The following is a 72,089-nucleotide window of genomic DNA, read 5'->3' on the forward strand; positions in this document are numbered from 1 at the left end:
GAGAGAGAAAGCAGGGAATTATAGACCAGTCAGCATGACCCCAGTAGTGGGTAAAATGATGGAATCAATTATTAAGGATGTCATAGCAGCGCATTTGGAAAATGGTGACATGATAGGTCCAAGTCAGCATGGATTTGTGAAAGGGAGATCATGCTTGACAAATCTTCTGGAATTTTTTGAGGATGTTTCCAATAAAGTGGACAAAGGAGTACCAGTTGATGTGGTATATTTGGACTTTCAGAAGGCTTTCGACAAGGTCCCATACAGGAGATTAATGTGCAAAGTTAAAGCACATGGGATTGGGGGTAGTGTGCTGACGTGGATTGAGAACTGGTTGTCAGACAGGAAGCAAAGAGTAGGAGTAAATGGGTACTTTTCGGAATGGCAGGCAGTGACTAGTGGGGTACCGCAGGGTTCTGTGCTGGGGCCCCAGCTGTTTACATTGTACATTAATGATTTAGACGAGAGGATTAAATGTAGTATCTCCAAATTTGCAGATGACACTAAGTTGGGTGGCAGTGTGAGCTGCGAGGAGGATGCTATGAGGCTACAGAGTGACTTGGATAGGTTAGGTGAGTGGGCAAATGCGTGGCAGATGAAGTATAATGTGGATAAATGTGAGGTTATCCACTTTGGTGGTAAAAATAGAGAGACAGACTATTATCTGAATGGTGACAGATTAGGAAAATGGAAGGTGCAACGAGACCTGGGTGTCATGGTACATCAGTCATTGAAGGTTGGCATGCAGGTACAGCAGGCGGTTAAGAAAGCAAATGGCATGTTGGCCTTCATAGCGAGGGGATTTGAGTACAGGGGCAGGGAGGTGTTGCTACAGTTGTACAGGGCCTTGGTGAGGCCACACCTGGAGTATTGTGTATAGTTTTGGTCTCCTAACTTGAGGAAGGACATTCTTGCTATTGAGGGAGTGCAGCGAAGATTCACCAGACTGATTCCCGGGATGGTGGGACTGACCTATCAAGAAAGACTGGATCAACTGGGCTTGTATTCACTGGAGTTCAGAAGAGTGAGAGGGGACCTCATAGAAACGTTTAAAATTCTGACGGGTTTGGACAGGTTGGATGCAGGAAGTATGTTCCCAATGTTGGGGAAGTCCAGAACCAGGGGTCACAGTCTAAGGATAAGGGGTAAGCCATTTAGGACCGAGATAAGGAGAAACTTCTTCACCCAGAGAGTGGTGAACCTGTGGAATTCTCTACCACAGGAAGTAGTTGAGGCCAATTCACTAAATATATTCAAAAGGGAATTAGATGAAGTCCTTACTACTCGGGGGATCAAGGGGTATGGCGTCAAAGCAGGAAGTGGGTACTGAAGTTTCATGTTCAGCCATGAACTCATTGAATGGCGGTGCAGGCTAGAAGGGCTGAATGGCCTGCTCCTGCACCTATTTTCTATGTTTCTATGTAAATGGAGAAAAATTGCAAAGTACAGAGGAACCTGTGGGTCCTTACGCATGAAACACAAAAATTTAGCATGCAGGTACAGCAAGTAATCAGGAAGGCAAATGGAATGTTGGTCTTTATTGCAAGGGGGATAGAGTATAAAAGCAGAGAAGTCCTGCTACAACTGTACAGGGTATTGGTGAGGCCACACCAGGAGTACTGTGTACAGTTTTGGTCTCCGTATTTAAGGAAGGAAATACTTGCATTTGAGGCTGTTCAGAGAACATTCACTGGGTTGATTCCGGAGATGAGGGGGAATGACTTATGAAGATAGGTTGAGTAGGTTGTGCCTATATTCATTGGAGTTCAGAAGAATGAGAGGTGATCTTATTGAAACTTAGAAGATAATGAGGGGGCTCGACAAGGTGGATGCAGAGAGGATATTTCCACTCATAGGCAAAACTAAAATTAGGGACATAGTCTTAGAATAAGGGGCCGCCCATTTAAACCTGAGATGAGGAGAAATTTCTTCTCTCAGAGGGTTGTAAATCTATGGAATTCTCTGCCCCAGAGAGCTGTGAGTCTGGGTCATTGAATAAATTTAAGGCGGAGATAGACAGATTTTTGAGTGATAACGGAGTAGGGTTATGGGGAGCGGGCAGGGAAATGGAGCTGAATCCATGATCAGATCAGCCATGATTTTATTGAATGGCAGAGCAGGCTCGAAGGGACATATGGTCTACTCCTGTTCCTATTTCTTATGTTCTTATATGGTGATGGTCCTTATGTGATGGTGTTTGGTAGGGAAAATGAAGAATGGGAGATAATAATACAAAAAATAAACTGCATGTTGCCACAATTTTCCCTAGAAAGAATCTTAGTAGTTATTGTTTGAAATTTTAAAATATGTAAAATTAACATAATCAACAGTTGTACATTTTGTGATATCACATTACATAATTTCTCAGATATCCAGTGATGTCACAAGATTCAGAAATTGTATCTGTTTTATAACTTTAAAAATCTTATCCAGAAAGGTAGCAAAAACCAAATGATATCACATTCATTCCCTCCTCCATTCACAATCTTTAATTGCATACAATCCTCTTCATCAGGGAGGACAAGAATGCGGGCTAATGAATGACTCATGTGTTTCTTTCAATAACAATGCTCCTTCATCTTCAACCAACGTATTATATTTGCGGTGTGGGGAAATAGGAGGAAGAAAAGATGGATGATATATCAGTCTCTGTCCTATCACAAATGTTGTTACTGTGAGCCATCACATTTAGCAACCAAGGCTGAAAAATGACAAAGTGCATTAACGCTATAGTGGGAAGGATTGACTGAACATAATGTGGACTCAAACCGAATACAGCCTCAAGGTGAAGTAAATATTCTGAATATAAATCAATTTTGCCAATTAAACATTTACCAACTAGAATGTCTCTTCCTTGAAATCCTATTGATTCTGTTATTTTGTACAAAAGAATTAGAATTTATGTTTTCTGACATATGACAGTTGTTACTTTTGATGGGCTTGCAAGAAGTGGAATGTATTGAGGCATTTGGAAAAGTGTGTCTGTTTGTAAGATTGTTTGTGCTTTTCAGTGAATAGTCAAACAGATTTTTCAAAAATGAAGTGGTAGTGTTATATTCTTTCTTAAACAGAATTATATAACACTTTGGGAAAAACTGGCAGCATAATATCCCATAGGTTGAAGATAAAATTGTAACCACTTCCACTGCTGGGAGATACTTGCCACGAGTGGTTACATAGACAGGGACAAAGGTAATCCATGAAATGAAGTAAATCAACATGCTAAATGTGATAAACTTAGCCTCATTGTAGCCTTCTGGCAACTTTCTACCTTTAAAGGCAAATATAAAACAAATCAGTGCGAGGAATGCTATATACCCCAACATAACAGCAAATGCTACAGAAGAACCCTCATTACATTCCAGCACAATTTCCCTTGGCAATCTCTTGGTATCTGTTTGAGCTCTGGGGCCATTAAAAACCAACCATGTTGTGCAAATGATAATCTGGCATCCAGTACAGACACCATTGATGAGCCAGGGATTGTACAGGTTCTTCAAATGCTTTTGATTAGCTGGGTTGAAGTTGAATGCTAGTAGTATTTTAAGTGATTTTGTCAGAGCACATGAAACAGAAAGAGTAAAGCTGATGCCAAATAAACATTGCCTGATTTTGCAAGTAGAGTCGTTCGGTTTTCCGAGAAAACAGCCGACACTTGCAAAACCAAGCAACAAAGAGATGAGCATTATGAAGGATATGTTGCCACCATTCGATTTAACAGCTGGTGTGTTGACATTCTTGATAAAGATAACAACTATTACAATGATTAAAACAATTCCAAAGGCTGCAAAAATTAGCAGTACAATAGAAAATCCATTATTCCAGTCAAGAAATACAATTTCTTTTTTGTTGCAGACAGCACTTCCTATCGGAGCCCACTCATCTTCTGAGCAACGAAAACACTGCTGTGCATCTGAAATGAAGAAGATCAAAAATGATTTTAAAAAATTAACATATCAAATTATGTTAGCCATAAGGGCCATATCTAACTCCCTCTTGAATATATCCAATGAACTGGCATCAACAACTCTCTGCGGTAGGGAATTCCACAGGTTAACAACTTTCTGAGTGAAGACGTTTCTCCTCATCTCAGTTCTAAATGGCTTACGCCTTATCCTTAGACTGTGTCCCCTGGTTCTGGACTTCCCCAACATCGGGAACATTCTTCCTGCATCTAACCTGTCCAGTCCCGTCAGAATTTTATATGTTTCTATGAGATCCCCTCTCATCCTTCTAAACTCCAGTGAATACAAGCCCAGTCGATCCAGTCTCTCCTCATATGTCAGTCCTGCCATTCCGGGAATCAGTCTGGTGAACCTTCGCTGCACTCCCTCAATAACAAGAACGTCCTTCCTCAGATTAGGAGACCAAAACTGAACACAATATTCCAGGGTAATTTACACAGGGTAAATAGTGCCAGGGTAGACTGGGGGAGAGAGAGGAGAGTTCCAGCTTCAAGCAGAGCAGGGGAGGGGAGTGGCTGCATGGACTGGGGGGAAATGAGACTGAGTCAGCCTTGGCTCACTCTTGTCTCTGAGTTAGAAGGTTGTAGGTTCAGGCCCCACTCCAAAGACTTGAGACTCTAGGTTGGCACTGAGTTCTCTGTGCTCGACCAATTCTGGTCTCTTGTGCATCCCTGATTTACATCACTCCACCATTGGTGACCGTGCCTTCAGCTGGCTGGGTCCTGAGCTCTGAAATTCACTCTCTAAATCTCTCTGCTTCTCTTCTCTGTCTCCTTTAATACGCTCCTTGAAACCTACTTCCTTGATCAGGCTGCTGGTCATCTTTGTTAACATCTCCATAGAAACATAGAAAATAGGTGCAGGAGTAGGCCATTCGGCCCTTCGAGCCTGCACCACCATTCAATAAGATCATGTCTGATCATTCACCTCAGTACTCCTTTCCTGCTTTCTCTCCATACCCCTTGATCCCTTTAACCGCAAGGGCCATATCTAACTCCCTCTTCAATATATCCAATGAACCGGCATCAACAACTCTCTGCGGTAGGGAATTCCACAGGTTAACAACTCTCTGAGTGAAGAAGTTTCTCCTCATTTCAGTCCTAACCCTTATCCTAAGACTGTGTCCCCTGGTTCTGGACTTCCCCAACATTGGGAACATTCTACCCGCATCTAACCTGTCCAGGCCCGTCAGAATCTTATATGATTCTATGAGATCCCCTCTCATCCTTCTAAACTCCAATGTATAAAGGCCGAGTTGATCCAGTCTCTCCTCATATGTCAGCCCAGCCATCCCGGGATTCTGTCACAAATTCCAGGGCATGGATGCTGTTAGAATTGTTTCCTTTTCAAAAATTCTGTTGAGATATAGTACTTCACTGTGGCTGTGTCTGTAGAGGTGGAGGAATTTTCTGGGAAGACATTACGAACCCATTGTTCCCACTCCATTCATCATTAGAAGCCTAATGATGCAAAAATACTGGGGCTGAAATTAAAGGCACGTTACCGCCGTTTTGTGGCGGCCATGCGGTGGAATCAAGTGGCCACCGCATTGCAGTCCATTGCTCAGAGATTTTTCGGTCTGTCTCCACTTCCGCCCCGCTGCTGCCGTCCGCTACAACCCCGCACCTCCAGCACACTCCGCCCCAAATTTATCTTTAAAATTCTTTGCTCCATCGCATGGTCCCCCTCCTGGTTTTTCTGTCAGTGCACCTGGTTTCTTGCCTGTGAGCCAAGAGGAGGGCGCACTGCCATGGCCGCCATGTTTTTATTTTTGCCGACCGACTTCCTGATCGGCCGGATAAGTATTGCCCTGGGTTCGGCCAGGCCACCAGCAGGCAGCCTGGCACCTCCTCTTGGGTTGTGCTGGCCCAGCCAAAACCATCCCTGGTGGCCCAGTGGCCGAACTTACAGAATCGCCGATTCTCTCCCTTTAAATGAGGGGAGAGACGTGCTGCCACACACACGCAGTGATGTCACCACTGCTCCGCTGCTGAGTGACAGCGGTGGAGACGTGGTCCCACCCCAACCTCCACCCCTCACCAGGACTTACCGCCACATCTCCGCCCCCATTATGACCAACTTCCGGTCTTGTCGAAAAAAAACGACAAAGTCCTGAATATCGGTCAGGAGGTGACCTTTTCCCATGCAGCGGTAAAACCAGGTAAGAAATTGTCGGTGTGCCAGGTTTCTGGCATGGCTGAATTTCGGCACCACTATCTCCTCCTTTATACCATTCATATTTCATATATATGGTGTAACACATTATTGTACAATAGATGATGTAGACAATAATTTACCACCTACCAATTGTTTTGGAGAATGTATTCAAGCTGCAATTTACACAATCATAGCAACATGTGTGTTGGCCTTCAGATGACAGCTTTATTTGTCCTGGTTGGCAGTGGTTTGAGCAGATAGATGCCATACCCTTTTAAGAAAATGAAAACAATATTTAGAAATGTTGGAAAGACCTAGAAAGCACTATAATCACAAAATGTAATCTCTAATTATACCATCAGCTAGGTTTGATAATATACTAGTTAATTATAATTTTAAAACTAAACAGAGGCTGCTTTTTGTGGTTGTAGCAAGTGCAGCTTGGAGTAGTACTGTGGCCAAGTTAGTTAGCCAAAGCAAAGTTTTCAAAAAGGAATATTTCCAAACTGATGGAAAGGTTCAACGAATGAAAAAAAAATATTGTACTCTGATTGAAAAATGGTAACTTGCGTGTTTTAAACATTTGTGAGCATTCTTGAACAAGTTAGTTATGAACCTACGTTCACAAATATAAATCAAAATGATTAGTTATTGTATCTGTTTAATAAGAACTAGTGTAATTTTTTTTATCATTATTTAATTATTAGTAAATAACCCAATCAGTTTAGGTCATTGACATACTTACTTGTCTTTCAGCCAATGCTAGGGCTAATCACTTGGAAATGTTAAGAATTATTGTATATAACCTAATAGCTATACATATTTTCCTGGTCGAAATTTGATGAATATACACAATAAGGAAATTATATTTATTTTAAGGGGTCAAGGGATTGTTATACTCCATTTATGTCGTATTCATTGATTTCTCTCATTACGCCTCCTATTGTTTCATGCAAATATCAGCTGACATTTAACCCTCTCCTGACCTCCACTTAAACACTTTATCAATCATTTAATTTCTATTCCTGTGTGTGTTTGTGTGTTTTATCCCATTTCTTCCTCTTGTTCCTTTTACGTTCTGTTTGTCTGTAATGGCTTTCAATTCTCAGACCTGAAACACTAATGTGTTTGTTTTCCCCACAGATGCTGTCTGATGTTTCCTGAATTTTCTGGCTGCACCCAAAACGTTGGCCCACATTTTGAGGTCGGAGGCTTCCAACCAGCAAACAATCTACGAACTTATCTGCTGATCTGGGTGGTTCGGCGACTTGTAGTCCTGGGCCTCTACGCGTAGGCCCATGTATCCCAGGAGCGTAGGTGCTGGCCCAACCAATGAAAGTAGGGGGAATCCCCACTCATACTTATGGTGAGTACCATCTCTATGAAGCTGCAATAAGTATGAATGGGAATACCCCGAAAAACACACAAACACAATAAATTAAAAAAACACAATGCATATTTAACATTAATTAAAATGCAATGTAATTCAATATTTTATACAAACATTTATTTTTTGTGAATTTATTTTTTGGAATTTTTTTTAATGGTGGGAAAATTTCGGTCAGAGGCTTCCTTCATACAAATGCCTCCGACCAGAAAAAAATCTACGAAAGTACCCGGTGGACCCGGAGCAACCTACGATCCCGGTCGGAGGCCTAGATTCTCTGCGCAGCATATGGGAAGATGTCGTTCAGGTACGTGCGTACAAGCTGGAGTCACGTGAGCCACCAATCACTATGCAGTATGCTCAGTGATAAAAATGAGAACTCTGTGCAAATTCCCATTACTGTCAATGAGAATAACCCCTTAAAACACAGAAACACAGCACAATAAATTAATAAAATACCTCATATATTTAACATTAATTGAAATTAAATGTAATTAAATATATATTTTTTAATATGTTTTAATAAATTCAGCCCCATTAACTTGTCTGTTCTCTCTACAAAAGCTGCTCTGTGTTTCTGGTTTTGTTTCAAATTTTCAGCATTAAGCAGTATTTGAATTTTACTCAGTCTAGGTTCTCTAATGGTAAGTAGCAATGAGGTTTAGATACTCCATCAAACTATTATAATAAATGTGATACACTTATCCTGTTCAAAGGCACTCTGAACTGCTCTTGCAGTGCATACATAAGGGGATGCAACTATTTATAAAGGAGGCACCGAGACAAATCTTAAAGCTGCAACTGTTTTGACTATCAATCTAATGAAAACTTCATTAAATTAGAGTTGTGAACCACGCTTTTCTGTTCTAAAACTGCCAGCCCATGATTTTACTCCATCGCCTTTAAAACGTGGAAAATCATCAGCTGATGCTGCAGAAGTGGAAAATTCCAGTTATGATGTTGAAGTCATTACTTGACCCTATCGTATAACAGTTTGACACCACAGAACAGAAATTATTGTTGGTGATATTAGCTGCTGTCGACCTAATAGCAGAAACTTCCATTTATATAACACATTCAACATGGGAAAATATTCCAGCAAGTCGCTTCATAAAAATGGACAACAAAACAAATTTGAGATATTTTAAAGGGTGAGCAAAATCTTGGTCAAAGATTGGGTTGTAAGGAGGAGAGAGCAGTAGGGAGGCAAAGGAGCTTAGGCAGGAAATCCCAGAGCATGAGTGGCTGAAAGTACGGTTGTCAAATGCTTGGACAAATGGAGGGGGGATGCACAAAAGGCCAGAGTTGGAGGAGCGGAGAGCAGGTTGTAGGGCTAGGGAAGAATCATTGAATCATAGAATGGTTACAGCACGGAAGAAGGTCATTCAGCCAGCCGGGCCCGTGCTGACTCTCAGCTAGTCCCACTCCCCTGCCTTTTCCTGTAGCCCTGCAATTGTTTTCATTTCAAATACTTATCCAACTCCCTCTTGAAAGTTAAAATTAAGTCTTCCTCTACCACCCTTTCAGGCAGTGCCTTCCAGGTTATAGAAATAGGGAGGAATAAGATCATGAAGTGATTTAAACACGAGGATGAGAATTTTTAATTTGAAGTGTTGGGGGACTGCAAGTCAATGTAGATCAGTGAGGACAAAGGTAATGGGTGACCAGGAATTGTTATGGGGTAGGTTATGGACAGCAGAGTTTGGATGAGCTGAAGTTTACAGAGGGTGAAGGATGGGAGACCGGCTAGATGAACATTGGGATAGTCAACCTCGAGGTGATGAAGGCATCGAGGAGAGTTTCAGCAGCCGATCAACTGAGTAGGGGCAATAGAGGATCGTGCTGTCTACCAGGTTATAGGTTACAGTGAAGTTGAGGAGGATGAAGAAGGGGTAATGTAGCATTATCATAGTAACAGACAATGTCATTTGTGACTTTGATTAGGGTTGTTTCAGTGTTATGGCATGGACAGACACCTGATTGGAGAGATTTAAATATGTTGTGGAAAAGGTGGCCACAGAGGCGACAACACATTCGAGGACTTTGAAGAGGAATAGGATGGAGGGAAACAATACTTGAAGAAAGCAAACCATTTACAATGTCAGTTAATATGGGGTCAGGGTGGAAATTTGGGCGAGCAGCAGTTTAGAGGGAATGAGGTTGAGAGAGCAGGATATGGATCTCATGGGCAAGATGAGCACAGAGAGGGCATGAGGGGGTAAGTGAGAAACTAGCAAAAGATTTGGGCTCAGGGCTAAGGTGGGGGGAGCCTGCGGGGAGGTTTAGCATGGTGAGTAAGGGGAAAGAGTCAGAGCAACAGAAGCAGCTGAATGGATAGTCTCAACTTTCATGACTAAGAGGGCTATGAGCTGCTTGAACTTGTTATTAGAAGTGAAAGTGGAAGGTGCAGGGGAGAGGGGTTTAAGGAGACTGTTGGTAGTGGAGAAAAAAAGTTGGAGATTATCTTTGCTCTCCAGGATTATGCTGAAGTAATGGCAGTTTTGCAGAGAAGAGTGATGTCTGATAGTGCAACAAGATCTGGTGATAGATATATAAACCAATTGTCTGCCAGATTCACTCAAGTCTGCATTCCTTGGACTTGAGGGAGCAAAATTGGGGCCATACCTGGGGGACTGAAGAGGATGGGTGAGATAAAAATTCTATCTGATGACAAAGGCATCAAAGGTGGAGATGAAGGAATTATTGAGCAAATTGTGGTAGATGTTAAGCTAAAGGCTAGTCAGTTGGAAGTTTCAAAGTACTTGGGCAAGATTTTTTCCAGAGGTGAACACAGAAAGAAATGGGGCTGGAAGGAGGTAGAGAGATGTGGAAGGTGTGGGAAATAAGAAAGGTGGCCTTGTCTGTAATTGAGACCATGGGGGTAGAGAAACCATGGGAGATGGCAAGGTCAAGGGATTGACCATAAATTCGAGTTTACATAGAGGGAGAAGTTTAGGGAGAACAAGAGGGCAGTGAATTTGAAGGAGAGAGGGGGACAAGGGGAATTGAGATAGAGATATGACATTCATCTATTCACTATGTTAACAAACGCATTAATGCATCTGTTACAATTGGAGTCAAAGGAAAGCCATATAAATGTGTCAAGCATATGTCTGGTAATATTAACTATAATTTCTAGGCTCTATGCTTAACTCAAAAATGTAAAAGTTAAAAATTATTAATACTATACAAAATTACCTTTAATTCATTAAACCTCAAATCCTTAATTATAAATTTATTCTCCCTTATATCGTATTCAGCCACTGTGTGATTAAATTCCATCTTGCCATTGACTAATTTCCACATGAGGATATCATATCCAGAGTTAAAATCTCCTGAAGAATCAAATTGGAATTTTGTGCCTTCATCAGTGAAGTTCACATTCTTCAGTTCTTCCAACAACTGCAAGAAAATTTGAGTAATAAATAAAATGCACTTTATTGAAGATAATAACACAAAACTTAATATCAGGTTCTAATAATATGAATTAACATTGGATTACAGGGTATTACTACTACAACTTTTAGCATATATATCAAGATTGTGAAATGTCATTGTGAAAGTTCTAAACAATTCTTTGAAGCCATTCACTCACTAAATAGTTTTTATTTATGTTCACCTATTTCCTTTCTCGGACATGTGCAAGTAAACTATGGATTAGATAGAAAACAATTAAAATCAAATGAGACTCAGGTTAGAGAATCTGAATTCATAAGAGGAAATCAGTAAACCTACCAACTTAATTTTCCTGTTTGCTGATGACCTTGCTTTTACCATCAGCATGAACAGTAACTGATCTTTATTGGAAATGTTAAGGGAGTAAATTAACTGGGTTACACATTCAAATATTCTCTCTTTTCATGGAGAATTAAACTTAATTGGAACCAGACCATTTTGTTTAAACATAAATAGCCTGGAAAATCTCAGAAGACTACAGAAGGACCCAGGTTATAGCTGAGGCAAATCCCAGTAACAACTTAGTCCAGGGACTATTCCGATAGAGCCACTCATTAGTGATCTCATTGTCACATTGTCCATACACCTATAGAGGGAAAGGTTATTAAACATTTAACATTGGTTTTATTACTCAGTGCAAACACTGCTAATAATCTGCCGACATCAGATAGAAGAGGGCTGCAAGGCACCATACACTTTATATGAAGAGTTCAATATACAAATATATTAAGGAACTACATGGAGGCTGTATGTGTAGTATGTGGTTAACCTGCGAGTGGGATTATGTCATTCATTGTTTGTGCTGTAGGAGAAAAGCTTACCTTCCAAGGTGCAATATCAAATGATTTCCGGCAAATTCCTTCTTTACATTTTAGTAGATTTCGAAGAGCATGTGCAACAGCAGTCACTGACCATTGTATGCTGGAAATAACACCTGGTTCAATATTATTCACCAGAAAATCATCATCCCGGTATTGTACTTCCATGGCACTGTTTGCATGATGTTCATTAACCACCAAAAAATGTGTTTGGTTTGAAATACAAGCCTCTAGATCATCATTTTGAACATTTACACAAAGGGTGCGAAGCCTGTAATACTCTGTTAAAAATGTGTTAACATTTGTAGAATTAACTGGTAATGTTTTCAGATAGTTTTGAAACTTGGAAAGATTTCCACTCTTAAATGTAAATCCAATAATATGGCCAATGTTGTGAATGTTCTCTAAGCGAGTAATATTACTGTTAGTTGACCAGCTGTCACTGGCAATCCAAACTTTTCTGATTTTGTGAGTACTCAATATTTTAAATAGTTCAATGATATGAGAGGGTTTTCCAAAAATAACAATGACGTTCACTTTTGTTCGGTTCATGACAGTTTTTGCTATTTCTTCTATTCTGGTTTTAGTTATTTGATCAGATGAATAAAGTGGAATAACTTCTTTAAAACTGATGCATATACCCATGCTTTCTGCTTGTGAAATGAAGTTAGCTATTCCAGATTTGCTGTAATCATCATCATTTGCAATAGTTCCCACCCAGTTCCACTGGAAACTTTGAACCAGCTTGGCCATGGCTTTGGTCTGATAGCCGTCATTAGGAATAGTTCTCAAAAATGCAGGAAATCGAGACTTGTCACTGAGAATTTCAGCAGAAGATGAGTAGCTGATCTGTAAAAGATTTAAATGTTCCGAAGGTAAGTTTTATTTCTGACGTCAGCATTTCTGGTATGCTACATAATTCAAGATTATTAGTCAAAAGTTTTATTCAAGTTTTGCAGCAATATAAGGCCACATGAAGTGGCATTAACTATTTTTGAGTGTAAATAACTTTTAGCAACTACCTGTATCAGTCTTTTTTTCTCAATAACTATGAATATGATGATTTTGTAAATTGCTAATGCTAAATGTTATAAAATATAATTTGAAGGATATGGAAATATAAAGCATATCAGCATGATCAGTATTATCTGAGTGAGCTAAATGAAAAGATTTATTTTGTCTGGCATTGACATATAGGGGTGAGCTTTCCAAAAAAGCAACACAGCATGATCTCATTACTGTTGATTCTGAGATTATGCTGACACACAAAAGAATAGGATGGTGCCCACAGTGCTTCAAATAAAAAAGAAGCTACAATTAAATATGGTATATTGGCCAAGCCAGTGTAAAAGGGCACAATCAATTTTTACAAGGGCAAATTCTTGGTAGCTTACCAATGCACGTTATAATTCAAGCCTGCAGGTCGTAAGTCCTGCATTGGGATGTGACCGAGTCAGAAGATTTTAAATTATCGATAACATACAACATATGATTTTTCCAAGCAGTATTCAGTGAAATAAAAGTCCATCTCACTGCATTATGACTCATGATAAGTAGTATTGAAGTTTGAGCCACCAAAAATTGTGTGTTTCTGCTATAAAACTCGATTGCACACTTTTTTCAACTGAAAACAACTCTGTATATATTATGTATCAAAGAGGTTTATGGCAAAGAAGGAGGCCATTTGGCCCATCCTGTCTGTGCCAACTATCCAGAGCTATCCAGCCTAATCCCATTTTCTAGCTCTTGATTCCTAGTCATGTAGGTTACGGCCCAAGCACCCAATGCCCCACTCGACTGCTGGCCAAGAACGGGTAGACACTCATCAAGGGCACCGAGGCAGTCAGGACCCGCTGGAAGGAGCACTTCACAGATCTTCTTAACCAAGACTCTGCCTTTCATTCAAGTGTCCTCGACTCCATCCCGCAGCGTGCTACCCACGGCCATCTGAGAAAAACCCCAGCCCTGCATGAGGTAGAAAAGGCCATCCGCCAGCTCAAGAACAACAAGGCATTGGGTGCGGATGGAATCCCCGCTGAGGCACCAAAGTATGATGGAGAAGCACTACAGACATGGAGGCATGACCTCATCTCTCTCATCTGGAAGGAGGAGAGCATGCCAGGAGATCTCAGAGATGCAGTAATCTTGTAAGATTCACTAGGCTCATTCCGGAGATGAGGGGGTTACCTTATGATGATAGATTGAGTAGACTGGGTCTTTATTCGTTGGAGTTCAGAAGGATGAGGGGTGATCTTATAGAAACATTTAAAATAATGAAAGGGATAGACAAGATCGAGGCAGAGAGGTTGTTTCCACTAGTCGGGGAGACTAGCACTAGGGGGCACAGCCTCAAAATACGGGGGAGCCAATTTAAAACCGAGTTGAGAAGGAATTTCTTCTCCCAGAGGGTTGTGAATCTGTGGAATTCTCTGCCCAGGGAAGCAGTTGAGGCTAGCTCATTGAATGTATTCAAATCACAGATAGATAGATTTTTAACCAACAAGGGAATTAAGGGCTATGGGGAGCGGGCGGGCAAGTGGAGCTGAGTCTACGGCCAGATCAACCATGATCTTTTTAAATAGCGAAGCAGGCTCGAGGGGCTAGATGGCCTACTCCTGTTCCTAATTCTTATGTTCTTATGTTGACCATCTTTTAAAAAGGAGACAAGTCCGACTGCGGCAACTATAGAGAAACCTCCTTGTTATCAGCCACTGGGAAGGTTATCGCTAGTATCCTCCTCAACCAACTTTTCCCTGTGGTTGAGGAGCTTCTCCCGGAGTCACAGTGTGGATTTAGTCCAATACAGGGCACAACGGGCATGATTTTTATGGCGCGACAGCTGCAAGAGAAATGCAGGGAACAACACCAATTCTTGTACATGGCCTTCTTTGACTTTACAAAGGCCTTCGACACTGTTAACCGCGAGGAACTATGGAGCATTCTCCTCCATTTTGGCTGTCCCCAAAAGTTTGTCACCATCCTCCGCCTGCTCCATGACAACATGCAAGCCGTGATCCTGACCGACGGATCCATCACAGACCCAATCCACGTCCCGACCGGGGTCAAGCAGGGCTGCGTCATCACGCCAACCCTCTTCTCGATCTTCCTTGCTGCAATGCTCCATTTCACACTCAACAAGCTCCCCGCTGGAGTGGAACTAAACTACAGAACCTTCGTCGTCTCCAGGCCAGATCCAAGACCGTCCCATCCTCTGCCGCGAGCTACAGTACGCGGACGACGCTTACGTCTGCGCACATTCAGAGACTGAATTCCAAGTCATAGTCAACATCTTCAATGAGGCGTATGAAAGCATGGACCTTACACTAAACATTCGTAAGACAAAGGTCCTCCACCAACCTGACCCCACCGCACAGTACTGCCCTCCAGCGATCAAGATCCACGGCGTGGCCCTGGACAATGTGGACCACGATCCAAACTTTGGGAGCCAAGGGTGGACATCAACAACAAGGTTCAGCACCACCTCCAGGGCGTTAGCACAGCCTTCGGCCGCTTGAGGAAGAGAGTTTTCAAAGATCAGGCCCTCAAATCTGGCACCAAGCTCATGGTCTACATGGCTGCAGTGATACCCGCCCTCTTGTTTGGCTCAGAGACGTGGACCAGAAACAGCAGACACCTCAAATTGCTGGAGAAATACCACCAACGATATCTCTGCAAGATCCTACAAATCCCCTGGGAGAACAGACGCACCAACGTTAGTGTCCTCGATCAGGCCAACATCCCAGCATCAAAGCACTGACCACACTCGACTAGCTCCATTGGGTGGGCCACATTGTTCACATACTGACACAAGACTCCCAAAGCAAGCATTCTACTCGGAACTCCTACACGGCAAGCGAGCCCCAGGTGGGCAGAGGAAACGTTTCAAGGACACCCTCAAAGCCTCCTTGATAAAATGCAACATCACCACCGACACCTGGGAGTCCGTGGCCAAAGACCACCCTAAGTGGAGGAAGAGCATCCAGGAGGGCGCTGAGCACCTCGAGTCTCATCGCCGAGGGCATGCAGAAAACAAGCGCAGGCAGTGGAAGGAGCATGCGACAAACCAGACTCCCCACCAACCCTTTCCTTCAACGACTGTCTGTCCCACCAATGACAGAGACTGTAATTCCCGTATTGGACTGTTCAATCATGTAAGAACTCACTTTTAGATTGGAAGCAAGTCTTCTTCGATTTCGAGGGACTGCCTATGTTGATGATGATGAGGTTACGGCATTTCAAGTGCATATCCAAGTACCTTTAAAAATGTGAAAAGGGTTTCTGCCTCTAGCACCCTTTCAGGCAGTGAGTTTAAGTCCCCCACCACCATCTGGGTGAAAATATTTCTCCTCAACTCCCTTCTGATCTTTCCACCAACTAGTTTAAATCTATGCACCCTGGTTATTGACCTCTCTGCTAAGGGAAATAGGTCATAGAATCATAGGCCGGAAAATTGCGTAGCGCCCGTTTGGAGGCGGTAACATCCGTGAGGCGGGTCTTCCTGTGCCAGGTGTGGAAGTCACGCCCTGCTCGTGAAATTGAGGTTACCACCAATAAGAACATAAGAAATAGGAACAGGAGTAGGCCACTTGGCCCCTCGAGCCTGCTCCGCCACTCAATATGATCATGCAAAGAAGCGCGCTCCACTTCCTCTCCGGGGCACTAACGGGGTGGGAGCTAAGTAAGCATTTTGCACTGGGCCATGTAGCACAGCCGTGTAGAAGGGGCCTGCCCCTTCATTAAAGGGGAGGGCCAAGCGCAGACTCTGTGTGGCCCTACGTGAAACACTGGGGAATGGGGTGGCGTACCATCAGCCCGGCACTGAAACAGAGTGTCGGGCTGCCAGATCGCAGCACAGACTCCACTTTCATGGAGGCAACGGGTCGCGACAAGTAAGTCGGCCGATTTTTTATTCACGTGCATGCCACCTCCCCTTTAACTAGTGCCCCGCGAGCAGCCGGCCACCATGTATGCACCCCCTGAAGCTATCGCTGGCATTGCCTGGCGCAGATTCAGAGGGCGATACTGAATTTTTGTTCCGGGGCAAAAATGGATCGCTGCACATGGTGATAACGTCATCATCACCGGTGCAGTAGAGCAGGTCGCTACCGGTTACTGCCGTCGTTACACTCCCAGAGAATTTAGCGGAAGTCGTTAGCGGTGCCGCATCCGGGTGAAAAATCCGATTCTGCCCAGGAGGCGCAAATGACCCCAATTTCTCCTCCTGGAATCATAGAATAGTTATAGCACGTAAGAAGGCTATTCGGCCCATCGAGCCCGTGCCAACTCTCAGCTCGTTCCACTTCCCCATCCTTTCCCCGTAGCCCTGCAAATATTTTTGTTTCAGATATTTATCCAACTCCTTTTTGAAAGATAAGATTGAGTCTGCCTCCACCACCCTTTAGAACATAAGAACATAAGAATTAGGAACAGGAGTAGGCCATCTAGCCCCTCGAGCCTGCTCTGCCATTCAACAAGATCATGGCTGATCTGGCCGTGGACTCAGCTCACTTACCTGCCCGCTCCCCATAACGCTTAATTGCTTTATTGGTTAAAAATCTATCTATCTGTGATTTGAATACATTCAATGAGCTCGCCTCAACTGCTTCCTTGGGCAGAGAATTCCACAGATTCACAACCCTCTGGGAGAAGAAATTCCTTCTCAACTCAGTTTTAAATTGGCTCCCCCGTATTTTGAGGCTGTGCACCCCTAGTTCTAGACCAGTGGAAACAACCTCTCTGCCTCTATCTTGTCTATCCCTTTCATTATTTTAAATGTTTCTATAAGATCACCCCTCATCCTTCTGAACTCCAACGAGTAAAGACCCAGTCTACTCAATCTATCATAAGGTAACCCCTCATCTCCGGAATCAGCCCAGTGAATCGTCTCTGTACCCCCTCCAAAGCTAGTATATCCTTCCTTAAGTAAGGTGACCAAAACTGCACACAGTACTCCAGGTGCGGCCTCACCAATACCCTATACAGTTGCAGAAGGACCTCCCTGCTTTTGTACTCTATTCCTCTCGCAATGAAGGCCAACATTCCATTTGCCTTCCTGATTACCTGCTGCACCTGCAAACTAACTTTTTGGGATTCATGCACAAGGACCCCCAGGTCCCTCTGCACCGCAGCATGTTGTAATTTCTCCCCATTCAAATAATATTCCCTTTTTCTGTTTTTTTTCCCCAAGGTGGATGACCTCACACTTTCCGAAATTGTATTTCATCTGCCAAACCTTAGCCCATTCGCTTAACCTATCTAAATCTCTTTGCAGCCTCTCTGTGTCGTCGACACAACCCGCTTTCCCACTAATCTTTGTGTCATCTGCAAATTTTGTTACACTACACTCTGTCCCCTCTTCCAGGTCATCTATGTATATTGTAAACAGTTGTGGTCACAGTACCGATCCCTGTGGCACACCACTAACCACCGATTTCCAACCCGAAAAGAACCCATTTATCCCGACTCTCTGCTTTCTGTTAGCCAGCCAATTCTCTATCCATGCTAATACATTTCCACTGACCCTGGGTACCTTTATCTTCTGCAGTAACCTTTTGTGTGGCACCTTATCGAATGCCTTTTGAAAATCTGAATACATCACATCCATCGGTACACCTCTATCCACCATGCTCGTTATATCCTTAAAGAATTCCAGTAAATTAGTTAAACATGATTTCCCCTTCATGAATCCATGCTGCTTCTGCTTGATTGCACTATTCCTATCTAGATGTCCCGCTATTTCTTCCTTAATGATAGTTTCAAGCATTTTCCCCACTACAGATGTTAAACTAACCGGCCTATAGTTACCTGCCTTTTGTCTGCCCCCTTTTTTAAACAGAGGCGTTACATTAGCTGCTTTCCAATCCGCTGGTATCTCCCCAGATTCCAGAGAATTTTGGTAGATTATAACGAATGCATCTGCTATAACTTCCACCATCTCTTTTAATACCCTGGGATGCATTTCATCAGGACCAGGGGACTTGTCTGCCTTGAGTCCCATTAGCCTGTCCCGCACTACCCCCCTAGTGATAGTGATTGTCTCCAGGTCCTCCCTTCCCACATTCCTGTGACCAGCAATTTCTGCCATGGTTTCTGTGTCTTCCACTGTGAAGACCGAAGCAAAATAATTGTTTCATGTCTCAGCCATTTCCACATTTCCCATTATTAAATCCCCCTTCTCATCTTCTAAGGGACCAACATTTACTTTAGTCACTCTTTTCCATTTTGTATATCTGTAAAAGCTTTTACTATCTGTTTTTATGTTTTGCGCAAGTTTACCTTCGTAATCTATCTTTCCTTTCTTTATTGCTTTCTTAGTCATTCTTTGCTGTCGTTTAAAATTTTCCCAATCTTCTATTTTCCCACTAACCTTGGCCACCTTATAAGCATTGGTTTTTAATTTAATACTCTCCTTAATTTCCTTGGTTATCCATGGCTGGTTATCCCTTCTCTTACCGCCCTTCTTTTTCATTGGAATATATTTTTGTTGAGCACTATGAAAGAGCTCCTTAAAAGTCCTCCACTGTTCCTCAATTGTGCCACCGTTCAGTCTGTGTTTCCAGTCTACTTTAGCCAACTCTGCCCTCATCCCACTGTAGTCCCCTTTGTTTAAGCATAGTACGCTCGTTTGAGACACTACTTCCTCAGCCTCAATCTGTATTACAAATTCAACCATACTGTGATCACTCATTCCGAGAGGATCTTTTACTCGGAGATCGTTTATTATTCCTGTCTCATTACACAGGACCAGATCTAATATAGCTTGCTCCCTTGTAGGTTCTGTAACATACTGTTCTAAGAAACAATCCCGTATGCATTCTATGAATTCCTCCTCCAGGCTACCCCGTGCGATTTGATTTGACCAATCGATATGTAGGTTAAAATCCCCCATGATTACTGCCGTTCCTTTTTCACATGCCTCTATTATTCCCTTGATTATTGCCCGCCCCACCGTGAAGTTATTATTTGGGGGCCTATAAACTATGCCCACCAGTGACTTTTTCCTCTTACTATCTCTAATCTCCACCCACAATGATTCAACATTTTGTTCATTTGAGCCAATATCGTCTCTCACAACTGCCCTGATATCATCCTTTATTAACAGAGCTACCCCACCTATTCCTTTTCCTTCTTGTCTATCTTTCAGGCAGTGCATTCCAGATCTTAACCACTTGCTGCATAAAAAAAGTTTTTTCGTACATCGCCTTTGGTTCTTTTGCCAATCACCTTGAATCTGTGTCCTCTGGTTCTTGACACTTCTGCTAATGGGAACTGTTTCTCTACTCTGTCCAGATCCCTCATGATTTTGAACACTCTATCAAATCTCCTCTCAACCTTCTCTGCTCCAAGGAGAACAACCCCAGCTTCTCCAGTCTATCAATGTAACTGAAGTCCCTCAATCTTGGAATCATTCTCATAAATCTTTTCTGCACCTTCTCCAAGACCTTCACATCCTTCTTACAATGTGGTGCTCAGAATTGGACACAGGACTCCAGTTAGAGCTGAGCCAGTCTTTTGTAAAGGTTCATCATAATTTCCACACTTTTGTACTCTATACCTCTCTTTATGAAGCCCAGGATCCCGTAAGCCTTTTTAACTGCTTTCTCAACCTGCCCTGCCACCTTCTACGATTTGCGCACACATACTGTCAGATCTCTCTGTCCATACAGCCCCTTTAGGATTGCACCATTTAGTTTACATGTCCTCTCCTCATTCTTTTTACCAAAATATATCACTTGCTGTATACTTTTCTGTGTTAAATTTCATCTGCCATGTGTCCACCTATTTCACCAACCTGTCTACGTCTTCCTGAAGTCTATCACGCTCCTCCTCACTGCTCACTATACTTGCAAGTTTTATGTCATCTGCAAATTTTGAAATTGTGCTCTGTATACTCACATCCAACTCATTAATATATATCAATAAAAGCAGTGGTCCTAGAACTGACCCTGTATACCATCCTCCTGTCCGAAAAACAAATGTTCACCACTACTATCACTAAGCCAATTTTGTATCCATGCTGCCACTGTCCCTTTTATTCCATGGGCTTCAACTTTGCTGGCAAGCCTATTAAGTGGCACTTTGCCGAAAGCCTTTTGGAAATCCAGATCATAGAAACATAGAAACATAGGAATTAGGTGCAGGAGCAGGCCATTCAGCCCCTCGAGCTTGCACCACCATTCAATAAGATCATGGCTGATCATTCCATCAGTACCCCTTTCCTGCTTTCTCTCCATACCCCTTGATCCCTTTGGCTGTAGGGGCCATAGCTAACTCCCTCTTGAATATATCCAATGAACTGGCATCAACAACTCTCTACGGTAGGGAATTCCACAGATTAACCACTCTCTGAGTAAAGAAATTTCTCCTCATCTCAGTCCTAAATGGCTTACCCCTTATTCTTAGATCGTGACCTTTGGTTTCTAGAACTCCCCAGCAACAGGAACATTCTTCCTGCCTCTAACCTGTCCAATCCCGTCAGAATTTTATGTTTCTATGAGATCCCCTCTCATTCTTTTAAACTCCAGTGGATACAAGCCCAGTTGATCCAGTCTCTCCTCATATCTCAGTCCTGCCATCCTGGAATCAGCCTGGTGAACCTTCACTGTACTCCCTCAATAGCAAGAACGTCCTTCCTCAGATTAGGAGACCAAAGCTGAACACAATATTCGAGGTGTGGCCTCACCAAGGCTCTGTACAACTGCAGTAAGACCTCCCTGCTCCTCTACACAAATTCTCTAGCTATGAAGGCCAACATACCATTTGCCTTCTTCACCGCCTGCTGTACCTGCATGCCAAACTTCAATGACTGATGTACCATGACACCCAGGTCCCGTTGCACTTCCCCTTTTCCTAATCTGTCACCATTCAGATAATATTCTGCCTTCCTGTTTTTGCCACCAAAGTGGATAACCTCACATTTATCCACATTATACTGCATATGTCATGCATTTGCCCACTCACCTAACCTGTCCAAGTCAACCTGCAGCCTCTTAGCATCCTCCTCACAGCTCATACCACCACCCAGCAAACTTGGAGATATTACACTCAATTCCTTCATCTAAATCATTGATGTATATTGTAAATAGCTGGGGTCCCAGCACTGAACCCTGCGGCACCCCACTGGTCACTGCCTGCCATTCTGAAAAGGACCCGTTTATCCCGACTCTCTGCTTCCTGTCTGAAACCAGTTCTCTATCCACGTCAATACATTACTCCCAATACTATGTGCTTTCATTTTGCACACTAATCTCTTATGTGGGACCTTGTCAAAGGCCTTTTGAAAGTCCAAATACACCACATCCACTGGTTCTCCTTTGTCCACTCTACTAGTTACATCCTCAAAAAATTCTCGAAGATTTGTCAAGCATGATTTCCCTTTCATAAATCCATGCTGACTTGGACCAATCCTGTCACTGCTTTTTAAATGCGCTGCTATTTCATCTTTAATAATTGATTCCAACATTTTCCCCATGACCGATGTCAGGCTAACCGGTCTATAATTCCCTGTTTTCTCTCTCCCTCCTTTTTTAAAAAGTGGTGTTACATTAGCTACCCTCCAATCCATAGGAACTGATCCAGAGTCAATAGAATGTTGGAAAATGACCACCAATGCTTCCACGATTTCTAGGGCCACTTCCTCATGTACTCTGGGGTGCAGCCTATTAGGCCCTGGGGATTTATTGGCCTTCAATGCCATCAATTTCCCTAACACAATTTCCTGACTAATAAGGTTTTCCTTCAGTTCCTCCTTTTCGCTAGACCCTCGAACCCCGAGTATTTCCGGAAGGTTATTTGTGTCTTCCTTAATGAAGACAGATCCTTCCTATCCATTCTATCTGTCCCCTCATAATTTTATACACCTCAATTAAATCTTCCCTCAGCCTCCTCTATTCCATAGAAAACAACTCCAACGATCCAATCTTTCCTCACAACTAAGATTCTCCAGTCATGGAAACATCCTCGTAACTCTCCTCTGTACCTTCTCTAGTGTAATCACATCTTTACTATAATGTGGTGACCAAAATTGTACGTAGTACATTAGTTGTGGCCAAACTAGTTAGTTAGCTGTGGCCTAACTAGTGTTTTATACAGTTCAAGCATAACCTCCCTGCTCTTATATTCTATGCCTCAGCTAATAAAGGAAAGTATCCCGTATGCCTTCTTGCCGACTTCATCTACCTGTCCTGCTACCTTCAGGGATCTGTGGACATGCACTCCAAGGTCCCTCTGTTCCTCTACACTTATCAGTATCCTACCATTTATTGTGTATTGTGCTTTATTAGCCTTCCACAAATGCATGACCTGCCACTTTTCCTGGTTGAATTCCATTTGCCACTTTTCTTCCCACCTGACCCGTCCATTGATATCTTCCTGCAGCCTACAGCTTTCTTCCTCACTTTCAACCACATGGACAATTTTTGTATCATTTGGAAACTTCTTAATCATCCCCTACATTTGTTATGTATGTGAACCTCACTTGTGTGTAAGACTTTCCACTAGAGGGCACACCTGTGGGAGATCTATGGGTCACCTGTGTACCCCGGTGCAAGCAGGTATAAAAGGCAGGCCACCACATTGCTGCCTCACTTTGGAGTTATATTAAAGAGATCAAAGTCACAATGGTTTGAGTTTACAACACAGTCTTGTGGAGTTATTCTGAACATAACAACTGGCGACGAGTTACAGATCACGAACTTTCACGTGGAAATGGCTGCCGTTGGTATTCTTGAGAGATTTGTTGGGGGGGTGATTATTAGGAAGCCTTCTTTGAGTGCCTCGACCAGTATTTTGTGGCCAACGAATTGGGCACAGCTGAAACAGAGATCAAGCGCAGGGCGATTCTCCTCACCGTATGTGGATCATCAGTATATGGGTCCTGAAGAATTTGCTGGCACCGGCCAAACTAACGGACAAATCTTAGGCAGAACTGTGCACGCTGGCTAAGGAACATCTCAAGCCAAAGGAGAGCAACCTGCTGGCCAGGTACCGCTTTTATACGCAACATCGCTTCAAAGGCAAGAATGTGGTGAGTTTCATCGCCGACCAAAGATGCCTTGTGGGGCAGTGCAACTTTGCAGGATCTTTGGGGGAAATATTGCGGGAATTTTTCGTGCTTGGAATTGACCACGAGGGCATCCTTCGCAAACTGCTGTCTGCCGAATCCCTGGATCTGAGCAGGTCCATCACGATAGCCCAAGCCTTCATATCCACGAGCGACAACATGAAACAGATATCTTCACAGAATCAAAGCTCACCGGCAAGTACTGTGCTTAAAATAATGCCATCAGCAGGCAGGACTGTACACGCTAGGGCCCACACAGTCGCAGAGGCCAGGTCCAGGGTGACTCAGAGGCCACTGTGGATTGCTAATGTGAATCCATTAATGCCATGCTGGTGCTGCGGGGGATGTCACAGAGCCCATCAATGTCATTTCCAGCACTACGTGTGCAAGGTCTGTGGATCAATGGGGCACCTCGAGCGATTGTGCAAGTGACCTCGGACTCACCATGTGACAAAGTCAGCAGAGAGTGACCGATCCAGCGCGTATCACGCTGAATGAGCAGGAGAGGTAACCCAACCGAAGGATGAGGAGGAAGTGTATGGGGTACACACCTTCACCACCAAAAGCCCTCCGATAATGTTAAAAGTCAAACTTAATGGAATTCCAGTCTCCATGGAATTGGACATGGGGGTGAGTCAATCGATTATGAGCCTGAAGGCTTTTGCGAAACTGTGGGGCAACAAGGTACAAAGGCCAAAACTGAGGCCGATTCACACTACACTGCGCACTTACACAAAGAACTCATGCCTGTTATCGGCAGTACGGCAGTGAAAGTATCATATGACAGAATGGTGCATGATTTACCACTATGGATTGTACCAGGCGATGGCCCAATGCTATTCGGCAGGAGCTGGCTAGGCAAGGTCCGGTGGAACTGGGACGACATCAAAGCACTGTCCTCGGTGGATGACGCCCCATGTGTCCAGGTGCTAAACAAATTCCCGGCATTATTTGAGCCAGGCATCGGCAACTTCACAGGTGCCAAAGCGCAGATCCAACTTGTTCCTTGGGCATGGCCCATTCATCACATGGTCCGAACACTCCAATATATGATGCGAGAGAAAGTCGAAATTGAGCTGGACAGACTTCAATGAGAGGGAATCATAGAAACATAGCAACATAGAAACATAGAAAATAGGTGCAGGAGTAGGCCATTCGGCTCTTTGAGCCTCCACCACCATTCAATAAGTTCATGGCTGATCATTCACCTCAGTACCCCTTTCCTGCTTTCTCCCCATACCGCTTGATCCCATTAGATGTAAAGGCCATATTTAACTCCCTCTTGAATATATCCAATGAACTGGCATCAAAAACTCTCTGCGGTAGAGAATTTCAAAGGTTAACAACTCTCTGGGTGAAGAAATTTCTCCTCATCTCAGTCCTAAATGGCTTACCCCTTATCCTTAGACTGTGACCCCTGGTTCTGGACTTCCCCAACATCGGGAACATTCTTCCTGCATCTAACCTGTCCAGTCCCGTCAGAATTTTATATGTTTTTATGAGATCCACTCTCATCCTTCTAAACTCCAGTGAATGGATGCCCAGTCGATCCAGTCTCTCCTTAGATGTCAGTCCTGCCATCCCGCGAATCAATCTGGTGAACCTTTGCTGCACTCCCTCAATAGCAAGAACGCCCTTCCTCAGATTAGGAGACCAAAACTGAACACAATATTCCAGGTGAGACCTCACCAAGGCCCTGTACAACTGTAGTAAGACTTCCCCGCTCCTATCAAAGCCCCTAGCTATGAAGGCCAACATAGCATTTGCCATCTTCACCGCCTGCTGTACCTGCATGCCAACTTTCAATGACTGATGTACCATGACACCCAGGTCTCAATTGCACCTCCCCTTTTCCTAATCTGCCACCATTCAGCTTATATTCTGCCTTCGTGTTTTGCCACCAAAGTGGATAACCTCACATTTATCCACATTATACTGCATCTGCCATGCATTTGCCCACTTACCTAACCTGTCCAAGTCACCCTGCAGCCTCTTAGCATCCTCCGCACAGCTCACACCGCCAGCCAGCTTAGTGTCAGCTGTAAACTTGGAGATATTACACTCAATTCCTTCATCTAAATCATTAATGTATATTGTAAATAGCTGGGATCCCAGCACTGAGCCCTGCGGCACCCCACTAGTTACTGCCTGTCATTCTGAAAAGGACCCATCTATTCCGACTCTCTGCTTCCTGTCTGCCAACCAGTTCTCTATCTACGTCAGTACATTACGCCCAATACCATGTGCTTTCATTTTGCATAACAATCTCTTGTGCGGGACCTTGTCAAAAGCCTTTTGAAAGTCCAAATACACCACATCCACTGGTTCTCCCTTGTCCACTTTACTAGTTACATCCTCAAAAAATTCCATAAGATTTGTCAAGCATGATTTTCCTTTCATAAATCCATGCTGACTTGGACCGATCCTGCCACTGCTTTCCAAATGCGCTGCTATTTCATCTTTAATAATTGATTCCAACATTTTCTCCACCACTGATGTCAGGCAAACCGGTCTATAATTCCCCGTTTTCTCTCTCATAGAAACATAGAAACATAGAAACTAGGTGCAGGAGCAGGCCATTCAGCCCTTCTAGCCTGCACTGCCATTCAATAAGTTCATGGCTGAACATGAAACTTCAGTACCCGCTTCCTGCTTTCTCGCCATACCCCTTGATCCCCCGAGTAGTAAGGACTTCATCAAACTCCCTTTTGAATATATCTAGTGAATTGGCCTCAACTACTTTCTGTGGTAGAGAATTCCACAGGTTCACCACTCTCTGGGTGAAGAAGTTTCTCCTCATCTCGGTCCTAAATGGCTTAGCCCTTATCCTTAGACTGTGACCCCTGGTTCTGGACTTCCCCAACATTGGGAATATTCTTCCTGCATCTAACCTGTCTAAACCCATCAGAATTTTAAACGTTTCTATGAGGTCCCCTCTCATTCTTCTGAACTCCAGTGAATACAAGCCCGGTTGATCCAATCTTTCTTGATAGGTCAGTCCCACCATCCCGGGAATCAGTCTGGTGAATCTTCGCTGCACTCCCTCAATAGCAAGAATGTCCTTCCTCAAGTTAGGAGACCAAAACTGTACACAATACTCCAGGTGTGGCCTCACCAAGGCCCTGTACAACTGTAGCAACACCTCCCTGCCCCTGTACTCAAATCTCCTCGCTATGAAGGCCAACATGCCATTTGCTTTCTTAACCGCCTGCTGTACCTGCATGCCAACCTTCAATGACTGATGTACCATGACACCCAGGTCTCGTTGCACCTTCCCTTTTCCTAATCTGTCACCATTCAGATAATAGTCTGTCTCTCTGTTTTTACCACCAAAGTGGATAACCTCACATTTATCCACATTATACTACATCTGCCATGCATTTGCCAACTCACCTAACCTATCCAAGTCACTCTGCAGCCTCATAGCATCCTCCTCGCAGCTCACACTGCCACCCAACTTAGTGTCATCCGCAAATTTGGAGATACTACATTTAATCCCCTCGTCTAAATCATTAATGTACAATGTAAACAGCTGGGGCCCCAGCACAGAACCTTGCGGTACCCCACTAGTCACTGCCTGCCATTCTGAAAAGTCCCCATTTACTCCTACTCTTTGCTTCCTGTCTGACAACCAGTTCTCAATCCACGTCAGCACACTACCCCCAATCCCATGTGCTTTAACTTTGCACATTAATCTCTTGTGTGGGACCTTGTCGAAAGCCTTCTGAAAGTCCAAATACACCACATCAACTGGTTCTCCTTTGTCCACTTTACTGGAAAAGTCTTCAAAAAATTCCAGAAGATTTGTCAAGCATGATTTCCCTTTCACAAATCCATGTTGACTTGGACCTATCATGTCACCATTTTCCAAATGCGCTGCTATGACATCCTTAATAATTGATTCCATCATTTTACCCACTACTGATGTCAGGCTGACCGGTCTATAATTCCCTGTTTTCTCTCTCCCTCCTTTTTTAAAAAGTGGGGTTACATTGGCCACCCTCCGCTCGATAGGAACTGATCCAGAGTCAATGGAATGTTGGAAAATGACTGTCAATGCATCCGCTATTTCCAAGGCCACCTCCTTAAGTACTCTGGGATGCAGTCCATCAGGCCCTGGGGATTTATCGGCCTTTAATCCCATCAATTTCCCCAACACAATTTCCCGACTAATAAAGATTTCCCTCAGTTCCTCCTCCTTACTAGACCCTCTGACCCCTTTTATATCCAGAAGGTTGTTTGTGTCCTCCTTAGTGAATACCGAACCAAAGTACTTGTTCAATTGGTCTGCCATTCCTTTGTTCCCCGTTATGACTTCCCCTGATTCTGACTGCAGGGGACCTACGTTTGTCTTTACTAACCTTTTTCTCTTTACATACCTATAGAAACTTTTGCAATCCGCCTTAATGTTCCCTGCAAGCTTCTTCTCGTACTCCATTTTCCCTGCCCTAATCAAACCCTTTGTCCTCCTCTGCTGAGTTCTAAATTTCTCCCAGTCCCCAGGTTCGCTGCTATTTCTGGCCAATTTGTATGCCACTTCTTTGGCTTTAATACTATCCCTGATTTCCCTAGATAGCCACGGTTGAGCCACCTTCCCTTTTTTATTTTTATGCCAGACAGGAATGTACAATTGTTGTGGTTCATCCATGCGGTCTCTAAATGTCTGCCATTGCCCATCCACAGTCAACCCCTTAAGTATCATTCGCCAATCTATCCTAGCCAATTCACGCCTCATACCTTCAAAGTTACCCTTCTTTAAGTTCTGGACCATGGTCTCTGAATTAACTGTATCATTCTCCATCCTAATGCAGAATTCCACCATATTATGGTCACTCTTCCCCAAGGGGCCTCGCACAATGTGATTGCTAATTAGTCCTCTCTCATTACACAACACCCAGTCTAAGATGGCCTCCCCCCAGTTGGTTCCTCGACATATTGGTCTAGAAAACCATCCCTTATGCACTCCAGGAAATCCTCCTCCACCGTATTGATTCCAATTTGGCTCGCCCAATCTATGTGCATATTAAAGTCACCCATTATAACTGCTGCACCTTTGTTGCATGCACCCCTAATTTCCTGCTTGATGCCCTCCCCAACATCACTACTACTGTTTGGAGGTCTGTACACAACTCCCACTAACGTTTTTTGCCCTTTGGTGTTCTGCAGCTCTACCCATATAGATTCCACATCATCCAAGCTAATGTCTTTCCTAACTATTGCATTAATCTCCTCTTTAACCAGCAATGCTACCCCACCTCCTTTTCCTTTTATTCTATCCTTCCTGAATGTTGAATACCCCTGGATGTTGAGTTCCCAGCCCTGATCATCCTGGAGCCACGTCTCCGTAATCCCAATCACATCATATTTGTTAACATCTATTTGCACAGTTAATTCATCCACCTTATGACGGATACTCCTTGCATTAAGACACAAAGCCTTCAGGCTTGTTTTTTTAACACCCTTTGTCCTTCTAGAATTTTGCTGTACAGTGGCCCCTCTTGTTCTTTGCCCCGGGTTTCTCTGCCCCCCACCCCTCCTCATCTCCTTTTTGTCTTTTGCTTTTGCCTCATTTTTGTCTCCCTCTGTCTCCCTGCATTGGTTCCCATCCCCCTGCCATATTAGTTTAACTCCTCCCCAACAACACTAGCAAACACTCCCCCTAGGACATTGGTTCCGGTCCTGCCCAGGTACAGACCGTCCGGTTTGTACTGGTCCCACCTCCCCCAGAACTGGTTCCAATGCCCCAGGAATTTGAATCACTCCCTGCTGCACCACTGCTCAAGCCACCTATTCATCTGCGCTATCCTGCGATTCCTACTCTGACTAGCATATGGCAGTGGTAGCAATCCTGAGATTACTACTTTTGAGGTCCTACTTTTTAATTTAGCTCCTAGCTCCTTAAATTCATTTCGTAGGACCTCATCCCTTTTTTTACTTATGTCGTTGGTACCGATGTGCACCACGACAACTGGCTGTTCTCCCTCCCATTTCAGAATGTCCTGCACCCGCTCCGAGACCCTTGACCCTTGCACCAGGGAGGCAACATACTATCCTGGAGTCTCGGTTGCGGCTGCAGAAACGCCTATCTATTCCCCTCACCATTGAATCCCCTATCACTATCGCCCTCCCACTCTTTTTCCTGCCCTCCTGTGCAGCAGAGCCAGCCACGGTGCCATGAACTTGGCTGCTGCTGCCCTCCCCTGATGAGTCATCCCCCCCAACAGTACTCAAAGCAATGTATCTGTTTGCAGGGGGATGACCACAGGGGACCCCTGCACTACCTTCCTTGCACTGCTCTTCCTGCTGGTCTTCCATTCCCTAACTGGCTGTGGACCCTTCTCCTGCGGTAAGACCAACTCACTACACGTGATACTCACGTCATTCTCAGCATCGTGGATGCTCCAGAGTGAATCCACCCTCAGCTCCAATTCCGCAACGCGGACCGTCAGGAGCTCGAGGCGGATACACTTCCCGCAGATGTAGTCATCAGGGACACCGGAAATATCCCCGAGTTCCCACATGGTACAGGAGGAGCATATCACTTGACCAAGCTTTCCTGCCATGCCTTAACCCTTAGATACCCTTAAATTGGTAATAACAATGTTACAGTTCACTTACTGATACAAAAAAGAAAAAGAAAAGCTACTCACCAATCACCAGCCAATCACTTACCCCATTGGCTGTGACTTCACCTTTTGATTCCTTTCTACTTCTATTTTGCTTTCTCTCCCGCTGTAGCTGCACAAGTACGCCTTTATAGGTCGCTCCGATGCTGCTCCCACCTCTCACCAACTGCCGCTGACTCTCGAGCTCCCGCTGGGCCTTTATAGGTCGCTCCGATGCTGCTCCCACCTCTCACCAACTGCCGCTGCCTCTCGAGCTCCCGCTGGGCCTTTTATAGGTCGCTCCGATGCTGCTCCCACCTCTCACCAACTGCCGCTGCCTCTCGAGCTCCCGCTGGGCCTTTTATAGGCCGCTCCGATGCTGCTCCCACCTCTCACCAACTGCCGCTGACTCTCGAGCTCCCACTGGGCCTTTTCTAGGCCGCTCCGATGCTGCTCCCATCTCTCACCAACTGCTGCTGACTCTCGAGCTCCCACTGGGCCTTTTCTAGGCCGCTCCGATGCTGCTCCCACCTCTCACCAACTGCCACTGACTCTCGAGCTCCCGCTGGGCCTTTATAGGTCGCTCCGACGCTGCTCCCACCTCTCACCAACTGCCGCTGACTCTCGAGCTCCCGCTGGGCCTTTATAGGCCGCTCCGACGCTGCTCCCACCTCTCACCAACTGCCGCTGACTCTCGAGCTCCCGCTGGGCCTTTATAGGCTGCTCCGACGCTGCTCCCACCTCTCACCAACTGCCGCTGACTCTCGAGCTCCCGCTGGGACTTTATAGGCCGCTCCGACGCTGCTCCCACCTCTCGCCAACTGCCGCTGACTCTCGAGCTCCCGCTGGGCCTTTATAGGCCGCTCCGACACTGCTCCCACCTCTCGCCAACTGCCGCTCACTTCTTCTTTAAAAATGTGGTGTTACATTAGCTACCTTCCAGTCCATAGGAACTGATCCAGAGTTGATAGACTGTTGGAAAATGATCATCAAAGCATCCACTATTTCTAGGGCCACTTCCTTAAGTACTCTGGGATGCAGACTATCAGGCCCAGGGGATTAATCGGCCTTGAATCCCATCAATTTCGCTAACACAATTTCCCGCCTATTAAGGATTTCCTTCAGTTCCTCTTTCTCACTAGACCCTCGGTCCCTTAGTATTTCCGTAGGATTATTTGTGTCTTCCTTAGTGAATACAGGTCTGCCATTTCTTTGCTCCCCATTATAAATTCACCTCAATCTGACTGCAAGGGACCCATGTTTGTTTTCACTAATCTTTTTCTCTTCACCTATCTATAGAGGCTTTTGCAGTCAGTTTTTATGTTCCCAGCAAGCTTCCTCTCATACTCTATTTTCCCCCTCCTAATTAAATACTTTGTCCTCCTCTGCTGAATTCTAAATTTCTTCCAGTCTTCAGGTTTGCTGCTTTTTCTGGCCAATTTATATGCCTCTTCCTTGGATTTAACACTATCCTTAATTTCCTTTGTTAGCCACGGTTGAGCCACCATCCCCGTTTTATTTTTACTCCAGACAGGGATATACAATTGTTGAAGTTCATCCATGTGATCTTTAAATGTTTTCCATTGCCTATCCACCATCAGCCCTTTAAGTATCATTTGCCAGTCTATTCTAGCCAATTCACATCTCATACCATCGAAGTTACCTTTCCTTAAGTTCAGGACCCTAGTCTCTGAATTAACTGTGTCACTCTCCATCTTAATAAAGAATTCTACCATATTCTGGTCACTCTTCCCCAAGGGGCCTTGCACAACAAGATTCTAATTAGTCCTTTCTCATTATACATCACCCAGTCTAGGATGGCCAGCCCTCGAGTTGGGTCCTCGATATTTTGGTCTAGAAAACCATCCTTAATACACTCTAGGAAATCCTCCTCCACCGTATTGCTACCAGTTTGGTTAGCCCAATCTATATGTAAATTAAAGCCACCCATGATAACTGCTTTATTGCACGCATCCCTAATTTCTTGTTTGATGCTGTCCCCAACCTCACTACTACTGTTTGGTGGTCTGTACACAACTCCCACTAATTTTTTCTGCCCTTTGGTATTCCGCAGCACCACCCATACAGATTCCACATCATCCAAGCTAATGTCCTTCCTTACTTTTGTGTTCATTTCCTCTTTAACCAGCAACACTACCCCACCTCTTTTACTTTCTGTCTTGCCTTCTTGAATGTTGAATACCCCTGGATGTTGCGTTCCCAGCATTGGTCATCCTGGAGCCATGTCTCTGTGATGCCAATTATATCATATTCCGCGCAGTTAATTCGTCCATCTTATTATGAATATTCCTCGCATTGAGGCACAGAGCCTTCAAGCTTTTCTTTTTTACACACTTTGCCCCTTTAGAATTTTGCTGTAATGTGGCCCTTTTTGATTTTTGCCTTGGGTTTCTCTGCCCTCCACTTTTATTTTTCTTCTTTCTATCTTTTGCTTCTGCCGCTATTTTGCTTCCCTCTGTCTCCCTGCATAGTTTCCCATCTCCCTGCCATATTAGTTTAACCCCTCCCCAACAGTACCAGCAAACACTCCCCCGAGGATATTGGTTCCGGTCATGCCTACATGCAGACCGTCCGGTTTGTGCTGGTCCCACAGGTAACTATAGGCCGGTTATGTGCAGGTAACTATAGGCCAGTTAGTTTAACATCTGTAGTGGGGAAAATGCTTGAAGCTATCATTAAGGAAGAAATAGCGGGACATCTAGATAGGAATAGTGCAATCAAGCAGACGCAACATGGATTCATGAAGGGGAAATCATGTTCAACTAATTTACTGGAATTCTTTGAGGATATAATGAGCATGGTGGATAGAGGTGTACCGATGGATGTGGTGTATTTAGATTTCCAAAAGGCATTCGATAAGGTTCCACACAAAAGGTTACTGCAGAAGATAAAGGTACGCGGAGTCAGAGGAAATGTATTAGCATGGATAGAGAATTGGCTGGCTAACAGAAAGCAGAGAGTCGGGATAAATGGGTCCTTTTCGGGTTGGAAATCGGTGGTTAGTGGTGTGCCACAGGGATCGGTGCTGGGAGCACAACTGTTTACAATATACATAGATGACCTGGAAGAGGGGACAGAGTGTAGTGTAACAAAATTTGCAGATGACACAAAGATTAGTGGGAAAGCGGGTTGTGTAGAGGACACAGAGAGGCTGCAAAGAGATTTAGATAGGTTAAGAAAATGGGCTAAGGTTTGGCAAATGAAATACAATGTCGGAAAGTGTGAGGTCATCCACCTTGGAATAAAAAACAGTAAAAGGGAATATTATTTGAATGGGGAGAAATTACAACATGCTGCGGTGCAGAGGGACCTGGGGGTCCTTGTGCATGAATCCCAAAAAGTTAGTTTGCAGGTGCAGCAGGTAATCAGGAAGGTGAATGGAATGTTGGCTTTCATTGCGAGAGGGATGTACAAAAGCAGGGAGGTCCTGCTGCAACTGTACAGGGTATTGGTGAAGCCGCACCTGGAGTACTGCGTGCAGTTTTGGTCACCTTACCTAAGGAAGGATATACTAGCTTTGGAGGGGGTACAGAGATGATTCACTAGGCTGATTCCGGAGATGAGGGGGTTACCTTATGATGATAGATTGAGTAGACTGGGTCTTTACTCGTTGGAGTTCAGAAGGATGAGGGGTGATCTTATAGAAACATTTAAAATAATGAAAGGGATAGACAAGATAGAGGCAGAGAGATTGTTTCCACTGGTCGGGGAGACTAGAACAAGGGGGCATAGCCTCAAAATACGGGGGAGCCAATTTAAAACCGAGTTGAGAAGGAATTTATTCTCCCAGAGGGTTGTGAATCTGTGGAAATCTCTGCCCAAGGAAGCAGTTGAGGCTAATCCAAGCTAATGTCCTTCCTTACTATTGCGTTAATTTCCTCTTTAACCAGCATCAATGCCTCACCTCCTTTTCCTTTCTGTCTATCCTTCCTGAATGTTGAATACCCATGGATGTTGAGTTCCCAGCCTTGGTCACCCTGGAGCCATGTCTCCGTAATCCCAATTATATCATATTCGTTAATAGCTGCCTGCTCAGTTGATTCCTCCACCTTATTATGAATACTCCTCGCACTGAGGCACAGAGCCTTCAGGCTTGTGTTTCTAACACACTTTTTCCCTTTAGAATTTTGCTGTCATGTGGCCCTTTTTGATTTTTGCCTTGGGTTTCTCTGCCCTCCACTTTTACTTTTCTTCTTTCTATCTTTTGCTTCTGTTCCCATTTTACTTCCCTCTGTCTCCCTGCATAGGTTTCCATCCCCCTGCCATATAGTTTAACCCCTCCCCAACAGCACTAGCAAACACTTCCCCTCGGACATTGGCTCCGGTCCTGCCCAGGTGCAGACCGTCCGGTTTGTACTGGTCCCACCTCCCCCAGAACCGGTTCCAATTTCCTAGGAATTTGAATTCCTCCCTCCTGCACCACTCCTCAAGCCACGTATTCATCTTAGCTATCCTGCAGTTCCTACTTTGACTAGCATGTGACACTGGTAGCAATCCTGAGATTATAACTTTGAGGTCCTGCTTTTTAATTTAACTGCTAGCTCCCTAAATTCGTCTTGTAGGACCTCATCCTGTTTTTTACCTATATCATTGGTACCTATATGCACCATCACAACTGGCTGTTCACACTCCCCCTCCAAAATGTCCTGCAGCCGCTCCAAGACATCCTTGACCCATGCACCAGGGAGGCAACATGTCATCCTGGAGTCTCGATTGCGGCCGCAGAAATGCCTATCTATTCTCCTTACAATAGAATCCCCTACCACTATAGCTCTCCCACTCTTTTTCCTGCCCTCCTGTGCAGCAGAGCCACCCATGGTGCCATGAACTTGGCTGCTGCTGCCCTCCCCTGATGAGTCATCCCCCCCAACAGCACCCAAATTGGTATATCTGTTTTGGAGGGGAATAACCACAGGGGACCCGTGCACTACCTTCTTTCCACTGCTCTACCTGATGGTTACCCATTCCCTAACTGCCTGAGTAAGTTTTACCTGCGGTGTGACCAACTCACTAAATATGCTATTCACGACATTCTCAGCATCGCGGATGCTCTAGAGTCGATCCACCCGCAGCTCCAGTACTGCAATGCTGTCTGTCAGGAGCTGCAGCTGGATACACTTCCTGCACATGTCGTCGTCAGGAACACTGGGAGCGTCCCTGACTACCCACATAGCATAGGAGGAGCATGACACGGGTACTCCTGCCATGACTTAACCCTTAAATTAACTTAATTTGGCAACAATGTCAAAGGTTACCTGCTGATAAGGAAATAAAAGAAGAAAAAAAAAAGCTCAGCTACCCCACTCGCTCACCGGGGTTCCCCCTGCAGAATTGTTAATGAAGAGAGCACTCAAAATCAGGCTCTCCTTAGTCCACCTGGACCTCAATGATCATGTAGAATCCCGGCGGCACAGACATAGCGCGTACCATGATCACGCAGCGGCCTCACGTGACATTGAAGTCAATGACCCGGTGTTTGTTCTAAATTACGGTCACAGTCCCAAGTGGATTCCTAGCACTGTCTTAGACAAGGAGGGGATAGAGTGTTTGTTGTGAAATTGTTTAATGGCAAACGTGCAGAAAGCACCTGGATCAGTCCAAACTGCGATTTACAGACTACCAAGAACAGTTTGAGGAAGACCCCACCATCTATGATCCACCAACACACACCCAACCAGAAACTGACCTCGCTGTCAACCACGAGGATGAACGCACCTTGCCCGACAGTCTGACCAGACCAGCCGAGCTACCGTGCAGCGATGACGTGACCAACTTACCCATGCCAGGATGTCAACTCAGGCGATCGACCAGGGATCGCAGACGGCCAGATCGCCTCAACCTGTAAATAACTTGTACTCAAGACTTTGGGGGGGGAAGTGTTGTTATGTATGTGAACCTCACCAGTGTGTAAGACTTGCCACTAGAGGGCACACCTGTGGGAAACCTATGGTTCACCTGTGTACCCTGGAGCAAGCAGGTATAAAAGGCAGGCCACCACGTTGCTGCCTCACCTTGGAGTTATATTAAAGAGACCAAGGTCTTAATGGTTTGAGTTTGTAACACAATCTCATGGAGCTATTCTGAACATAACAACATTGAAGTCTGAATCATTGATATATAACACAGAAAGGGACCTAGTACTGAGCCCTGCAGAACCCCACTGAAAACAGCCTTCCAGTCACAAAAGCACTCATTGAACATTACCCATTGCTTCCTGCCACTGAGCCAATTTTGGATCCAACTTGCCACTTTGCCCTGGATCCCATGTGCTTTTACCTTTCTGACCAGTCTGCCATGTGGGGCCTTGTCAAAAGCCTTGCTAAAATCCATGTAGACTACATCAAATGCGCTACCCACATCGACACTCCTTGTTACCTCCTTAAAAAATACAATCTAGTTAGTCAGACACGTACCTTAACCAATCCATGCTGACTGTCCTTGATTAATCCATGCCTTTCTAAATGACAATTTATACTGTCCCTCACAATTATTTCCAATAACTTGCCCACGACCAAGGTTCAGCTGACTGGCCTGTAATTACTCGGTTTATCCCTTTCTAAATAAAGGTACAGCGTTAGCAGTCCCCCCATCCTCCGGCACCACACCTGTAGTCAGACAAGATTGCAAAATGATGGTCAGAGCCTCTGCTATTCCTCACTTGCTTCTCCTAACAGCCTCGGATGCATTTCATCCACGCCTGCTGATTTATCTACTTTCAAAGGTGCTAAATCTCTTTGGCCATGTCTATCTCATCTAATATTTCACACTCCTCCTCTTTAACTACAACATCTGCATCGTCCCTCTCTATTGTGAAAATAGACGCAATGTATTCATTATGAACCATATCCACGTCTCCCGCCTCGACACACAGATTACACTTTGGTCTCTAATAGACTCTACTCTTTTCTTAGTTATCCTCTTGTTATTTATGTATTTATATAACATCTTTGTGTTTTCCTTGATTTTACATGCCAATATTTTTCATGCCCTCTTGTTGCTTTCTAATTTCCTTTTTAATTTCACCCCTGCTATACTCTTCTAAGCTTTCTGCATTATTAAGCTCTGATGAAAGCTTCCCTTTTTTCCTTATTCCTTATAAAAGGGGCCCGAGAGTCGGAGGAGCCACAGGAGCAGGGACAAAAAGTTTAAAAAAATCAAAATCGAAGTGTGACGTCACAGCCAATTGGGTAAGTGATTGGCTGGTGGATTGGTGAGTATTTTTCTTTTTCTTTTCGGTCGGAAACCTTTGGCATTGTTGCCAAATTAAGTTAATTTAAGAGTTAAGTGTGAGCTGTGAGGAGGATGCTAAGAGGCTGCAAGGTGACTTAGACAGGTTAGGTGAGTGGGCAAATGCATGGCAGATGCATGAATGAATGTTGAGCATTTATCCTGCCCACGTGCATAACAGTGCACTTATCTAAGTTACACACCATTTGCCAGTCATGAGACCAATCTCCCAAATTAGCAAGATCTGCCTGAAGCAGATAAGACCTGAATACTCGCACAAATCTTGGTATCCTTTGTAAATTCATGCATCAGGGATAAGCATTAAAGAAGGTGGAGACAGAAAGAGATTTGGGTATTCTAACACATACATCTTTAAAGGTACTTGAGCATGCCGTGAATCGATAGCTGGAGCAAATAGGGTGCTGGGGTGTATCCATAGGACAATTGAGCTAAGACGAGGCGTACCATTTTGTCCTTGTAGAAGACATTATTCAGGCCCCACTTGGAATACTGTGTCAAGTTTTGGTCCCCTCGTTCGATGGTTGATACTGAGGCTTTGCAAAAGGTCCAGAGGTGGGCGACGGGACTAATTCCAAGTTTGTTTTCGAGATAGAGTGAAAGAGATTGGACTCTACACATTCGTGAAACGTAGACTCAGATGATTTGACTGAGGCTTATAAGCAGCATGCGGCGGCCCGGCCCGGAAATCGGCATGGTCCCGGCCTGCAAAATCATCAGCAGGCCGGGGCCATTGGAGGGAGCAGCGTGCGGCGGCAGGAGGGCGATGGCTACGAAGACAGTTCGCTGATTGCAGTGCGGGCAGGCACAGCAGGAGGGGCGAAGAAGCGGCAAGAGTCTGTAGAGGCCCAGGAGAGGAATGAATTTGGGGCCCAGAAGAGGCAAGGGCCCAGTGGTAGCACGGGCCAGCTCACACTGCGATATGTGTGCGCGCTCGGTTTGTTCAGCAGAGCTGGTCTCCAGTTAGTCTTGGGTAATCCTTGTCACTGGACCAAGATCTAGCTCTGTCAAGCCCGTGTGGTGTTTGGTGTGCAACAGTCACCACACGGTAAAAAAAATCCAAGCACAGGCATCTTCCACCCTTCATGATGTAGTTCGGTATCTAGAATATTAGGTCCTTCTTGAAACACCTGTGAACTCACATATTCTTGGCGTGGAAGCAAGTCATCCTCTCTTTAAGGGACTGCCTATGATGATAATGATGGCAGATGCAGTATAATGTAAATAAATGTGAGGTTATCCACTTTGGTGGCAAAAACAGGAAGGCAGAATATTATCTAAATGATGACAGATTAGGAAAAGGGGAGGTGCAATGAGATCTGGGTGTCATGGTACATCAGTCGTTGAAAGTTGGCATGCAGGTACAGCAGGCGGTGAAGAAGGCAAATGGCATGTTGGCCTTCATAGTGAGAAGATTTGAGTATAGGAGCAGGGAGGTCTTACTGCAGTTGTACAGGGCCTTGGTGAGGCCACACCTTGAATATTGTGTACAGTTTTGGTCTCCTAATCTGAGGAAGGATATTTTTGCTATTGAGGGAGTGCAGCGAAGGTTCACCAGGCTGATTCCCGGGATGGCAGGACTGACATATGAAGACAGACTGGATCGACTAGGCCTGTATTCACTGGAATTTAGAAGAACGAGAGAGGATCTCATAGAAACATATAAAATTCTGACGGGATTGGACAGGTTAGATGCAGGAAGAAAGTTCCCGATGTTGGGGAAGTCCAGAACCAGGGGACACAGTTTAAGGATTAGGGGTAAGCTATTTAGGACCAAGATGAGGAGAAACTTCTTCACTCAGAGAGTTCTGAACCTGTGGAATTCTCTACCACAGAAAGATGTTGAGGCCAGTTTGTTAGATATATTCAAAACGGAGTTAGATGTGGCCCTTACGGCTAAAGGGATCAAGGAGTATGGAGAGAAAGCAGGAATGGGGTAGTGAAGTTGCATGATGAGCTATGATCATCTTGAGACTCCAGGATGGTACGTTGCCTCTCTGGTGCAAGGGTTAAGGATGTCTTGGAGAGGCTGCAGAATATTTTGGAGGGGGAGGGTGAAAAACCAGTTGTCGTGGTGCATATAGGCACCAACGATATAGGTAAAAAATGGGATAAGGTCCTACAAACTGAATTTAGGGAGCTAGGAGTTAAATTAAAAAGTAGGACCTCAAAGGTAGTAATCTCAGGATTGCTACCAGTGCTACGTGCTAGTCAGAGTAGCATTTGCAAGATAGCTAAGATGAATATGTGGCTTGAGGAGTGGTGTAGAAGGGAGGGATTCAAATTCCTGGGACATTGGAACTGGTTCTGGGGAAGGTGGGACCAGTACAAACCGAACAGTCGACACCTGGGCACGACCGGATCCAATGATCTAGGGGAAGTGTTTTCTAGTGCTGTTGGGGAGTGGTTAAACTAATATGGCAGGGGATGGAAACCTATGCAGGGAGATAGAGGGTTGTAGAATAGGGGAAAAAGCAAAAGGTAGAAAGAAGAAAAGTAAATGTGAGGGCAGAGAATCCCAACGCAAAAATCAAAAAGGAACACATTACAGCAAAATTCTAAAGGGCAAAGTGTGTTAAAAAGACAAGCCTGTGCCTCAATGGCACAATGCGAGGAATATTCGTAATAAGGTGGACAAATTAACTGCGCAGGCAGCTATTAACGAATATGATATAATTGGCATCACGGAGACATGGCTCCAGGGTGACCAAGGCTGTGAATTCAACATCCAGGGCAATTCAACATTCAGGAAGGATAGACAGAAAGGAAAAAGAGGTTGGGTAGAGTTGCTGGTTAAAGAGGAAATTAACGCAAAAGTAAGGAAGGACATTAGCTTGGATGTACCCCAGGTACAGCACTGGGCTGGGACCTTGTACACCCCAGATACAGCACTGGACGGGGACCTTGTACACCCGAGATGCAGCACAGGGCTGGGACCTTGTACACCCAGATACAGCACAGGACTGGGACCTAGTACACCCAAGGTACAGCACAGGGCTGGGACATTGTACACCCAAGATTCCACCTTGCAGAGCCGAGGCTGCGAGGTTGTGTAGAGGAAACAGAGAGGCTGCAAAGAGATTTAGATAGGTTAAGCGAATGGGCTAAGGTTTGTCAGATGGAATACAATGTCGGAAAGTGTGAGGTCATCCACCTTGGAAAAAAAACAGGAAAAGGGAATATTATTTGAATGGGGAGAAATTACAACATGCTGCGGTGCAGAGGGACCTGGGGGTCCTTGTGCATGAATCTCAAAAAGTTAGTTTGCAGGTGCAGCAGGTAATCAGGAAGGTGAATGGAATGTTGGCCTTCATTGCGAGAGGGATGGAGTACAAAAGCAGGGAGGTCCTGCTGCAACTGTATAGGGTATTGGTAAGGCCACACCTGGAGTAATGCGTACAGTTTTGGTCACCTTACTTAAGGAAGGATATACTAGCTTTGGAGGGGGTATGGAGACGATTCACTAGCTGATTCCTGGGATGAGGGGGTTACCTTATGATGATAGATTGAGTAGACTGGGTCTTTACTCGCTGGAGTTCAGAAGGATGAGGGGTGATCTTATAGAAACATTTAAAATAATGAAAGGGATAGACAAGATGGAGGCAGAGAGGTTGTTTCCACTGGTCGGGGAGACTAGAACTAGGGGGCACAGCCTCAAAATACGGGGGAGCCAATTTAAAACCGAGTTGAGAAGGAATTTCTTCTCCCAGAGGGTTGTGAATCTGTGGAATTATCTGCCCAAGGAAGCAGTTGAGGCTAGCTCATTGAATGTATTCAAGTCACAGATAGATAGATTTTTAACCAATAAGGGAATTAACGGTTATGGGGAGCGGGCGGGTAAGTGGAGCTGAGTCCACGGCCAGATCAGCCATGATCTTGTTGAATGGCGGAGCAGACTCGAGGGGCTAGATGGCCTACTCCTGTCACTAATTCTTATGTTCTTATGTTCTTATGATGTGGAATCTGTATGGGTGGAGCTGCAGAATACCAAAGGGCAGAAAACGCTAGTGGGAGTTGAGTACAGACCACCAAACAGTAGTAGTGAGGTTGTGGACAGCATCAAACAAGAAATTAGGGATGCGTGCAATAAAGGTACAGCAGTTATCATGGGCGACTTTAATCTACTTATAGATTGGGCTAACCAAACTGGGAGCAATACAGTGGAGGAGGATTTCCTGGAGTGTATTAGGGATGGTTTTCTGGACCAATATGTCGACTGGGTGATGTATAATGAGAAAGGACTAATTAGCAATCTTGTTGTACGTGGTCCCTTGAAGAAGAGTGACCATAATATGGTAGAATTCTTTATTAAGCTGGCGAGTGACACAGTTAATTCAGAGACTAGGGTCCTGATCTTAAGGAACGGTAACTTCGATGGTATGAGACGTGAATCGGCTGGAATAGACTGGCAAATGATACTTAAAAGGGTTGAGGTGGATAGGCAATGGAAAACATTTAAAGATCACATGGATGAACTTCAGCAATTGTACATCCCTGTCTGGAGTAAAAATAAAACGGGGAAGGTGGCTCAACCGTGGCTAACAAGGGAAATTAAGGATAGTGTTAAATCCAAGGAAGAGGCATATAAATTGGCCAGAAAAAGCAGCAAAGCTGAAGACTGGGAGAAATATAGAATCCAACAGAGGAGGACAAAGTATTTAATTAGAAGGGGGAAAATAGAGTATGAGAGGAAGCTTGCTGGGAACATAAAAACTGACTGCAAAAGCTTCTATAGATATGAGAAGAGAAAAAGGTTAGTGAAGACAAATGTAGGTCCCTTGCAGTCAGATTGAAGTGAATTTATAATGGGGAACAAAGAAATGGCAGACCAGTTGAACAAATACATTGGTTATGTCTTCACGAAGGAAGACACAAATAACCTTCGGGAAATACTAGGGGACCGAGGATCTAGTGAGCAGGAGGAACTGAAGGAAATCCTTATTAGGTGGGAAATTGTGTTAGGAAAATTGATGGGATTGAAGGCCGATAAATCCCCAGGGATGATAGTCTGCATCCCAGAGTACTTAAGAAAGTGGCCTTAGAAATAATGGATGCAATGGTGATCATTTTCCAACAGTCTATCGACTTTGGATCAGTTCCTATGGACTGGAGGGTAGCTAATTTAACACCACTTTTTGAAAAAGGAGGGAGAGAGAAAATGGGTAATTATAGTCTGGTTAGCCTCACATCAGTTATGGGGAAAATGTTGGAATCAATTTTTAAAGATGAAATAGCAGCGCAATGGGAAAGCAGTGAAAGGATCGGTCCAAGTCAGCATGGATTCATGAAAGGTAAATCATGCTTGACAAATCTTCTGGAATTTTTTGAGGATGTAATTTATAGAGTGGACAAGGGAGAACCAGTGGATGTGGTATATTTGGACTTTCAAAAGGCTTTTGACAAGGTCCCACACAAGAGATTGGTGTGCAAAATTAAAGCACATGGTATTGGGTGTAATGTACTGACATGGATAGAGGAGTGGTTGGCAGAAAGGAAGAAACATAGAAACATAGAAAATAGGTGCAGGAGTAGGCCATTCGGCCTTCGAGCCTGCACCACCATTCAATGAGTTCATGGCTGAACATGCAACTTCAGTACCCCATTCCTGCTTTCTCGCCATACCCCTTGATCCCCCTAGTAGTAAGGACTACATCTAACTCCTTTTTGAATATATTTAGTGAATTGGCCTTCAACAAACTTTCTGTAGTAGAGAATTACACAGGTTCACCACTCTCTGGATGAAGAAGTTTCTCCTCATCTCGGTCCTAAATGGCTTACCTCTTATCCTTAGACTGTGGCCCCTTGATTCTGGACTTCCCTAACATTGGGAATATTCTTCCTGCATCTAACCTGTCTAAACCCGTCAGAATTTTAAAAGTTTCTATGAGATCCCCTCTCATTCTCCTGAACTCCAGTGAATACAAGTCCAGTTGATCCAGTCTTTTTTGATATGTCAGTCCCGCCATCCCGGGAATCAGTCTGGTGAACCTTCGCTGCACTCCCTCAATAGCAACAATGTCCTTCCTTAAGTTAGGAGATCAAAACTGTACACAATACTCCAGGTGTGGCCTCACCTAGGCCCTGTACAACTGTAGTAACACCTCCCTGCCCCTGTACTCAAATCCCCTCGCTATGAAGGCCAATATGCCATTTGCTTTCTTAACCACCTGCTGTACCTGCATGCCAACCTTCAATGACTGATGTACCATGACACCCAGGTCTCGTTGCACCTTCCCTTTTCCTAATCTGTCACCATTCAGATAATAGTCTGTCTCTCTGTTTTTACCACCAAAGTGGATAACCTCACATTTATCCACATTATACTTCATCTGCCATGCATTTGCCCACTCACCTAACCTATCCAAGTCACTCTGCAGCCTCATAGCATCCTCCTCGCAGCTCACACTGCCATCCAACTTAGTGTCGTCAGCAAATTTGGAGATACTACATTTAATCCCCTCATCTAAATCATCAATGTACAATGTAAACAGCTGGGGCCCCAGCACAGAACCTTGCGGTACCCCACTAGTCACTACCTGCCATTCTGAAAAGTATCCATTTACTCCTACTCTTTGCTTCCTGTCTGCCAACCAGTTCTCAATCCACGTCAGCACACTACCCCCAATCCCATGTGCTTTAACTTTGCACATTAATCTCTTGTGTGGGACCTTGTCGAAAGCCTTCTGAAAGTCCAAATACACCACATCAACTGGTTCCCCCTTGTTCACTCTACTGGAAACATCCTCAAAAAATTCCAGAAGATTTGTCAAGCATGATTTCCCTTTCACAAATCCATGCTGACTTGGACCTATCATGTCACCTCTTTCCAAATGCGCTGCTATGGCATCCTTAATAATTGATTCCATCATTTTACCCACTACTGATGTCAGGCTGACCAGTCTATAATTTCCTGTTTTCTCTCTCCCTCCTTTTTTAAAAAGTGTGGTTACATTGGCTACCCTCCACTCCATAGGAACTGATCCAGATTCAATGGAATGTTGGGAAATGACTGTCAATGCATCCGTTATTTCCAAGGCCACCTCCCTAAGTACTCTGGGATGCAGACCATCAGTTCCTGGGGATTTATCCCATCAATTTTCCCAACACAATTTCCCGACTAATAAGGATTTCCCTCAGTTCCTCCTTCTTACTAGACCCTCTGACCCCTTTTATATCCGGAAGGTTGTTTGTGTTCTCCTTAGTGAATACCGAACCAAAGTACTGTTCAATTGGTCTGCCATTTGTTTGTTCCCCGTTATTTCTTCCCCTGATTCTGACTGCAGGGGACCTACGTTTGTCTTTACTAACCTTTTTCTCTTTACATATCTATAGAAGCTTTTGCAGTCCGTCTTAATGTTCCCTGCAAGCTTCCTCTCGTGCTCTATTTTCCCTGCCCTAATCAAACCCTTTGTCCTCCTCTGCTGAGTTCTAAATTTCTCCCAGTCCCCAGGTTCGTTGCTATTTCTGGCCAATTTGTATGCCACTTCCTTGGCTTTAATACTATCCCTGATTTCCCTTGATAGCCACGGTTGAGCCACCTTCCCTTTTTTATTTTTACGCCAGACAGGGTGCACAATTGTTGTAGTTCATCCATGCAGTCTTTAAATGTCTTCCATTACCCATCCACTGTCAACCCCTTCAGTATCATTCGGCAATCTATCCTTGCCAATTCACGTCTCATACCTTCAAAGTTACCCTTCTTTAAGTTCTGGACCATGGTCTCTGAATTAACTGTTTCATTCTCCATCCGAATGCAGAATTCCACCATATTATGGTCACTCTTCCCCAAGGGGCCTCACACAACGAGATTGCTAATTAATCCTATCTCATTACACAACACCCACCCAAAGATGGCCTCCCCCCTAGTTGGTTCCTTGACATATTGGTCTAGAAAACCATCCCTTATGCACTCCAGGAAACCCTCCTCCACCGTATTGCTTCCAGTTTGGTTAGCCCAATCTATATGCATATTAAAGTCAACCATGATCACTGCTGCACCTTTATTGCATGCACACTTAATTTCCTGTTTGATGTCCTCCCCAACATCACTTCTACTGTTTGGATGTCTGTACGCAACTCCCACTAATGTTTTTTGCCCTTTGGTGTTCTGTAGCTCTACACATATAGATTCCACATCATCCAAGCTAATGTCCTTCCTAACTATTGCATTAATCTCCTCTTTAACCAGCAATGCTACCCCACCTCCTTTTCCTTTTATTTTATCCTTCCTGAATGTTGAATACCCATGGATGTTGAGTTCCCAGCCCTGATCATCCTGGAGCCACATCTCTGTAATGCCAATCACATCATATCCGTTAACATCTATTTGCACAGTTAATTGATCCACTTTATTACGGATACTCCTTGCATTAAGACACAAAGCCGTCAGGCTTGTTTTTTTTAACACCCTTTGTCCTTTTAGAATCATGACGTGGCCCTTTTTGTTTCTTGCCTTTGTTTACTCGGCCTTCCACTATTGCTTTTTACCTTTCTTCCATCTGTTTCTGACTCCATATTACTTTGCCCTGTCTTGCAGCATACGTTCCCATCCCCCTACCATGTTAGTTGAAACACTCCCGAACAGCAGTTGCAAATGTTACCACCAGGACATCAGTTCCAGTCCTGCCCAAGTGCAGACCATCCCTTTTGTACAGGTCCCACTTCCCCCAGAACTGGTTCCAATGTCCCAGGAATTTTAATCCCTCCCTCTTGCACCACTGCTCAAGCCATGTATTTATTCTAACTATCCTGCTCCCTCTACCCTGATTAGCACATGGCACTGGTAGCAATCCAGAGATTACTACCAGAGAGTCGGGATTAACGGGTCCTTTTCAGAATGGCAGATAGTGATTAGTGGGGTGCCTCAGGGCTCAGTGCTGGGACCCCAGCTATTTACAATATACATCAATGATTTAGATGAAGGAATTGAGTGTCATATCTCCAAGTTAATAGAGTGGACAAGGGAGAACCAGTGGCTGTGCTGTATTTGGACTTTCAAAAGGCTTTTGACAAGGTCCCATATAAGAGATTGGTGTGCAAAATTAAAACACATAGTATTGGGGGTAATGTACTGACATGGGTGGATGGTGGTGTGAGCTGTGAGGAGGATGCTAAGAGGCTGCAGGGTGACTTGGACAGGTTAGGTGAGTGGGCAAATGCATGGCAGATGCAGTATAATGTGGATAAATGTGATGTTATCCACTTTGCGGGCAAAAACACGAAGGCAGAATATTATCTGAATGGCGGTAGATTCGGAAAAGGGGAGGTGCAATGAGACCTGGGTGTCATGGATCATCAGTCATTGAAAGTTGGCATGCAGGTACAGCAGGCGGTGAAGAAAGAAAATAATATGTTGGCCTTCATAGCTTGGGGATTTGAGTATAGAAGTAGGGAGGTCTTACTGCAGTTGTACAGGGCCTTGGTGAGGCCTCACCTGGAATATTCTGTTCAGTTTTGGTCTCCTAATCTGAGGAAGGACTTTCTTGCTATTTAGTGAGTGCAGCGAAGGTTCGCCAGACTAATTCCCGGGATAGCAGGGCTAACATATGAGGAGAGACTGGATCGACTGGGCCTGTATTCACTGGAGTTTACAAGGCTGAGAGGGGATCTCATAGAAACATATAAAATTCTGACAGGACGGGATAGTTTAGATGCAGGAAGGATGTTCCCGATGTTGGGGAAGTCCAGAACCAGGGGACACAGTCTAAGGATAAGGAGTAAGCCATTTAGGACTGAGTTGATGAGAAACTTCTTCACTCAGTGAGTTGTTAACCTGTGGAATTCTCTACCGCAGAGAATTGTTGATGCCAGTTTGTTAGATATATTCAAGAGGGAGTTAGATATGGCCATTACAGCTAAAGGGATCAAGGGGTATGGAGAGAAAGCAGGAAAGCGGTACTGAGGTGAATGATCAGCCATGATCTTATTGAATGGTGGTGCAGGCTCGAAGGGCCGAATGGCCTACTCCTGCACCTATTTTACATGTTTCTGTGTTTCTATGAATGGAGGTACAGGCACGAAGGGCCGAATGGTCTACTCTTGCACCTATTTTCTATGTTTCTATTCTACCCTGTATGCTAATTGACACCCGGGAGCTCTAGTTTTGGGAGATCTGTCCTTTTTCTTTGTGGGAACATATTTGCTCTGAACCCTCTCTGTCTCCTCCTTGAATGCTTCTCACTGCTCTGACACCAATTTAGTTTCAAGTAGCTCTTTCCAGTCACTTTTGCTAAATCACATCTTAGCTTCGTAAAATTGATCTTTCCCCAATTGAGAACTTTTACTCCAGGTCTAGCTTTGTCCTTTTCCATAACTACACTGAATCTAATTGAGGTATGATCACTACCACCAAAACACTCTCCCGCTAATACCCCTTCCACCAGCCCAGCTTCATTTCCTAAAGCTAAGTCCAGAATAATACTTGCAGGAGTAATGCACTAGGCAGTAACATATGACAGAATTGCTAATATTTGTGCTAACAATATTTAGCAATTTTATGAGGGGAAGGAAAAATGGAGAGAAAAAAATGGCTTTGGAATAAGTTATCATTGAATGTAACTTTAGTGGATAGTATAAATGGGCTTTCTAGCCAAATAGATGTGTTTCTGAAAAGAGAAGGCATTGAGGGGTATGGTGGTTTGACAGGATTGAAATCAATTTAAAAAAAGGGCAGGTTTATTGGACTGATGGCCTTTTCCTTTTCCTAAATGTTTATTTTCTTATGTCCTCTGAACTCTCGAATGTGTTACCTCATTGTTACACAATTCTAGTTGTGTATTATCCGATATAACATATATAAGGAGAATAATGCAAGACTATATGAGATGATATGCAGGACAAATACTAAAATAATTTGACAGAAAAATGAAAAATGTCCAGATCCAATGAAGAAACCTTAGTTACCTGAGGCATAAGATGTATGTTTAACAACCTTGCAACTGCAATGCTGACTTCTGAGATAGCAGATCCTATAACTGCCCTTACTTTTGGCAAATAATCCGTATAATTACACCGAACCTCAACACAGTTGTCTGAAGAGTTGGATTTAGAAAGGAACCTCAAGCTCGCTCTCAGTGCCATTGTAGGCTCCAAACAAGTGTCATATAGTTCATATCCCAGTTTGATTCCAGGTAATAGAGTCGAATTGTTTACCATCTCTATGGAGTAGATCATGGCGAGAACTTTTACTAAACCTCGCACATCAAACCTGAACATCAGAGAGTAACAGAAATAGAAATAAGAATGGTAAATTATAAACAGATGAACATTGGATGTACAGTATTACAATTATTATGATCAATATTAATATTAGTATTGTAATAATTAATATTATTATGTTTACTATTATTATTATTATTATTCTACTACTGTTGCTACTAAAAAGAAAGAACTTCCATTTATACAGCACTTTTCATGGCCCACGGACATCCCAAAGTGCATTTGAAGTGTAGTCACTGTTGTAAAATAGGCAATGTGGTAGCCAATTTGCAAACAATCAGAAATTAAATAAATGACCAGATTATCTTGAAGCATTTAAAGAGCTGTAATCTACAGGGCTACAGACCTAGTGCTGGAAGATAGGGTTAGGCTGGGTAGCTCTTTTTCAACCGGCACTGGCACGACAGGCCGAATGGCCTCCTTCTGTGTCGGAATTTTTCTATGATTCTATGATCTGGTTCTGGGTGTTGTTTGAGGAATAAATGTTGGCCAGGACAGCAGAATAATTCTTCTGTTCTTCATCAATTAGTGTCATTGGATCTTTTATGTCCACCCGAGAGGACAGGAAGCATGCGCACATTTCTGGCCAGAACTGCACCACCCGCTATATTGGATAAGATAGCAGGAGTGCAGATTGGAAATATTTAAAGGCCAGAATAATTTATTCAAATTAGTATCCTGCTCATCTTGCAGGACCTGTTTTTGATTTTTGAATGCCCCAGCGTTTCACTCGCCATGTGGTGAACTCACGCAGCACAACACGGTGCTAACAAGCAGGAAGGACCCCATTCTTACCTAAATGTGGAGCTGGGAGGAACAGGAGTGCCCCTCTGACCCCACAGTAACTCCGCCTGGCTACTAATCAGGTCTTCAAGTGAAACATTTCGCTTCTCGGCCTTTTGGCTAAGATCATGCGTAACTGACCTGACAGGGGAGTAACCATGACCCCAACGTGGTTCTCCCTGGATCAGGAAGGTGGTTCTCCTATGCTTTTTGGAAATAGGAGGTGGGTGGGGTGGCTTGACCCATCCACCTCCACGGAGGTGTGTGGGGTTGCTGACCCATCCACCTCCATGGCACGAACCTGGTATTGCAGTACTTCCAGGAACGGTGCTTGGGTTCTAGGCCTTTTGGCTAAGAGCATTAGCGCAGGGTGATCCTTGATGTGTGCAAGGTGACCTCTGGCGTTTGTGATCTGACAAAGAATTGGAAAGATTGGCTACGAAAAATTAAAAAAAAAAAAAAATTTACTGAAGGGATAAGGGACACAAAAGACAATTCTATGGATAAATTTAATCATGTTATTGTGAAAAATAATTTTTTGATTTAAAAAAAAACCCTTATTTCAGACATTGGAAATTTCAGAAATGGAGACAAAATAGTAAGTCAACATTTTTTTCAGCAAATAATTTTGAGTGATTTTTGAGGATCACATAGCTATAAGTACTCTACAGGATATTCAGTGTAATGGTTGGGGTTATGTGGCACTTCAAACATTGAAAGTTCTATTGCAGCAGCATCTACTGGAGTCAGCAGTAATTACAAAAAATGATAAGTTTTCTGTAAATTTTGTATTACTTGAAGCTGTCAATAGAATGCATGCCCCATGTATTAAATATCAAACAGCAACAAAAAGAAAAGTTAAGTATCATGCTGGGCTTTTCTAAAAGTTAAGTATTATCCTTTTTCTATCGGATTTCTTAACCTTACTGACAGAAACCTGACCAATCAAAACTCAACTGTAATAATACTAATTGTTGGTGAGGACTCCATCTACCTGTCACAGATGTACCTGTCCATGACAGTATTGGTAGGAGGGACCACTGCACAGTCCTTGTGGAGATCAAGTCCCATCTTCACACTGAGAACAACCTTGAACACGTGTGGCATTACCACTGTGTTAAATGGGATAGATTCAGAACAAATCTGGCAGCTCAAAACTGGGCATCCATGAGGCACTGTGGGCCACCAGCAGCAGCAGAATTGTATTCCACCACAATCTGTAACCTCATGGCCCGGCATATCCCTCATTCTACCATTACCATCAAGCCAGGGGACCAACCCTGGTTCAATGAGGAGTGTAGAAGAGCATGCCAGGAGCAGCATCAGGTGTATCTGAAAATTAGGTGCCAACCTGGGGAAGCTACAACACAGGACTACATTCATGCTGAAAAGTGGAAGCAGAATGCTATAGACAGAGCTAAGCGATCCCACAATCAACGGATCAGATCAAGACTCTGCAGTCCTGCCATATCCAGTCATGAATGGTGGTGGACATTTAAACAACTAACAGGAGGAGGAGGCTCCATGAATATTTCCATCCTCAATGATGGTGGAGCCAAACACCTGACTGCAAGAGACAAGACAACCTACACCAGCCAGAAGTGCCAAGTGGATAATCCATCTCAACCTCCTCCTGAGCGCCCCAACCCCCCCACACCGCGCCACCCCCCCGCCCCCCCCCGCATCATAGAAGTCAGTCTTCAGCCAATTTGATTCACTCCACATGATATCAAGAAATGGCTGAGCATAGTAGATATAGCAAAGCCTATGGGCCCCAAAAACATCCCGGCTGTAATGCTGAAGACTTGTGCTCCATAACTAGCCATGCCTCGAGCCAAGCTGTTCCAGTAGAGCGACAATACTGGCATCTACCAAACAAAGTGGAAAATTGCTCAGATGTGTCCTGCCCACAAAAAGCATGAAAAATACAATCTGGCGAATTACTGCCCCACCAGCTTACTCCCAATCATCAGCAAAGTGATGGAAGGTATCGTCAACAGTGCCTTCAAGTGGCAATACTCACCAATAGCCTGCTCACTAATGTCCACTTTGGATTCTGCCAGGAACACTTGCTCAAGACCTCATGACAGCCTTGGTCCAAACATGGACAAAAGAGCTGAATTCCAGAGTTGAGGTGAGAGTGACTACCCTTGACATCAAGGCAGCATTTGACCAAGTCTGGCACCAAGAACCCGAGTAAAATTGAAGTCAGTGGGAATCAGGGAAAAAACTCTCCACTGGCTAAAATTATACCTAGCACAAATGAAGCTGGATGTGGTTATTGGAGGCCAATCATCTCAGCCCCTGGACATTGCTGCAGGAATTCCTCAGGGCAGTGAGCTTTTCTCAACCATCTTCAGCTACTTTAGCAATGACCTTCCTTCCAATATAAGATCAGAAGTGGGGATGTTTGCTGATGATTGCACATTCTTCAGTTCCTTTTGCACATCCTCAGATAATGCCTGCAGGCAGCAAGACCTTGACAACATTCAGGATTGTGATGCTAAGCAGCAAGGAACATTTGCACCACAAAATTGTCAGCCAATGACCATCTCCAAAAGAGAAAGTCCAACCACCTCCTCTTGATATTCAGTGGGATTACCATCATCGAATCTCCCACCATCAACATCCTGGGGGTTACCATTGACTGGAACCTAACTGGACCAGCCACATAAATACTGTAGCTACAAGAGCAGGTCAGAGGCTGGGTATTCTGCAGCGAGTGATTCACCTCCTGACTCCGCAAAGCCGTTCCATCATCTACAAGGGACAAGTCAGGAGTTTAAAGGAGTGAAGGAGTCACCATCTTCTGCAGTCTGCTCTCCTACCGATCAGTGGAGGTGCTGAGGCCCAACTTCATGCAAGTAGCAGTGGTGTAATGGCAGCGGTACATTAACCCCTGAATCAATATCTGCCATGGTGTCAGCAAATTAGCTGGGCCAAACTGTCTTGGCAGCAACTGAGCTGCAGCAGTCTACAGCTGGGGACTTACATGTGCGAGCACCTCAAGGGTCCAAAACATTTGGATCTGTAGCATTTCACCAGTTTTGCTCCAATATAACCTCCTCCAGCCCTACAATCCTTCGAGATCTCTGCGTTCCTCCAATTCTGGCCTCTTGTGCATCCCACTTTCCTTCGTTCCACCATTGGCAACCATGTTGTCCAGGCTCTGAGCTTTAGAATTCCCTCGTTGAACCGTTGCAATTCTCCACCTCTTTCCTCTTTAAAGCCCTTCTTAAAACCCACCTCTTTGACCAAACTTTTGGTCACCTATCCTAATATCTCCTTACGTGGTTCGATGTCAAATTTTGTCTGATAATGCTCCGATGAAGCACCTTGGGACGGATAATATTAAAGGTGCTCTATAACTGAAAGTTGTTGTTGTGCACGGGGTATCCCTTGTCCCCCAGCAGCCATCCTGTCACAGGGTCGAATATTGGAGTAGAATGTCTCAGGATAAATGCATCGTGGCAGCTCCCTGGGTATTCATGCACAGACCTGCATGATGGTGTTCCTGTGATCGGTCGGTGACAGTACATTGATGAAGTGGTGTCCTTTTCTATTGCCCTGATGACAACATGTATGCAGTTAATACGCCCTGTACTCAAGGGAAGCCAATCCCTGCTGCAACCCTTCCCAAGCTCGCTACTGTTGACTGCTGAAATCCATGGAGAAGGTAATATACTGGTCATCCCTGGTGAACAGGGCATTAGTGACCTGCTTAATGCAGCTCTGTACTGCAGACTGTGATATGCGGTTGATGCAGACTGAAAGTATCCAGTAGTGAAAAAATGAAGGGCTGTGGTGACTTTGATAGACATTGGTAAAGCATGGCTCCATGGCACAAGAGGCAGCAGAGCATGTTCCAGGAGGCCGCAGAGGTCTTTAACAGCCTGCCTGGAGAAGCCTCATCCTGCACTGCTCCTTAGATAGGTCCAAAATGGTCATTCTTGGTCTATAGACCCTGGGTGCTGGGTATGGCCTCCTATGAGTAGCCCCCCTTGTCTACTGTCTTCTTAAAGGCTGTTGCTGGCTGCTGAGGTTGCTGCTGTTGCTGCTTCTCCTCCTCCAAATGTTATTCTACGCAGAATAAACACCATAATACCTTGCATTTATATAACACCTTTAGATAATAAAATGTCAGAAGAAGCTTCTAAGGAGCGATTATCAAACAAACTTTGAGACTGAGCCACAAGAGGAGTTATTAGGATAGGTGACCAAAAGCTTGGACAAAGAGGTAGGTTTTAAGGAGCGTCTTAAATGAGGAGAGAGGTAGAAAGGCGGAGAGGTTTATGCAGGGAATTCCAGAGCATAGGGCCTCGACAACTGAAGGCACGGCCACCAATGCTGGAGCGATTAAAATCAGGGATGTGCAATTGACCCAAATTGGAGGAATGCAGATATCTGGAAGGGTTATAGGACTGAAGGAGGTTACAGAGATCGGGAGGGGTGAGGCCATGAAGGGATTCAAAGAGAAGGGTGAACATTTTTAAAGTAGCAATAATTGCATTCAAAATAAAGATTGAAAGTTCACAAAGTGTGATAAGGCTAAAAATGTCCCACGTCAATGTGACTGATTCTTATTTGCCCTCTGAAGTGACCTTGCAATCCACTTAGTTGCATCAAACCACTACAAAGAATAACACAATATGGGCAATGGTAAACAAAAGCTGGTGTCCTATTGTTCTATGGCACAAGCCATGGGTGTTCCAACAAATAATTTAACCTTGCTTATTAAAGGCTCTAATGATATAAATGTCCTGCAGGATCATATGCATCACAACAATGAAAGACATGCGGTATAATCCCTTATAAGTTGCCAAGGAGATCTAAGCCAATAATAACCCACAAGCACCAATGGGGTTCTCAGTGGTATTGACCTGTATTTTTTTTAACATGTTGCATCTTCATTTCTATCATAAGGCAAAATTATTTGAACAATTTGAAATAGTGCATCAGGATTCTAGTTATTATTTAAGTGTATTATTTTATTATGCTTCTAAAAGCGCTAAGGCAAAGGATTGCAGAAACTTAGGGCCTGAAATTGATGCACTCACTGCCCACTGCCGCTGACTGCCGCCCACTCCCGCCGATATTCCTCCTCGGGTTGCGCCCAGTGCCAGTTTTGATCTGGTCTGGAGCGGGCGGGAGGGGAGAGCCACCAGGAACCACCTGCTGATGTCAGCGGATGGCCGAGTGGCGTAAGTGGACTCCTGCCCGCCGAGATGCCAGATTGGTGCAGGCGGGAGTCGGCGGGAGTCAGTGTCAGAACGGGGGTGGACTGCTGTGAGGAGGCTGGTTTGTCCCCGACGGAAGATATGAAGAGCTGAAAAAAAAGGTGAGTAAACATTTTTTAAATTATTTCCTTTACAGTGACTTCTGGTATGGGGTTCCCTGAAGGTGTTCTGATGTTTTTTTTTAATGCTTTTGGACCCGACTCTATCCTTGGTGGCACTTGGCTGGCAAGCGCCTTTGCCGCCGAATTTGGGAGGTCCCGTCAGCTGCTGCCCAGATTGGCAGCGCAAGTCCCTCATTTGCCGCCCGCCGCCATTATGAAGGACATTTTTGATGAAAAACCCCCGAAAGTACCGTCAGCTACCTCGGCGGCCATTGGCGGTCGTTTGGGCGGCACTTGGGCGGGCGGGGGCCTTCACCAAATTCGGGCCCTTAAAAGGTACAAAATGATTGGTTGTGTTACAGGGTGCCTTATAATGTGCAAAAGAATTTCCCCTCCCCTTCTGCATTTTAACAATGTTGGTAAGATAGAAAAGCTTAATGAGTTTACGTCAATTCACTTCTTTAAGTCAATGTATTAATCGCTAACGAAAACTTTCAATATAGAACAATAATTTTTTATATCAATTACACTGACTTAAGTTATCATAAAATACATATCTTTCCTTTTGTTATATTTTAAATCAGTCACTTACCCTTCACAATTTTGGCCTTTTGGTTTTTTGATATCCACTAAATTTACAATCTTTTCATGTACTGGGAAGAGACCACCAATGATGATATCTCCTGGAACCCAGGTGTTGTCAAAATCTTCAAGAATTTCACAAGCATGTAGCGTATTGATAGATAAGGTGCACAGTGCAAGTAACACGTTGTACAAAATCATGATTCTGAGCATTTCTAAATAGTTTCCAAATGACAGATTAGCTCAGGCTGTGATTTCTGTTTTTACACAGCCGGCAAGTTCCTGGTATCTGCCGGTTACACAAGAAAACAGAGTCTTAAATATTCAGCCACACCTTGTTTAAAAGTTTCTGCTTCTCTCATTGGTGTTAAAGGTAGGTTCCTGGATTGTCAAGAAACTATTGGCACCAATCAGAAATGCACTGTTGTATCCTCATTGCACAGGTGTTAGATTACAGTTTAATTCCTTTACATCTTGTTGTAGCTAGTTTTATTCTTGACTGCTTCGACAATTTTATCGGTTTGTCTGAATGAGATTTTATCACCAAAAGGTGAGATTTATGTAAGCATCGGGGGTATTTTAACTGCCAACGAGAAGCTGATAGTTCTTGAGTTAGTTTCTTGCCTGCCCTCTGCAGTATGATTTTAAGTGGACAACAAGTGGCTCCCGGCTTCTGGATCTTGGCCATCATCGGCAGTCAGATAGTGTAGGGAAGGGGATTTCGGGGTCTCGGTAAGGAAAGTGGGGAGTCCTGGCCAACAACAACAACAACAACAACTTTTATTTATAGAATCGTCGGGCTAGAATTTCATCGGCCTTTCCGCTGCGTTTTTCGGCGGTATTCCTCGTTTTTGGCGGAAAACCATCCGGTGGGTATTTCATCACAGTGTACCCCCGGCGGTTTCAAAATACCACTGCAGAGCGGACCACCAGCGTGAAACACTGAAAAAACCGCTTCCGTCCAAGTTTGGTGGTAGCAGTGATCCGTAGTCGATGAAAAAAAAACGCAGAGGAGAAACCAGCCGGAGCAGCCATTCGATCGGCAATAGGTATGAAACCCTGCAAAAAAAGGTAAGTTAAAGGGCTAGACTTTCCACTTTGCTGGCTATCCCCCTCAAAAATGGACGATGTTCCAGCCTTGGCAATGTGTTAGCCTTCATGATCGCTGGAATATCGTCCATTTTCTGGATCGCGATTTTCGGCTCAGCGATAACCCAGCGATGTGAAATGGGCCCAGCGATAGCCCAGTGATGTGGAAGGCAAAGCGTCCCTAGCAACGGCCTTCTGCGCATGCATTTTTTTCGTGGACATTTTTTCCCGCGATTCAGGAGGTCAGGGGTCATCCACAAATGCACAGAAGGCAAAGGGATAGAGAGCGAGAGAGAGAGAGAGAGAGAGAGAGGATGGAGTGTGAGGATGAATGCAGACACAGAGAGGAGAGAGTAAAGAGAGAGAAAGAGATTATTACAGGAAGAGAGAGAGAGAGAAAGTGATGTCTGATTCAGAACACAATATGCATGTATGCATGATGTGGAGGGGGGAGGAATAGGGCCAAACCCTTTTCTGATGAGGCCAATGAGGCCCTCGTCACGCAGGTGCACTCCCGGTGGGCCCAATTTACCCGGGGTTGGCATGGGAAAGCCCCACCCTAGGCGTATCGGAAGATATGGGGCGACATCGCTGACATGGTCAGGTCGGCATCCCATGAGGCAAGGGGGTCTGATCAGTGCCGGAAATGCTGGAACAACCTAGTTGCTTCGGCAAGAGTAAGTAGGATTTTGTATTGTAATGATGCAAATTGTAATTATATTTAATCTCCTGGATTGAATTTAAGCTTGTTGTTCTGACATATATTACATATATTCCCTGCTAAGACCTGGACAGGGCTATGAACCTATGCCCTTTTTAAGTCTCTCTGGCTGCTGTCACTTACGCAGTGACCCATCATGGACTGGGGGAAGAGTTGCCTGCCCCGGGACACTTTTGTACATCAGCTCCTGTCATTGCCGAGTTCAATGGAGATTGTAGTCGAGAGAGATGAAGTGTCAAGCATTAGCTCCTAAACACGATCTTTGATATAACTGTGCATCAATTGTGGATAAAAACCCTATTAGCTTATAATGTTGGAAACTGTTGACTTTCTATGATAGTACCTTAGCTCATGCCATGCTCTTGTCACGTTTGCAGAGGAAGTTATTGAACAATAGGAGGGAGCAGAGGTGCACCGGAGGAGGCCCTGCTCAGCTCCAGCAGCTGCCTGAGATCGAGGAGCATGCGGCGGTTCTTGTAGGGACTGTCAGTCGCTCGGCCACTGCCCGTTGTATTGCAGAACCCACCCATGCATCATGTGAGTAATGTGTCAAGCAGTGTTAATTTAATGTTAAAGTAATGTGACATCATTTAATTATAATATACGAATGATGTCATGTTATGCATGCAGCCTCTGTGCTACTCTGATTGACAACATAAGAACATAACCTAAGAGCAGGAGCAGGCCATCTGTCCATTGTCCCCTTCTCTGTCCGCTCCCCATAATCCTTCAGTCCCTTATCATTCTGTCTATCCCCAATTTATCCAGCTTCCACAGCTCTCTAGGCCACTGAATTCCACATAGATGTATTACCATGTGGACTACCAAATGATGCATTAATCTCTAACATCTCTCGGTAACATTTATTGTAGTAGTGCTTATCCTCGTACGTATGCCAGTGCAGCACAAGACACAAGATTCATGTGTACCCTTCTGTTCTAATTGTGTTTTACAGATCGCCCAGTACCAGAGGCGCAAAGGGAGGCACTAGCAACAGCGCCAGCATCGCTGGAGGTGCTCATGACCACGGGTGGTGAGGAGGAGGAAGAAGAGGAAGAAGAGGAAGAGCATGAGACTACCGAGCCTGAGGATGAGGATGCCCCTAACATCTATAACATCCCTGAGACAAGTGTTGAACCTGTGGGACCTGTGGCCATGAGTTTGTTTTTGCACGAAGAGGTAGCGGGACCAAGAGGCATGCAGCCGGCGATGCCAAGGCGCTCATTTGTGCTCACGCAGACCTCACAGAGGTCGGGTCAGCGAGGTCAGCACACGCCTAACCTGGTCGATCGGATTGAAGGCTTGACAAGACTGTGCGAGGAGACTGTCATGATTAGTCGCAAACATCTCCAGGCGTTTGTGGAGTTCAAGCGTGACTTTTCCTGGGTGTCTGCTCACCAAGCGGAGGCATCGCAGCAGACGCTCGTGGAGATGCGTGCACAGACCGCCGCTACTATTGCCTTGTGGCATGCGTTGTTGGCGGGACACGGCACTGCACCCCAAGGTGCCGTGATCAGACACACCACAAGCACCAGCACACAAGCGAGTCAGGAGGAAGCACTTCAATCTGACCCAGAAGGTGATTGCCCAGCTTCGCTTTCCCCTCCAACAACCCCCCAACAGGCGATCACGCCACCATCACACCCACCAAACAGGAAGTCTTGACGTTCCCGCTACACGCCAGCATCATCTGGCGTGTAGCAGGCAACCAAAACGGGTGGGTGGAGCTAGGACATGGGGGCGTCCAGGATCTGGAGGGAAACGTGGCCGCAGGTAGGGAGTGGGGGGGGGGGGGGGTGCAATGATTTTTATATTGTTAATATTGTTCAAATTGTTTTTTATTGTTGTTTTTATTGTTGTTTCACTGTTGGGTGTGGGTTGGGGGGTCGGTGGGGGCAAGGGGGTGGTGGGGGGGGGGGGGTCGCGGTGGGAGGTAAGGTGTTATTTTAAAATAGTTAACAAGTTTTGTTAATATTAAAAAAAATTAACTTTACAATTGTTGTGCAGTGTCTTCGAATAACGTAAGTTAAGGTAAAACATGAATGAAACTGTTGTAAAACAATGGCCAGGCCAGACCAGGCAAGGATGAAATGTAACTCAACGCAAATGCAACTGTTGTCTTTCCATAACCGTAACTGTAACTGTTCCCAATGTAAGTGCATGCAAACCATTCATTTATGAGCTGCTGGCACAACTGCTTTGCAGCTGCATAATTTCCACAGTGAGTTGGGGGGGGCGGGGGGGGTGGCGTGGCGATGGGGGACGGTGGAACTACAGACTCATCACCAGGCTGATTTTCCTCCCCGAGGTCCTCACCAGCCTCCTCCTCTTTCTCCTGCTCCTCGTCGTCATAAGCACATAAGAACATAAGAATTAGGAACAGGAGTAGGCCATCTAGCCCCTCGAGCCTGCTCCGCCATTCAATAAGATCATGGCTGATCTGGTCGTAGACTCAGCTCCACTTACCCGCCCTCTCCCCGTAACCCTTAATTTCCTTATTGCTTAAAAATCTATCTATCTTTGACTTGAAAACATTCAATGAGCCAGCCTCAACTGCTTCCTTGGGCAGAGAATTCCACAGATTCACAACCCTCTGGGAGAAGAAATTCCTTCTCAACTCGGTTTTAAATTGGCTCCTCCGTATTTTGAGGCTGTGCCCCCTCGTTCTAGTCTCCCCGACCAGTGGAAACAACCTCTCTGCCTCTATCTTGTCTATCCCTTTCATGATTTTAAATGTTTCTATAAGATCACCCCTCATCCTTCTGAACTCCAAGGTGTAAAGACCCAGTCTACTCAATCTATCATCATAAGTTAACCCCCTCATTTCTCGAATCAGCCTAGTGAATCGTCTCTGTACCCCTTCCAAAGCTAGTATAACCTTCCTTAAGTCAGGTGACCAAAACTGCATGCAGTACTCCAGGTGCGGCCTTACCAATACCTTATACTGTTGCAGCAACACCTCCCTGCTTTTGTACTCCATCCCTTTCGCAATGAAGGCCAACATTCCATTTGCCTTCCTGATTACCTGCTGCACCTGCAAACTAACCTTTTGGGATTCATGCACAAGGAAGAGGTGGGCACCGGAGGGACTGGAGTGCATCATCACGCCCGGCAACCAAATTTTAATTTGATTTTACGTTTTAAAGTTTAATTTGTTTTAATTGCCGGTGCTTTTAGTGTCCCCCTCCCCTTTTATAGGGGGCACTGGAAAAAATTTGATTTTAGCGCCCAAAAAAAACCCAAAAAAAAAAGAAAAACACAAAAAAAAACCCACAAAAAAGGAAAAAAAAAAAAGGGCCTTGTAAATGTCTGCTGTGTCATCCAGGGCGGGTGGCACGGTTTAATGTTTTTTGTTTTACAGGTAGACTCTAAAAGAGTTTCATGCACAAGGACCCCCAGGTCCCTCTGCACCACAGCATGTTGTAATTTCTCCCCATTCAAATAATATTCCCTTTTACTGTTTTTTTTTCCCAAGATGGATGACCTCACACTTTCCGACATTGTATTCCATCTGCCAAACCTTAGCCCATTCGCTTAACCTATCTAAATCTCCTTGTAGCCTCTCTGAGTCCTCTACACAACCCGCTTTCCCACTAATCTTAGTGTCATCTGCAAATTTTGTTGCACTATACTCTGTCCCCTCTTCTAGGTCATCTATGTATATTGTAAACAGTTGTGGTCCCAGCACCGATCCCTGTGGCACACCACTAACCACTGATTTCCAACCGGAAAAGGACCCATTTATCCCGACTCTCTGCTTTCTGTTCGCCAGCCAATTCTCTATCCATGCTAATACATTTCCTCTGACTCCGCGTACCTTTATCTTCTGCAGTAACCTTTTGTGTGGCACCTTATCGAATGCCTTTTGGAAATCTAAATACACCACATCCATCGGTACACCTCTATCCACCATGCTCGTTATATCCTCAAAGAATTCCAGTAAGTTAGTTAAACATGATTTCCCTTTCATGAATCCATGCTGTGTCTGCTTGATTGCACTATTCCTATCCAGATGTCCCGCTATTTCTTCCTTAATGATAGTTTTAAGCATTTTCCCCACTACAGATGTTAAACTAACCTGCCTTTTGCCTGCCCCCTTTTTTAAACAGAGGCGTTACATTAGCTGCTCTCCAATCCGCTGGTACCTCCCCAGAGTCCAGAGAATTTTGGTAGATTATAACAAATGCATCTGCCTCTTCTGCCTTAAACCCTTCCTGAGGAGGACCGGCAGCCCCATCTGCCAATTGTTGTCGTCTCCTTATAGCTAGGTTATGCAACATGCAGCACACCACAATAAACTCAGCGACCTGGTCAGGGTGGTATTGTAGGTTGCCTCCAGAGTGGTCCAGGCATCTGAAGTGCTGCTTCAGCAATCCAATTGCCTTTTTGACGATATTTCGTGTTGCTATATGGCTTTCGTTGTAACACTTCTCTGCTTCCGTCAGGATATTACGCAGGGGGTCATGAGTCAGCTGGCAAGACCATATCCTTTATCCCCCTGCATCCAACCATGACCTTGTGGCTGACTGTCAAATGGGTCAGAGACAGCGCTCTCATGCAGGATGTGCGCATCATGGATGCTGCCTGGAAATTTAGCATTCACTGCCATGATTATTTGTTTGTGGTCGACAACGAGCTGCACATTCAAGGAGTGGAATCCCTTTCTGTTATGAAACATCTCCGCGTTCTGTAAAGGTGCTTTCAGGGTAATGTGCATGCAGTCTATTGCTCCCTGCACCTTGGGGAAGTTTGCTATTCTCGAGAAACCCAAAGCTCTTCCGGCCTGTGCCTCCCTGGTCATTGGGAAGTTTATCAAGTCCATCCTGCGAGCGTAAAGAGCTTCAATCACCTGTCGAATGGAGCAGTGTGTGGCATGATGAGAGATACCACAGATGTCGCCAGCTGAAGCCTGAAAGAAGCCCGAGTGTAGAAGGATAGTGCCGCAGTAACCATTAACTCAATGGGCAGTGTGGTCCTAATAGTGCTGGTAGGTTGCAGATCTCCCTTGATGAACTGGCATATCTCACCGATGACCTCTTTTCGGAAGCACAGCCTCCTAAGGCATGTGTTATCAGATAAGTTGAGATAAGATTTATGTTCCCTGTAAGTTCGTCGGCTGTACATCCTCTGCCTCTGCATTAGTCTGCCACCTCTTCGATTGGCCCCTTCACTAAACCCTTCATTTAACTCAACCTCAGATGCCAGCATTTGAGCATTTACAAGTAATGGTAGAGAAGCTACAGGCCCCATCACTATATCATTATTATTACTATCACTATCACTGTTGATATAAACTCACTTTCTACTAAAATAAATAAAAATATAAATATAAATATAAGTATAAATGTGAGTGGATCTATCAGTAAAAGACCCTTAAATAACTCACAAATTATAAGCTCCTTGTTTATGCAGCCTTCCCACTTCCTCCGACATTCAAAATGGCATCCGTAGTGCCGAGATTCTGTGAGGAAGGCCAAGTAAAAGCAGCTTTACTCCAGCGATGTCCAGCGATGTTCTTGGCGAGCGATCATGCCGGCGATGTGTGGGCGAGGTGCCGAAAGTTGAACTGGGCGATGTGTGGACGATCACCTCAGTGATCATCTTGGCGATGTGAGCCGAAAGTTGGGCCGGCAATTTTCCAGCGATGTTCCAGCCCAACTTTCCATTTTTGAGGCAAAATGGGTGATAGCCTGCTGTTTTGGCTGAAATATGGGCACTAGCCTAGTGATCTGAAGTGGAAAGACTAGCCCTACCGAGTACATCGTTAGCCACTGTACAACATGTCAATCGGTAAGCAAGAAACCACCATCAGTGCCATTACAGACATGGAAATAGCCTCCCAGGGTGTGGCAAAGGTTGCATGTAGATTTTGCTGAGCTAGAAGGACAATTGTTAATTGTGATTGACAGCCATTCAAAGTGGATAGAGGTGTTTCCAAAGCAGAAAATAACAATAAGTAAAACACTAGACAATTTGCTAAGATTGTTTTCTTCATATGGCTTCCCAGAAGAAATTGTGTCTGAAATTGGGCTGCAATTTTGTTCTGAAGAATTTGCACAGTTCATGAGCAAAAATGGTGTGAAACAAACTAAATTTCCACCGTACCACCCTGCTTCAAATGGTGCAGCAGAACACACAGTACAAATTGTAAAACGTGCCTTCATCAAGCAAACGTTGGATCCAAATCCAAAGAAACACCAGTTGTCATTGGACCACAAATTGGCAAATTTTCTAATTACTTATTGTAATACTCCTCATACAACTACTGACCGAAAACCAGCAGAACTGTTTCTCAAACGACAGCCATGAACCAGGTTCTCGTTGTTAAAGCCAAACTTGACACAGTCCGTAGAAGAGAAACAATTAAGACAGAAAGAGAATCATGATAGAGGTGTAGTAAGAGAGAGAAGTGTGAAATTGAATCAGAAGGTTAGAGTGAAGAACCATCACCATAAATGATTAAAGTGAATGATTAAATGGAAGAGCAGTGAAGATATGTGGTCCTTGCACATATTTGGTCAAGATGTTTGATCATGGAAAGGTTAGGTTTGTTCACATTAATCATATTTTACCTACAGATGTTGAAGGACTTGAAAGTTGGAATGATTCGATTATTTCTGATGAATCAGATAGTCTTGTTACAAGTAGAGTACCAGTAGCAAATCCTACATCAGATATACTAGAAACAAGTCCAAGAGAAAGTCAGAATTTATGTCTGAGTCAGGCAGACAAACAGTCTGAAGTTGTAGAGAGTCCAAATGTAGATCAAGGGAATCCCTTGGAGAAAAACTCTCCTCAGGCTCAGCCTAGAATGAGTTTAAGTTTGACACCAAGTTTGGAAAGTTCTGTTCGAGAGCGAAGGCATCCTCTTCAAAACAGCAAAACAGTGGTTAAGTTTGATTTGTAAATATTGCAAATTAAGTCTATATCTTTTGTTGTTATTTAATTCATGCAAGTTATGTATGATGATTATTATGTTATGATTACTTCTCCATTAAGGAGGGAGGAGTGCAATATAGTGGACTACTGCTTCACCTAGTGGACTACTGTGGTAATGCAACTGCTGTAGTCAATACAATAAATGTTATGTTATGTCTTTTGATGCTCTGATAATAACTCCAAGAGGCAATGTATTGCACTTGAACTGTAGCGATCTTAGATCTTAGTCCATTTAATATAACTCTAGAGTGAGGATCACACATGGTGGTCTGCCTTTTATACTAGGCCTGGCACACCTGTACAGGTAAACTACAAGTCTCCAACTGCAGTGCCCTCTGGTGGCACACCTTAGTGACCATACAACTGGTGTACAAATTTCCCATAGTCGTGCCCTCTGGTGGCACATCTTATGTGATAGTACAAGCAGTAAACATGTCTGGATATATGGCATCACTCTCCCCCAAATCATGAGTGCAAATCGCCTTCATGCATTGACTGTGCTCTGGGCTTAGCTCTATCTGGTTGACCCTTGGCGGGTCGTTTCCACCTTGAGTGAGTAGGTGGTGTTTCTTTGGCAGTGGAGTGTTGGTGGTTTCTGTTTGTGAATCCATGACCACTCCATTCTCTCCACCCCCCCGCCCCCTCCCCCCTCCCCCCCACATATAGATTATGCTGGTGGCTCATTACATTCATATACATGATACTTAAGGGGTTGACTGTGGATGGGCAATGGCAGACATTTAGAGACTGCATGGATGAACTAAAACAATTGTACATTCCTGTCTGGCATAAAAATAAAAAAGGGAAGGTGGCTCAACCGTGGCTATCAAGGGAAATCAGGGATAGTATTAAAGTCAAGGAAGTGGCATGCAAATTTGCCAGAAATAGCAGCGAACCTGGGGACTGGGAGAAATTTAGAACTCAGCAGAGGAGGACAAAGGGTTTGATTAGGGCAGGGAAAATGGAGTATGAGAAGAAGCTTGCAGGGAACATTAAGACGGATTGCAAAACTTTCTATAGATAGGTAAAGAGAAAAAGGTTAGTAAAGACAAACGTAGGTCCCCTGCAATCAGAATCAGGGGAAGTCATAACGGGGAACAAAGAAATGGCAGACCAATTGAACAAGTACTTTGGTTCGGTATCCACGAAGGAGGACACAAACAACCTTCCGGTTATAAAAGGGTTCGGGGGGTCTAGTAAGGAGGAGGAACTGAGGGAAATCCTTGTGTTGGGGAAATTGATGGGATTGAAGGCCGATAAATCCCCAGGGCCTGATGGACTGCATCCCAGAGTACTTAAGGAGGTGGCCTTGGAAATAGTGGATGCATTGACAGTCATTTTCCAACATTCCATTGACTCTGGATCAGTTCCTATAGAGTGGAGGGTAGCCAATATAACCCCACTTTTTAAAAAAGGAGGGAGAGAGAAAACAGGGAATTATAGACCGGTCAGCCTGACATCGGTAGTGGGTAAAATGATGGAATCAATTATTAAGGATGTCATAGCAGTGCATTTGGAAAGAGGTGACATGATAGGTCCAAGTCAGCATGGATTTGTGAAAGGGAAATCATGCTTGACAAATCTTCTGGAATTTTTTGAGGATGTTTCCAGTAGAGTGGACAAGGGAGAACCAGTTGATGTGGTATATTTGGACTTTCAGAAGGCGTTCGACAAGGTCCCACACAAGAGATTGATGTGCAAAGTTAGAGCACATGGGATTGAGGGTAGTGTGCTGACATGGATTGAGAACTGGTTGTCAGACAGGAAGCAAAGAGTAGGAGTAAATGGGTACTTTTCAGAATGGCAGGCAGTGACTAGTGGGGTACCGCAAGGTTCTGTGCTGGGGCCCCAGCTGTTTACACTGTACATTAATGATTTAGATGAGGGGATTAAATGTAGTATCTCCAAATTTGCGGATGACACTAAGTTGGGTGGCAGTGTGAGCTGCGAGGAGGAAGCTGTGAGGCTGCAGAGTGACTTGGATAGGTCAGGTGAGTGGGCAAATGCATGGCAGATGAAGTATAATGTGGATAAATGTGAGGTTATCCACTTTGGTGGTAAAAACAGAGAGACAGACTATTATCTGAATGGTGACAGATTAGGAAAAGGGGAGGTGCAAAGAGACCTGGGTGTCATGGTACATCAGTCATTGAAGGTTGGCATGCAGGTGCAGCAGGCGGTTAAGAAAGCAAATGGCATGTTGGCCTTCATAGCAAGGGGATTTGAGTACAGGGGCAGGGAGGTGTTGCTACAGTTGTACAGGGCATTGGTGAGGCCACACCTGGAGTATTGTGTACAGTTTTGGTCTCCTAACCTGAGGAAGGACATTCTTGCTATTGAGGGAGTGCAGCGAAGGTTCACCAGACTGATTCCCGGGATGGCGGGACTGACCTATCAAGAAAGACTGCATCAACTGGGCTTGTATTCACTGGAGTTCAGAAGAATGAGAGGGGACCTCATAGAAACATTTAAAATTCTGACGGGGTTAGACAGGTTAGATGCAGGAAGAATGTTCCCAATGTTGGGGAAGTCCAGAACCAGAGGTCACAGTCTAAGGATAAGGGGTAAGCCATTTAGGACCGAGATGCGGAGGAACTTCTTCACCCAGAGAGTGGTGAATCTGTGGAATTCTCTACCACAGAAAGTTGTTGAGGCCAATTCACTAAATATATTCAAAAAGGAGTTAGATGAGGTCCTTACTACTAGGGGGATCAAGGGGTATGGCGAGAAAGCAGGAATGGGGTACTGAAGTTGAATGTTCAGCCATGAACTCATTGAATGGCGGTGCAGACTAGAAGGGCCGAATGGCCTACTCCTGCACCTATTTTCTATGTTTCTATGTTTCTATTCAAGTCCAGAAAAAATCATTTGCATTTACATCATTACATTTGTGGTACAGTTGTGAGGCAAGTACATTTGACTAGTGAGGTACATTCTTGATACATACTTGGACTCAGTGCTGGTGTCAGCACCGGTGCGTGAGGACAAACTAGTACCAGAACTGCTGGATGGTATCCAGGTAGTCAGGTTGTCTCAAGTTGCATGCTCTCGGGGTCTTTGCCGTTGCTCCTAGCATCGGGCAGGTTCACAGATGCCTGTGACCTCCCTGTCCTTTCCTTGCACCCCGGGTCACTGCTGCTCCCTGAGGGGCAGTCGTCTAGCAGTGCACAGAGAACTGCTGACTCGCTTGTCTGGGCATTATTTGGTTTGGGATCCTGGCTGGTCCCGGTCCCATTTGGGAGAACCGTTGTGGGTGACCCTTCGTTCCCAGGTGTAGCCTTGGTGGCGATCGCGTCTGGGGGCTGCGCCTTAGCGCGGTTTGCTCTTTCAGGCTCGTGGTGGTTGGTGCCATCGGGTGCCTGAGAGTTGGAGCCGATCAGGGCAGGGTATCGATACCGGTGCCCTCCTGAGATCGCTTGCTCTGCAGCTTGTCTATATTGGCTGCTTGTGGCCACACTCCATGGTGCATCACTCTGGTCCCAGAGGTGCAGGCTACAGCGTTGGGTAGCTCGCTGGACCTGTGTGCACCCGATGGGTGTTTGCCCGCTACATTAACTGAATGCAGTTGAAATCCTACATTGCACAACGTTTAATTACTCATTGTAGATAAACTGTAGCTCTGATCGCAATTGCATTATTTTTCTTTGCTTATTACATGTATAAAACTCTGATCATCAATTACAAGCTTTACATTTAACTCACAGTTGCTATTACATTGATTGAGAATGTGGACCTGTCCCTTTAAGTGTGGTGCATTGCTGGCCTTCTTTAAGAGAGCCTTGCTATTTTTACCCCAATCCTCTTCTCCGTTTGGTGCCACGTGTTGCTCCATCAGCGCTGCACCTCGTGGTCTGGCCACCGCCATCTTTTTCTTCAGCACTTCACCTCGTGGTTTGGGCGTTATCTTTTTTCCATCCACAATGTCGACTGCTATGATCCTCTTCTCCCTGGGTTCTGCCACCGAGGCTGGGAAGTCGCCTTTGGATCCGATTTTCTTCCTCCGGAGTCCTGCCACTGGAGCCTGGAAGGTGCGTTCGGGTCGTCTCAGCTGGATCATCTCCACGCAGTCGTGCTGAGCAGTCTGTGCCTCGGGTGCTGTGCTGGTCTGCTCTCCGGTGCCGAGTCCACCCTCAGGTGAGGGCTTGCTTTGCCCCTGAGCACGGGGGACGTCGATCGCTGGAGGGGTGAAATCTTCCCAGCTCCGATGGATCTTCTCCATCCACCTTCTTCCAAGTAGAATTGGTCCATCACCTGCAACAATCCACAGAGGTAACTTGTGCACCGTGCCATCATGGAGTACCTTTACACCCGCACTACCAACGACTGGGATAAGTTCATTGGTGTAGATGCAGAGCTTTGCCTGAACCGGGACCAACGTGGGTCGTTCAGCTTAATTGTCCTGTAGCCTCCCAAAGGCTTCTGGATTCATTACTGACTGGCTTGCCCCCATGTCCACTTCCATGATGACTGGAACGCCGTTTATCTCGACTTCCATCCTCAACGGGGAAGACTCGGCGGTGCAGGTAAACATACCATACACCTCATCATGGGACTGAGCTGCATCTCTGACAATCGCTTCATAATCCGCGCTGGATTCATGGCCATCTGCAGAATTTTCATCAACACAGTGAGTCATATTTCTTTTACACATTCACTGGAGGTGGCCCTTTGTGCTGCAGCCTTTACACACATAGTCCTTAAAATGGCACTGGTGAGCCCTGTGATTCCCTCCACAACGCCAGCATGATGCAACTTGATTAGCCCCCCTCGGCGGAATCTCAGTTAAGGGACTCGGTAGGCCTGTTCTCTCTCCCCGAAAGAGATTCATGTTCTACAGTCCAGCCTCTAAAAGGTGCCACTCTGTTCACAGTACTTGCCGGGTTTGAGTCCTGAGGATGAGTCATCCGCCTGGAGCCACAGGTCGAGGTCATGAATGCCTGGCTCATGGTGATGGCCTTCTGCAGTGTGACTGTGATATCCACAGATAGTAGCCTATGAAGAAGTCCCTCATGGCCGATTCCAATGACAAAGATATCCCGCAGCGCTTCGGTGAGGTGTTCGCCGGAATCACAAGATGCTGCCAGCCTCCTGAGGTTGGCAGCATATTTTGCGATTTCCTGGCCTTCGGGCCGTCGGTGGGTATAAAACGGATGTCTGGCTGTGAGGATGCTCTCTATGGGCTTGAGTTGCTTTCGGATCAGCATTACAAGCTCCTCGTATGTCTTGGTCGTTGTCTTCACTGGTGCCAGCAAGTCCCTGACGAGGCCATAGACGGTGGGCCCACAATTGGTTAGCAAGATAGCTCTGCGCTTATCAGCTCGTTTGGCCGGATTGTCGCCTGCCAGGTCGTTTGCTGTGAAGAAATGGTCGAGCCTCTTTGTAAAGGCGTCCCAATCATCACCATCGGCGAACTGTTGCAACGTACCAAGGTTAGCCATTGTCGCGTGAAGGTCCGTAATTTCGTCGCCAATTGTTATGTCTTTGGATGCTCTGATAATGACTCCATGAGACAATGTATTGCACTTGAACTGTAGTGACCTTAGTCCATTTAATATAACTCCAGAGTGAGGATCACACATGGTGGCCTGCCTTTTATACTAGGCCAGGCACACCTGTATAGGTAACCTTCAAGTCTCCCACTGCAGTGCCCTCTGTTGGCACACCTTAGTGACCATACAGCTGGTGTACAGGTTTCCCATAGTAGTGCCCTCTGGTGGCATATATTATGTGATAGTACAAGCAGTATACATGTCTGGATACATGACAAGTTACATGATGTATTGGAGCCATCTTGTGTAGTCTATGTGTTAGTGATGTTGTAAAGAATATAATTACAGTAATTGCTTCTAAGTCAAAAAATTGTGGGTTCAGAAGCCCCACTACATATTCAAGCACTGAATATAGTTTGACACTTAGGCTACTTTCCCTACCATGGTGGGTCCGGCATGGGTGGTGACCATGGCATGTCGAGGTCCATTTGCTGGCTCCATCCCACTTCACAGAACGACTTTATGTTAATCGGGCCTATTAAACTGGCCCTGCGTGTTATCCGGCCCAATGAAATGATGCGGGTCTGGTGACGTCATTCATGACGCGTTGTGAGCTAAGATCTTTGAAGGGGCCATGGTCACATTACATTACAAGGTTAATGTAAATATGGTGCTGTCAATGCATTACAGCACTGGAGTACTGCAAACACTTTGACAATGACTGCACAGAGGCAGAGAGCTGTACAGGTTCTCTGATGACTCCCTCCATTTGCTTGGAGGTTGGGAGGTTCTCCTCCCTTCCAATGGGCAGAAGTGACCTCCCCAGGATACCAAAACAGCCTAGTTGGAGATTGCAGAGGAGGTCACCAGCAGGGATGTGGTCAGGAGGATCTGGGTGCATGCCGCAAAGGTATCAATGATCTCATTAGATCAGTAAATACAAGTACAAAGCCACACTTAACATCATCCTGCTGTGCATATCATCACATCCCCATCACTCTACCTTCCCAACCCTATTCCTGCATATCCTTACTCACACCAACAAAACTTACATGTACACCCATCCCTCTCTATCTATCTACATTTTCACATCCCCTTACTAGCCACCCCTCACACTCACCCCCGGCCTAGTGCAATCATACCAATTAACAACACACAAGGAGTCCACTTAGCTTTGGCACCCCATTCCATCATAGTCGCCCTCTAAAGATCTAACCCATCCATTCCTTACACATTCCATCACTCTCACTTGGCCTTCACTTCTTTCCCTCCTAGCAGGAAAAGAGAGCCCAAAATAAGAGGGAGAAAACCGGCGGTGGCCCTCCATCATTTACAAACCTTACAACAACAGAGGAGGCTGCTTTAGAAATTTTTGGAGTCGCTGAGCAGCTGGAAGTGGGAGGTGGAGAGAGGGGGACATCTCAGCAAATTGGTGATAGAATTACATCTCATACAGCTGCATGGCAGTCACTCATATGGATACTGTTGTCAGCATCCAATGAATGGTCATCATGTGCATAATGGTATCTGGGCCCATTCTTCATATGACATATCTAACTCATCTCTTTACTCTCCCACAAGTCCATCAAGAAAAGCCCACCCCCGACCCCCTCGCCCCATCCCCCACTGTCCAGGAGGAAGAGGAAGACGACACCTCAGAGGAGCCTCCAGCCTCTGAGGGCGCACCGTCACCAGACATAAGTGCACTCAGCACCAGAGCAGAGAGGCACACCTGGGTGGGTCCTACGCAAGATAGAGTAGTGTTGTCACCTGGTGTCTCACAACTCACAAGTGAGTGCAGAGGGAAAAAGGCTCTTAGGTGCCTCTAAACAAATTGATAATGATTTCAATTAGGTTGCCCGCCTCTGCAGGTTGGGTCGTTGCCGCACCGGCAAATGTGCCCAAGGGAATGGAATGTGGGGGCAGATGATGGCGGGTTCCCGACCTGCTTGCACTTTTTTCAAATTTCCCACCCGACATGCCTCCATTCCCGGCCGCACGGACCCCTGAAACTTCTGGCCTTAATTGCAGTATTGAGGGAATGTGTGAGATGCTAAACTGAAACCCTGTTTGGCTACTCAGGTGAATATAAAAGATCCCATGCCACTGTTCAAAAAGGAGCAGAGATTTCCTCTTGTGTTCCTGTCAACATCCTACTCTCAACAGATTAACCTGGTTATTTGCTGCTTGAGGATTCACTGTGTTTGTGATGTAAA

At 44.9% G+C, this 72,089-nt stretch overlaps 1 protein-coding gene and 1 non-coding gene across 2 annotated transcripts; one reads left to right on the plus strand and one right to left on the minus strand.

The window, feature by feature from the left end:
- Positions 1-2,355: 2,355 nt before the first annotated feature.
- Positions 2,356-55,889, minus strand: LOC139266862 (G-protein coupled receptor family C group 6 member A-like). Its single transcript, XM_070884471.1, has 6 exons — positions 55,646-55,889; positions 48,618-48,921; positions 11,787-12,632; positions 10,708-10,911; positions 6,270-6,393; positions 2,356-3,913 (listed from the first exon to the last, which is right to left on the minus strand). Exons 1-6 carry the CDS (start codon positions 55,846-55,848, stop codon positions 2,832-2,834), a joined length of 2,763 nt encoding a protein of 920 aa, XP_070740572.1. The 5' UTR covers positions 55,849-55,889; the 3' UTR covers positions 2,356-2,831.
- On the plus strand, positions 49,816-50,012 carry LOC139267593 (U2 spliceosomal RNA). Its single transcript, XR_011593924.1, has one exon. It is a non-coding gene; the product is annotated as a U2 spliceosomal RNA (small nuclear RNA).
- Positions 55,890-72,089: the final 16,200 nt, after the last annotated feature.

Source organism: Pristiophorus japonicus, chromosome 7 (genome assembly GCF_044704955.1).
Source record: "Pristiophorus japonicus isolate sPriJap1 chromosome 7, sPriJap1.hap1, whole genome shotgun sequence".
NCBI classification, from domain to species: Eukaryota; Metazoa; Chordata; class Chondrichthyes; family Pristiophoridae; genus Pristiophorus; species Pristiophorus japonicus.

Excerpts from the sequence above, each read along its gene's own strand:
- LOC139266862 (XM_070884471.1), bottom strand. The coding sequence starts at position 55,848 with ATGCTCAGAATCATGATTTTGTACAACGTGTTACTTGCACTGTGCACC. Across the intron at positions 48,922-55,645 it reads AAAGGCCAAAATTGTGAAGG|GTTTGATGTGCGAGGTTTAG; the intron begins GTAAGTGACTGA and ends TCTGATGTTCAG. Across the intron at positions 6,394-10,707 it reads TGAGGTTTAATGAATTAAAG|GGTATGGCATCTATCTGCTC; the intron begins GTAATTTTGTAT and ends TTTTCTTAAAAG.